Raw genomic sequence first — 70,085 nt, 5'->3', positions numbered from 1 at the left:
CCTGAAGTATTGCTGAGCACTAGTGTCTTACCAGTAATCCTTGCTCTCAGGAGGCTAAGATCTAAGCATCACAGTTTGAAGCTAGCCCCAGCAGGAAAGTCCTTGAGACTCTTCTTTTTTTTTTTTGTTGGTGGTGGGGCTTGAACTCTGGGCTTGGGCACTGTCCCTGCACGCTTCAGCTCAAGGGCTTGAGCCACAGCACCACTTCCGGTTTTCTAGTGGTTTATTGGAGATAAGAGTCTCACGGACTTTCCTCCCAGGCTGGCTTTGAACCACGATCCTCAGATCTCAGCCTCCTGAATAGCTAGGATTACAGGTGTGAGCCACCGGAGCCCGGCTCCTAGAGACCCTTATCTCCAATTAACCACCAGAAAACTGGAGTTCAGCTGAGGCTTAAAGAGCACTAGCCATACTTGAGCATAAAAGTTCAGGGACACTGTAAGCCTAGCTACTTAGGAGGCTGAGATCTGGGGATCTCGGTTCAAAGCCATCCAGGGCAGGAAAGTCCATGAAACTCTTATCTCCAATAAACCATTCAGAAAACCAGAAGTGGTGCTGTGACCCAAGCGGTAGAGTGCTAGCCTTGAGCTGAAGAGCTGAGGGACAGCGTCCAGGCCCACAGTTCAAGCCCCACGACCGACCAAAAAAAAAAAAAGTTCAGGGACAGGGGCTGGGAAGGTGGCTTAGTGGTAGAGTGCTTGCTTTGTATGCATGAGGCCCTGGGTTCGATTCCTGAGCACTACATAAGCAGAAAAGGCCGGAAGTGACACTGTGGCTTAAGCGCTAGCCTTGAGCTGAAGAGTTCAGGGACAGCGCCCAGACCCAGAGTTCAGGCCCTACAACCGACCAAAAAAAAAAAAAAAAATTCAGGGTCATTGCCCAGACTCAGAGTTCAAGCCCTACAACCAGCATGGGCAAAAAGAAAAAGAAAAAAAAAAGCTCAGGACAGTGCCAAAGCTCCAGGACTGACTGGCAAGAAAAAAGGAAAAAAACAAAACAAGAATGTGGCTTGGGGACCATCACAGGTTTTAACCATATTGAGAATTGTATGATGGCATTTGTCTAACTGAATGGAGCCTGAATTCAAAGTGGTGCTCTGCTGATTGTGCTGGCCCCACTATGATTCTAACACTTGAGAGGCTGAGGACAGTAAGTTGGAAGCCAACATGGCCTGCCTAGGGATATCTGGTTTCAAAAATAACACATACGGGGATAGTAGCACACACCTCTAATCTTAACATTCTAGAGTTTGAGGCAAGTGGATCACAAGTTCAACTCCAGCCTTTGCCACATAATGATACTGTCTCAAAAAAAAGAAAAGAAAATATAAAAGATGTGGGCTGGGAATGTGGCTTAGTGGTAGATGCTTGCCTAGCACGCCTGGGTTCTATTCCTCAGTACCACATAAACAGAAAAAGACCCAAACTGGAGCTGTAGTTCAAAGAGGCAGGGTGCTAGCCTTGAGCAAAGGAGCCCAGGGACAGTACCCAGACCCCAGGACTGGCAAAAAGAAAAGAAAAAAAAAAAAGCAACCCTTCTGTACAACACCTTAATTTTTTGGGTCCGGTCATGGGGCCTGAACTCTGGGCCTGGGCGCTGTCCCTCAGCTCTTCAGCTCAAGGCTAGCACTCTACCACTTGAGCCACAGAGCCACTTCTGGCTTTTTTCATTTTGCTTATGTGGTGCTGAGGAATCGAACCCAGGGCCTCATGCATGCAAGGCAAGCGCTCTGCCGCTGAGCCACCTTCCCAGCCCCAACACCTTAATTTAAAAAGCAACAAGAATATATTTTTTCCCCACATTGGGTTATAGTGTACTTTTATCCCATATTCCATTAAAGGCAAAATTTTGTTTTTTTGCTTAATTTTTTCCAGGATGGAGGAATTAAATTTAGAAGTGCACTATTCTTCAATAAATATGACCCTCTTTTCCCTTTCTTTTCTCTTGTGGATATTCTCAGATTCATCTTGATCTGCCAGCTACTCTGCTTGAAGTTGAGACTTGGCAAAATTATACATCCAACAGGCAAGATATAATGTGGAAATATCTCACAAGTAACAGTAAAAATCTGTTAGAACTTAACTACTAAAAAAGAATTCCTTCTAAATACTGTTGCAGCAACTACAAATATATTTTAGCAATGGAGAAAAAAATCATTGAAAGCTAGTGGCTCACACCTGTAATCCTAGCTACTCAGGAGGCTGAGATCTGAGGATCATGGTTCAAAGCTACTCCAAGAAGGACAGGAAAGTTCCGAAAGTCCAAGAGACACCAAAAAAACACTCAGAAAAAGTCAGAAGTGGCTCTGTGACTCAAGCAATAGAAAGCTAACCCTGAACACAAAGAGGCTCAGGGGCAGTGCCCAGCCCTGAGATCAAGCCTCAGGACCAGCAAAAAAAAAAAAAACTTTTAGAGTAGCTGGGCTTTGCTGGATCACACCTGTAATCCTATCTACTCAAGAGGTGGAGCTGGTACTGTGGCTTAGTGGTAGAGTGCTAACCTAGCATTCCTGAAGCCCTAGGTTTGATTCCTCAGTGCCACAAAAACAGAAAATGCTGCAAGTGGTGCTGTGGCTCAAGTGGTAGGGTACTAGCCTTGAACAAAAGAACCTCAGGGACAGTGGCCAGGCCCTGAGTTCAAGCAGGACTGGCAAAAAAAAAAAAAAAAAAGAGGCTGAGATCTGAGGATTGTGGTTTGAAGCCAGCCCAGGCAAGAGGCTGTTTTCTACAATTAACTACCACAAAATGGGACATGGAGCTGTGGCTCAAAGTGGTAGAGTGCCAGCCTTGAGTGAAAAAGCTCAGGAACAGACACACCCAGGCCCTGAGTTCAAGACCTACAACCTACAAAAGTAAAAATAAATCTTTAGAGTACCAATTAAAGGATATCTAAAATGGGGGAACAATGGAAGGGTGCCAAACTGGTCAAGATAAGATGCTCGGGCTGGGAAGGTGGCTCAGTGGTAGAGCGCTTGCCTTGCATGCCTGAGGCCCTGGGTTCAATTCCTCAGCACCACATAAGCAAAACGAAAAAAGCCAGAGTGGCGCTGTGGCTCAAGTGGTAGAGTGCTAGCCTTGAGCTGAAGAGCTGAGGGACAGCGCCTAGGCCCAGAGTTCAGGCCCCACAACTGGACCCAAAAAAAATTAAAAAAAAAAAAAAAAAAGATAAGATGCTCATGCCAGGCGCTGGTGGCTCATGCCTGTAATCCTAGCTACTCAGGAGGCTGAGATCTGAGGATCTCAGTTCAAAGCCAGCCCAGGCAGGAAAGTCCATGAGACTCTTATCTCTAATAAACCACTAGAAAACCGGAAGTGGCGCTGCGGCTCAAGTGGTAGAGTGCTCACCTTGAGCTGAAGAGCTGAGGGACAGCTCCCAGGCCTAGAGTTCAAGCCCCATGACTGACAAAAAAAAAAAAAAAAAAAAAAGATAAGATACTCATGACCTGACATATGGAATTGAAACCTCTTTGTACAACCATAATAATAAATCTAAAACTTGAGGACTGTCTGCTACTCTTATATTTACATTATGTATTATATATGTGACATGCATATAAAATGTGGAACATACCTCACATTTAATGCTGTGTAATTTTCCATTTGAGTTTTCCCATCCACTGTTTTATGTAAATAGTTCATATAGCCAAATAAGAAATTTTCCTCTGAGGCATTTACTCAGGTAAAATTGAAAATGAGAAGGCGAGCTAGGTACCATTGGCTCACACCTGTAATCCTACCTACTCAGGAAGATGAAATCTGAGGCTCATGGTTCAAAATCAGCCCTGATAGGGAAAGTCCTTGAGACTTTTATCTCCAAGGAACCTCCAAAAGCCAGAAGTGGAACTGTGGCTCAAGTAGTAGAGAGTACTAGCCTTGGGCAAAAAAAGCTCAGTAGCTCACAGGCCCTGAATTCAAGACTTAGGACTGGCACAAAAGAAAAAAGGAAGGAATGGGGCTGGGAAGGTGGCTCAGTGGTAGAGCGCTTGCCTTGATTCCTGTGTTAGGTTTTTAAAAAGAGGTAGCCGAGTAAGAACAGCAGCACGCACGTGGTATTCAGGTAAGGGGTAGGTTTATTCAGTAGACCTGCTGGGCCCAGGCAAGGTTGGCACTCCACGCGGCTGGGAAAGGCCTGGGAAAGAGAGAGAGCTGGAAAAGAGAGGAAAGAGCTAGAAAAGAGCAGAGAGAGAGCAGAGAGAACTAGAAAAGAGCAGCGAGAGAGCAGAGAGAGAGCAGAGAGAGAGAGAAAAGAGAGCCAAGAGAGAGAGCCGAGAGCAGAGAGAGCTAGAAAAGAGCAGAGAGAGCGTCTGGGCCTGGGCTAGGCCTTATCTAGGGTACGGGCGGAGAAAGGTGTGGCCACATCAAATTCAGGTGTGACCTCAGCAGATGCAGATGTGACCTCTTCCAGGTGTCCCAGTTGCCTAGGTAACGCAGGTACTGGGTGGAGACTTTGCTGGGAGGAGGGTGGAGACTGCTCACCATCCAGGAGAGGACCTTACACTCAGTATCACATAAGCAGAAAGAAAAAAGCCGGAAGTGGCCCTGTGGCTCAAGTGGTAGAGCGCTAGCCTTGAGCTGAAGAGCTGAGGGACAGCGCCTGGGCCCAGAGTTCAGGCCCCACGACCGGACCCCCCCCCCAAAAAAAAAAGAAGGAAGGAAAGGAAGAAAGGAGGGAAAGAAGAAAGGAGGAGGAAAGGAGGGAGGGAAGGAGAGAGAGAAAATGAAAAGAGAGGTTGAGAATGGAGCTTATTGGTTTCTGCTTAACATGTTCAAGGCCCTTAGGTTTGACCCCAGCAAAAAAAAAAAAAAAGTTCTTTTTGTTTTTGTTTTTTGCCAGTTCTGGGGCTTGAACTGAGGGTATGGAGACTGTCCTTAGTCTCTCTGTGCTCAAGGCCTGAACTCTACCACTTGAGACACAGCACCACTTCTGGCCTTTTATGTTTATGTGGTACTGAGGAACTCAGGGCTTCATGCATGCTAGGCAAGCATTTTTTTTTTTGGGGGGGGGGCGGAGGGGTCCGGTCATGGGCCTGAACTCTGGCTCTGGGCGCTGTCCCTCAGCTCTTCAGTTCAAAGCTAGCACTCTACCACTTGAGCCACACCACCACTTCTGGCTTTTTTTTCTTTATTATTATTAAAAAAAATTTTTTTTTGGGGGGGGGTCCAGTCGTGAGGCCCGAACTCTGGGCCTGGGCGCTGTCCCTCAGCTCTTCAGCTCAAGGCTAGCACTCTACCACTTGAGCCACAGCGCCACTTCTGGCTTTTTTCTTTTTACTTATGTGGTGCTGAGGAATCGAATCCAGGGCCTCATGCATGCAAGGCAAGCGCTCTACCACTGAGCCACCTTCCCAGTCCTAGGCAAGCATTCTTACACTAAGCCACATTCCCAGTCCATAAAAAAGTTTAAAAGACAATTTGAAATTAAGCAGATCCTTTAAAACCCAAGTTATTTTAGATAGACACATCCTATGAACTGTGAACTATTTCTATTATTGCCTTTTTTTTGGGGGGGGGGGTCCGGTCATGGGGCCTGAACTCTGGACCTGGGCGCTGTCCCTCAGCTCTTCAGCTCAAGGCTAGCACTCCACCACTTGAGCCACAGCGCCACTTCCAGCTTTTTTCTTTTTTCTTATGTGGTGCTGAGGAATCGAACCCAGGGCCTCATGCATGCAAGGCAAGCGCTCTACCACTGAGCCACCTTCCCAGCCCCTATTATTGCATTTCTAAAGGTGCAGCAGAGATTTTTTTTTTTTTTTTTGGTCCATCACAGGGCTTGAATTCAAGGCCTGGGCACTGTCCTTGAGCTTCAGCTCCACTTTTGCTTTTTTGGTGGGCTAACTGTCATAAAGGTCTCATGGCCAGGCACTTGGTGGCTCATTCCTGTAATCCTAGCTACTCAGGAGGCTGAGATCTGAGGATTGCCGTTCAAAGCCACATGGGTAAGAGAGTTCATTAGATTTTTATCTTCAATTGACTACCAGAAACCTGGAAGAAGTGCTATAGCTCAAAGTGGTAGAAGGCTAGCCTGGAGCCAAAAAAAGCTCAGGGACAGGACCCAGACCCTGAGGTCAAGCCCCACAATTGACAAAAAAAAAAAAAAAAAGGAAAGAAAAGAAATTTCATGGACTTTCCTGCCCCAGTTGGTCAACTTCCTGATGGCTAGGATTACAGGTGTGAGCCACTGTCAGCTTGCTGGGGAGAGATCTTAAATTTTTTCCCCCTATTTTTTATTTTCTGTACCTAGTCTCATTGTGACATTGGGCCTCTGGCCTTGAATTTTCCCAACACTTGCCTCTACCCTCTCTTCCCCAGGACTGGATTACAGAAATGCATTACCACACCCAGCATTAGATGTGGCGCTTGAACTCAGGGCCTGGACACTGTCCTTGAACTCTTTTGGTCAAGGCTAGTGATCTATCACTTTGAGTCACAGCTCCAATTCCAGTTTTCTGGTAGTTAATTGAAGATCAGGGTCTTATAGACTTTCCAGCTAGGCCTGATTTAAAAAAAAAAAAAATTCCTGGATTATAACAGTGCCCAGGCCCTGGGTGCTGCCCCTGAGATTTTGCACTCAAGACTAGTGCTCTACCACTTTGAGCCACAGTTCTACTTCCGGTCTTTGGGTGGTTAACTGGAGATAAAAGTCTCCCAGACTTTCCTGCCCAGACTGGTTTTCAACCCCATGCTCAGTCTCAGCCTCCTGAATAGATAGAATTGCAAGCATGAGCCACCAGGGAGCAGCTAGAACTCTTTTGACAATTCTAAAATTAGATACAAACTGTTTAAATACATTGAAACTTGTCTGTACTATTTCCCCTTCTTCCTGATAAAAAAAACAATCCCAAACAAACACCAAACCCCTCATATTAGCAAAACACTTCAAAATAGCTCAATGTGGGGCTTGAGCTCTGGGCATGGGTACTGTCCCTCAGCTCTTCAGCTCAAGGCTAGCACTCTACCACTTGAGCCACAGCACCACTTCTGGCTTTTTCTGCTTATGTAGTGCTGAGGAATTGAACCCAGGGCTTCAGGAATGCTAGGCAAGCATTCTACCACTGAAGCACCTTCCCAGCTCAAGACAGTTCATTTTCTTTTCTTTTTTTTTTTTGGTCGGTCGTGGGGCTTGAACTCTGGGCCTGGGCGCTGTCCCTCAGCTCTTCAGCTCAAGGCGAGCACTCTACCACTTGAGCTACAGCGCCACTTCCGGTTTTCTGGTGGTTTATTGGAGATAGGAGTCTCACAGTCTTTCCTGCCCGGGCTGGCTTTGAACCGCGATCCTCAGATCTCAGCCTCCAGAATAGCTAGGATTACAGGTGTGAACCACCAGCGCCCGGCTAAGACAGTTCATTTTCTTTTCTTTTTTTTAAGTTTTATTTTATTTTATTTGAGAACATACTGTACAGAGGGGTTACAATTACATGGGCAGGATAATGCATACATTTCTTACCAAGCATTGTAGCCTCCTCCTTTGTTTACCCTTCACCTCCCTTCCCAGCCTCCCCCCTCCCCCCCACCCAATCATACCCCCCCTCTGCCCCCCACACCGACATTGTAAAGCTGGTTTTGACATGAGACAGTTCATTTTCTAATCAAGGTAGCAATGGCGTTTTTTCTTTTGTGTTGGTCCTGGGGCTTGAAGCTTGGCCAGGCACTCTTCCTAAGGCTAGAATCCTATTTGTTAGTAACTTAGTTGGAAAAAACTTTACTGTAAAATGTATCTTTACAATAGCACTGACGATCAGTGTCAGTTTGGAGATGCTTTGTTTGTTTGTTTTTTTTTTTGGGGGGGGGGTCCGGTCGTGGAGCCTGAACTCTGGGCCTGGGCACTGTCCCTCACCTCTTCAGCTCAAGGCTAGCACTCTACCACTTGAGCCACAGCACTATTTCCGGCTTTTTTCTTATGTGGTGCTGAGGAATCAAACCCAGGGCCTCAAACATGCAAGGCAAGTGCTATCTACCACTGAGCCACCTTCCCAGCCCATGGAGATGCTTTGAAAAATGAGCTGTCAGGTATGGGTGGTTGCTTTGAATACTATTAATCATTCAACTATTAGAAAAAAGCTTTGGTTTCTAACAATGTGAACACAAATACTAACTTCTGTTTAATTTCTCTTTAAAATACTGTCACATGGATAATTAATCACCTAGTTCTAAAATTTTAGCAAGGTCATATTCTATTCTATTTATTTATCTGCTATGAACTCTGGGCCTAGGCACAGTCCCTGAGCTCTTCAGTTTAAGGCAAGCATTCTACCACTTGAACCACAGTAACTTTTCTGTTTATGTAGTACTGAGTAATTGAACCCAGGGCTTCAGGAATTCTAGGCAAGCACTCTACCAAGCCAAATTCCCAGCTCCTACATTTTTTTGTGCATTTTATTGTAAAAATGCTGTACAGAGGGGTTAATGAGTACATTTCCTATTGAGCATTGTTGCCTCCTCCTTTGTTTTTCCCCTACCATCTCTTCCCTCCCACCTCCACAACTACTTCCCCCACCCCAGCTCCTACATTCTTTTTTTTTTTGGGTCCGGTCATGGGGCCTGAACTCTGGGCCTGGGCGCTGTCCCTCAGCTCTTCAGCTCAAGGCTAGCGCTCTACCACTTGAGCCACAGTGCCACTTCCGGCTTTTTTCTTTTTGCTTATGTGGTGCTGAGGAATTGAACCCAGGGCCTCAAGCATGCAAGGCAAGCGCTCTACCACTGAGCCACCTTCCCAGCCCCAGCTCCTACATTCTTAAAAAAAATTTCCATGTATTTTTTTGCCCCTAAAATACAATTTTATAGCTGGGCACCAGTGGCTCATGCCAGTAATCCTAGCTGTTCAGGAGGCTGAGATATGAGGATCACAGTTCAAAGTCAGCCCAGGCAGAAAAGTACATGTAAGATATCTCCAAAAACCACTCCAAACACATTGCTGTGGAACCAAGTGGTAGAACATCTTTTTTTTTTTTTTTCTTCAGTTGTGGGGCCTGAACTCTGGGACTGGGTGTTGTCCCTCAGCTCTTCAGTTCAAGGCTAGTGCTCTACCACTTGAGCCATCGCACCACTTCTGGCTTTTTCTGCTTATTTGGTGCTGAGGACTCGAGCCCAGAGCCTCATGCATGCAAGGCAAGCACTCTACCACTGAGCTGCCTTCCCAGCCCTAGAGCACTAGTCTTAGCACAAAAATCTCAGGGGCAGCACCCAGACCCTGAGTTCAAGCCCCACAATTGACCAAAAAAACCCCCCATTTATATGTATTCATATATGTAAGGTATATTAAGTAGGTAGCTGAAGAGAGCACCACACACTGTTCAGGTAGAAAAGTTTGTTTACCCAACAGCTGCCCCACCCAGGATGGTAGAGAGGGAAGGCTGAAAAGAGGGGTGACCCACCCCTGGCCCAGGACTTATCTAGGCCAGGGACAGGAAGAGGTGTGGCCAGGTGGGGGAAAGGGGTGGACTCACTGGATCTGGATGTGACCTCAGGGTCTGGGACCCTCCTAAGGTCAGATGGGAGGCACGTGACTTGAGGCAGCCCAGGATGTAAGTAGCCAGAGGGTGACTGCTTCCAGCTGTGCCAGTTACCTAGGTAACGGTATGGGTGGAAATTTAGCCAAGAGGTAGGGAGGTGTCTGCACAGGGCCTGCAAGGCCCGGGCAGACCTTATAATATACATGTATGCATATATATATATATATAATGCATATATATATATACATATATACATATATATATAAGGCATTGTAGAGTTGGGTTGCCATTTCACAGATCAAGTAATAAGTATATTTCTTTTTTTTGGATAATGTCACCCCTTCTTTTACTTTCCCCAGTACTTTGTCCTCTCATCCTGCCCACAAGTTGAGTTGGTCATTTTTCACAAAGTGCGTATGGAGTAGCACAATTGCATTCTCTCCTCTCTCTCTCTCTCTATGTGTGTGTGTATATATATATATATATATATATATATATACCCAGGTAGTCCTGGGGCTTGACATTGGGGCTTGTGCACTGTCCCTGAGCTTTTGCTCAAGGCTAGCGCTCTACCACTTGAGCCACAGCACTACTTCTGGCTTTTTCTGTTTATGTGGTACTGAGGAATCGAACCAAGGGCCTCATATGCAAGGCGAGCACTCTACCACCAAGCCACTTTCCCAACCCTCATTTAATGTTCTTTTTTTTTTTTTGTCAGTTGTGGGGCCTGAACTCTGGGCCTGGGCGCTGTCCCTCAGCTCTTCAGCTCAATGATAGCGCTCACCACTTGAGCCACAGCTCCACTACTGGCTTTTTCTGCTTATGTGGTGCTGAGGAATCGAACCCAGGGCCTCATGCATGCAAGGCAAGCACTCTACCACTGAGCCGCCTTCCCAGCCCCTCATTTTATATTCTTAAAGCAATAAAGGAATTTTAATGAAAAATACGACTCAACTGGGAAATCCTAGAAAACTGAACAAATGAAAATGCAACTTCTTTTAAATTCATAATGACAACTTTCACATTACATTGAAGGTGGGAATAAAACTGTTTAGTCTGTTAACTAAGTCAAGAGATATACTGTTACTGTCATACACTGTCATATTCTTACTTAGCAAGTGTAAAAGTCAAGTTCCTGGCAGAAACTAAGTACCTCCACGGCAGTCTGGAAGGAATGTTTAACCATTCCCCCTCCAGCGGTCCTCCGCCCTTCCTCCCTCCGCCCTATTTTTAATGTAGATAGGCGACTGGAGTCTTTTGAATGTGAAGAGCGGCTATCTTGGCCCTATTCTTTTCATCATCCTGTTTTGAATGACAGTAGGCACATATTGATTCTCTCAGAAAAGCACCCCCAGGATTCAGGGTATAGTTCTGCGGGCTGCTAGCTAATTTTGCATAGCAATCAGTCGTGACTTTCCCAAGCTTGAAATCCAAAAACAAGCTGGAGAATGTTCCACCGAGCTGCTCAAAGTTTTCAATAAGAGAATCCTGGAGGTTCGCTCCCCGCCCCCCCCCCCCCATTAATTTCCAACCTGAAATTAATAGGTTACTAAGTTCCCAACTGGAGTGGTTTGGAGAAGAAAACGGTAATCCGAAACTATAGGTTAATTCAAACCCTCGCCGCTGGGACTCAGCATATCCTTTTTAAAATCCATTCTACCTATTCACTGGCCGGGCCGGGCCGGGCCACATGGCCCTTCCTGGCAGCCAGTCAGCTGTGAGCAGCAGATGGGGTCATTTGCATGTTTCTCTTTATACTCTCTTCCACCTACAAACTGAAGGGTTATTACTTTTTTTTTATTTAAGAGAATTAGATCTTCGTTGTTTACGTTAAAACAGGAGCGTGGTATAAATGTTGAGTTGGATTTCCCTGCCTTCTCCCTCCCCACACCCCCAACTCCGAGGTTTTGGGAAGTTTCCGCGGGATAGGTTCCCTGTTCAGTGAACTGGGGGGGGGGGGGGGGGGGCGGGGGATCTACAGCCCGGGAGTTGGAAGCAGACTCGCCGCCCTCGCAGGAGTGGTGATTGATTGGAATTTTCTATTTTCAGCGCTCGCCGAGGACACCCGGCGAGTTTGCATTTGCGGCAGGCAGGCGGCTCAGTGGCCACGCGCGCTTCGGAAGCTCCTACTTTGCAGCTTCAAATCCCCAAACTTGGGAGCCGCGAGTAGAAAGACTTGCAGCGGCCGGGCTCCCGGGAAGGGCAGCCAGCGCGCCGGGGGAGGGGCCAGCGCCCGGTCGCTCTCCAGCGTCCCGCCGGACTCCATGCCCGTTCCGCGGGGCCACTGAGCCCCGACGCCTTTGTGCCTGGCCCGGCGCGGGAAGACCCGCCGTGGGGTCCGGGGACCACGGCCAAAATGTCAAAAAAAAAAAAAAGGGAGAGGGATTGGAGAGGTGCGGGCGCCAGGCGAGAAGACGCCCCGCACGATCGCCGTCCCACAGGGGAGTAAAAGTGGAAAAAGCAGCGTTCCGGGCCGTGGTCTAGGGTCTGGGAAGCACGTTTCCAGGGGCAGGACGCGGGGCACAGCACTCGGCGTGCCGAACACATTGTTCGCTAGCGCGGGCCGGGCGCCCCGTGGGTGCCCTCCCGCCCCGCCGCGCGGGCCCACGTGGAGCGGAGCGGAGCCGTGCCGCTGCCGGCGCCCCGGTGCGCGGCCCCGGCGCCCCGCCGCGCCGATCCCGCCCGAGCGCCGCCGCCGTCCCGCGTGTGCCCCGCTGAGGGGGAGGGGCGGCGCGGTGGGGGCGGAGGGGTTGCGATTCCACTGCCGCGGGGGCTCCTGTGTCCTTGTGCGGAAATGACACACGGAGTCCCGTCACGTCACGCGAGAGCGCAGCGCACGGACACACACAAAGAGAGGGGAAAATACACGCCGCCCCCAGCAACTCCGCGGGCCGCCCCGGCCAGGTCCCCGGCGCGCGTGGCCCCCCACTCCTGGACCCGCGCCCCCACCCCGCCCGCACGTGGCGCCCCAACTCGGCGCCGACCCGCTCCGCAAAAGTACAGAACTCGTGTTCCAGGTAAGTGGCGGGCGGGCGGGCCGCGCGGCGGCGGCGGCGGCGGCGGGGCGCTGGGACGGGAGGGCGGCCGCACTATCCACGCCGGGTGGGGGCGGGCGCAGGGGAGGGACGCGGGGGGGCCGCCGCAGCCCGCCCGCCCGCCCGCAGGAGCAGCGCCCACCCCGGTGCGGGGCCCGCGCCGCCCGAGCGCGGCGCCCACGGACTCGCCGCGCCCATTGTGCCGCGCGCCCCTTTGTGCCCGCTCGGAACGCCGCGGCTCCATGGCGTTCCGGGGAGCACGCGCGCCGCGCGCCTCGTCGGAGGGGGGAACGCGCAGTGGATCGTTCCGCGCCGCCGCCGCCGCCCGCCCCACTCGCGCCGCGCGCCGGCCTCGCACCCCCGCCGGGCGGCCGCGATGGAGCGGCCGGGGCCGCCGGAGGACTGTGTGGAGCCCGCGGCGGCTCTTGGGTGCCCGAGCTCCGCCGGGCTGCGGCGGGGAGGGACGGCGCCGCGTGTGGAAGGGGGGGGGTGTCAGAGCCGGAGCAGGGGGCGGGGACTTCGGGTCTCCGCCGAGCGGGGAGCGGGGAACGGGAGGCCGGGGAGCCGCCGCTCGGAGGGACGCTACCCCCGGTGTCTGCAAATGGAGCGAGGCAGACTGGCGGCGGCGGCGGCGGCCGGGAGCGGAAAGGTCGGACCCCGCCGCCAGGGGGCGCGGCGCCATCCCGGCGCACCCACGGCGGTGCGTGGTTCCCGCTGCCCCGTAGCTGGAGGCGGGCCCGGCGCTTCGGGTGTGCACCCGGCCTGGCGCAAGGCCTTCCCGGCCGGCCGGCGGGGGAACCGGAGCCCGGGGCGCTCGACGCCCCTCGTGACCGCGCTTGGCGTGAGGTCCCACGCAGACTTGGCGCGCGGACTGGAAGGTGCCGTGCAGGCACAGGCATGGCCCCGAGGTCTTCCGTGCACTTTTCATCTAGTAAACAAGGAGTTGTGAGCGAGGTCCGTGGAGTCGGTCTGATGGCCCGTCTGGAAGGAGTTTGGAAGCGGGCCGGGCAGGCAAGGATGCTGGTTATCTGCAGGGCTTAGGTGAAGCATGTGGGACGCAGTTGCACTTTCTTAAAGAAACTTTTGGAGGTGTTTCTACAAACGTGCCGAGTGGCACGGGGCAGCAGGTCGGGTGAAAGCCGGAGCTGCGGGCAGCCGAGGAACGCGGCGAGCCCGCAGCCGCCTTGTGACGGGGCTGGAGGAGGTGTCTCCGGGCCTGTGTCCCACCTCCGGGGCCCGGTGAGCCTCCCGGAGTCCACGCGAGCCTTCTTCTTCGTCTGGCATTCTCAAGTCTGATAACTTGTAAGGTGCTCATTTAAATAAATGTTTGCTAAGTAAGTCGGGAGAGCCTCTAGGATTGCAAAAGATGGGGTCCGAGGCGCTGTTCTTCCTCCGAATGGGCTCACGCAGGTGTGTACCTGGCGCTCAAATCCACTGGGTCGGGTGGGGCCGAGACGGGGACACACGACAAAACAGCCATTTAGATTTGTCAAGATAGCTGGGCTCTGCCTCTGCCTAGGAAGCTGAGGTCTGAGGATCTCAGTTCAAAGCCAGCCCCGGCAGGAAAGTCCCTGAGACTCTTTATCTCAAGGAACTACTCAGAAAGCCGGAAATGGAACGAGTGGTAGAGCACTAGCCCTGAGCAAAAGAAACTCAGGGACAGCGCCCAGGCCCAGAGTTCAAGCTCCAGGACCCTCTGCCCCCACCCCATCTGTCATAGAAAACCTGTCATCCAACGTGGGCTTTGATGAATCGTATCGTGCTTTGTTTTTTGTTTTTGTCGGTCATGGGGCCTGAACTCTGGGCCTGGGCGCTGTCCCTCAGCTCTTCAGCTCAAGGCTAGCGCTCTACCACTTGAGCCACAGCTCAAGTGGCTGGAGTAGTAGAGCGCTTTTTTCCGGCTTTTTTCATTTTACTTATGTGGTGCTGAGGAATCGAACCCAGGGCCTCAGACATGCAAGGCAAGCGCTCTACCACTGAGTCACCTTCCCAGCCTGGATTCGTTTCTTTATTGAAGAAATATTTAACCAGAAGCAGAAGTGTTCCTCCACCCTCCCCCCCCTTTTTTTGTCACATAACGAGAAGCGAAGCCAGTTAGGACCCGAAGAAAGCGTTCCTTTGTTGTTGTTGGTGGTGGTGGTGGTCATGGGGCTTGAACTCTGGGCCCTGGCGCTGTCCCTCATATCTTCAGCTCAAGGCTAGCGCTCTACTACTCCAGCCATAGCACCACTTCCGGTTTTCTGGTGGTTACTTGCAGAGTGTCTCTGACGTTCCTGCCCAGGCTAGTTTAGAATCAAGATCCTCAGATCTCAGCCTCCTGAGTAAGTAGGATTACTGGCGGGAGCCACTGACACCCATCTCCATTCTTTTTTCTTTGAAACAAGGTCTCACTATGTATCCCAAGCTAGCCTATAATCCTCCTGCTTCAGCCCCATCCCCTCCCCACTCCAGGGCTGGGATTATAGGCATGCAACACCATGCCCCATTTAGGGGTCTCTTGGTAACTAATCATCTCTTACATTGGCTAAGGCGTGGCAGGGTAAGTAATGTTGGGTGCCACCCTCACAAATTTGAGAAATTAATGCTGTGCAGGAATGTCCCAGTTGGCACTTTTTAGAGCTGTCTAGAAATACCACCACAATGAGAATTTAAATACTTTATACAGTGTAAAAACACATGAAGGTTGATGGCTAACCAGTGAAACGAATTTGATGTTCCTGTATAGGAGGTCAGTACTTTCTGTGGCCCTTACTTTTGACATATATGATGTCATCAATAGTAATTATATTGTATTCATTATTGGGTAGCTTATTTGGTGTAATTATTTTGTAGAGTTTCTCTGTGATAGTGGAACTTTATCCACTTAATTGTATTTATAGTTCATCTTTTTTTTTTTTCTTTTTGCTTATGTGGTGCTGAGGAATCGAACCTAGGGCCTCAGGCATGCAAGGCAAGCGCTTTACCACTGAGCCACCTTCCCAGCCCCTTACAGTTCATCTTTTATTTTGGCCAGTCCTAGGGCTTGAACTCATGGACTAGGCACTGTCCCTGAGCTCCTTTTGCTCAAGGCTAGCACTCCACCACTTGAGCCACAGTGCCACTTCTGGCTTTTTCTATTTATGTGGTACTGAAGAATCGAACCCAGAGCTTCATGCGTGCTAGCTACCCACTCTACCACTAAGCCACATTCCCAGCCCTACAGTTCAACTTTTTTTTTTTCAGTTCAACTTTTATAGAACTGTATATACCCAAACAAGATTTTCTGCAGAGAGAGAGAGAATGTGTGTGTGTGTGTGTGTGTGTGTGTGTGTGTGTGTGTGTGTGTGTGTGTATGCATGCGTGTGTGTGCACTCCTGAACTAAGTAGAATTTACTTAGAGTTATATATCTATTTATTTATTGCCCGTCTGGGGGCTTGATCTCAGAGCCTGCGTGCTGTCTCTGAACTTTTGTGCTCAAGGCCAGAGCTCTACCACTTGAGCTACAACTCCACTTCCAGCTTTTTGGTGGTTAATTGGAGATAACAGTGTCATGCCGGGCACCAGTGTTCACGCCTATAATCCTAGCTACTCAGGAGGCTGAGATCTGAGGATTGCTGTTCAAAGCCAGCCTTGGCAGGAAAGTCTGAGAGACTTTTTTGTTGTTGCTGTGAGTCGTGGGGCTTGAACTCTGGGCCTGGGCATTGTTCCTAAGCTCTTCAGCTCAAGGCTAGAGCTCCATGGCTTGAGCCACAGCGCCACTTCTGGTTTTCTAGTGGTTTATTGGAGATGAGTGACACAGACTTTTCCTGCCTGGGCTGGCTTTGAACCGTGATCCTCAGACCTCAGTCTCCTGAGTAACTAGGATTACAGGCGTGAGTCACCGGCACCTGGCAAAAAAATATTTTTGAGACAGACTCTTACTTACATAGTATAGACTGGCCTTACTGTCTGTCCTTCTGTCTCAGCCTTTCAAGTTCTGAATTGTTGAACGATTACACCTGGCTTGAAAACAAAAGTCAAAGTAAAAACACACATACCAAAAACGAGTATTTATGTGCTTTGGGAGGAGCATCAACTTGTTCTCAGTTTCTTTCTCCAGTGTCTCTGAGTATCATGATTTCAGTCCATATTTCATTACTTGTGTCATTCCTGGAAGTAGCTGCTACAGCCCCGCCCAGGCCACGCAGAGAGGCTAGCATCCTGTCTCTAGCAAGTTAAACAAGGCAGGGCTATATTGGCCCTGAGGGGTAATTGCCACTTGGCATGTTAGTCTGAATTTTGTCTAAAAACCAGACTTTGACAAACAGTTACTTTATAACAAAAGTTTTCTCAATAACTCCTTCTGTTTTTATTCTATTTAAAGTTAGTTGTTTTAGTATTTTTGTTTTTGTTCTAGCACTGGGACTTGAATTCAGGGCCTCAAACTCATAGGCTTTTTTTTTTTTTTTTTAGAAGCTAGAAGGTGGCTCAGTGGTAGAGCACTTGCCTTGCATGACAGAGGCCCTGGGTTCGATTCCTCAGCACCACATAAGCAAAAAGAAAAAAGCTGGAAGTGACGTTATGGCTCAAGTGGTAGAGCTCTAATCTTGAGCTGAGGGACAGCGCCCAGGCCCAGAGTTCAGGCCCCACGACCCACGACCGAACCCCCCCCCAAAAAAAAAAAAAAAAAAAGTTGAGTACTAAGTTAGCCACACCTCAGTTTCTAACTTTTTGCTGGTAAATTGGAGATAAGACTCTCACAGACTTTTCTGCCCAGGCTGGCTTCAAACTGATATCTCAGATCTCAACTTTCTGATTAGCTAGGATTATAGGCAATAATTTACCAGTGCCTAGCTAACATAAATTGCTTCATTGAACAAATTATTCTTTTTTTTTTTTTTTTGGTCAGTCATAGGGCTTGAACTTAGGGCCTGGGCACTGCCCCTGAGCTCTTTAACTCAAGACTAACACTCTACCACTTTGAGCCACAGCTCTACTTCCAGTTTTTTTGGTAGTTAATTGGAGATAAGGGCCTCATAGATTTCCCTACCTGGGCTGGCTTTGAACCACAATCCTCAGATCTCAGCCTCCTGAGTAGATTACTAGTGTGAGCCACCAGTACCTGGCTTACAAAGCACACTTATGCAAGGATCTGTTAGTGTATGCAAGGAGCTAGCAAAGTCATTATACACGCAAGCCTGGTGCTCAGTAAGTTACAAGTTATACCAGACTTTGTCCAGAATTTATTAGCTCATGGGTCACAAGATGAAGTCAAGTGAATAGTGAGTCAAGTGAGTAGTTCTTAGGAGCCCTGTACCTCCTAAGAACATGAAAGTTACTCAGTTCCCGGTACAAGCAGGAATGTGCTCTCCTTCCCATACTGGAGACCAAGTGTGAGGAGGTAGTCAAGTCTGCAAGAAGAACCTATTAGTCGAGGGAGATGTGGCATTTAGTCAGATCCAGAAATCACTGGCCAAGAGCTGGACACCAAATTGCAGGTGGGCAGCAGCATCGTGGCTGCGCTTCGCTGCCTTCTGGAGGATGAGGTTATGGCTCTGGCTGAATAAGAGAGGTAGCAACAATTGCAGCTTTAGGAAAACTCGGGAAAATCGTCCTGGTCTTGTGAGGACTGGTATTTTTCAAACTGCATTTGCAGATGTGTCTAAAAATAAAAGCAAATTGCAGACATGTCCTGCAAGGCCCCAGGGCAAGATGCCACTGCTGTGGACGAGGAGCTGAGATCTCCGAGGCTCAGCTGACCTGCGAACCCTCGATGCCACGCCTCAAGAGCCTGTGGCATGGGAACATTCTTCTTGTCCACAGGGAGAGAATTCAGTTGATCCCCTCCCCCACCACCAGTTTGTTTCTTTCACTTGAAGAAAAGTTAATAAACTTTTATAAACCTTTAAGCCATTTTAATTTTGCAGTTCTTTAAAAGATATATCATTAAAATCCACTTAAATTTTTTTTTTTCCTTCAAACTTTATAATAAGTCACACTGAGTGGTGTTTTTCAGGCATTTTCTTTCTCCTTTTTACAACCACGATGAGGTAGATGTGGTCACCTCTGTTGCACAGAAGAAGAAACCAAGGCTGAGATGGAGAGCTAAGCAAGGCATCTGTTAGATGTTCTGAGCTGAAAGCTCTTCATACATGACTATGTTAAAAGCCAGCATTTTATTTATTTAATGTTTTTTGGTTGGTGGTGGAGCTTGAATTCTGGGCCTGGGTGTTGTTCCTCAGCTCTTTGCTCAAGGCTAGTGCTCTACCACTTGAGCCACAGCACCACATCAGTTTTCTGGTGGTTAATTGGAGGTAAGAGTCTCACGGACATTCCTGCCTGGGCTGGCTTAGAACCATGATCCGCATATTTCAGCCTCCTGAGTAGCTAGGATTACAGGCATGAGCCTGACAAAGCCAGCTTTTTTTTTTTTAATTTTTTAAAATTGAGATTAGGTGGGGCTGGGAAGGTGGCTCAGTGGTAGAGCGCTTGCCTTGCATGCCAGAGGCCCTGGGTTCGATTCCTCAGCACCACATAAGCAGAAAGAAAAAAGCCGGAAGTGGTACTGGGGCTCAAGTGGTAGAGTGCTAGCCTTGAGCTGAAGAGCTGAGGGACAGCGCCCAGGCCCAAAGTTCAGGTCCACAACCGGACCCCCCAAAAAAAAAGAAATTGAGATTAGATGATTACACACAAATTTCATAGTAGTTTGGGATAGTGATACTTAAAGTCACATACAAATTTTAACCACGAGGCAAATTATCATTATCATGGCCTATAAATTTTGTGAATTCTATAAGCTTTGATAATACAACTATTTCTTCTATATCAGATGATATATACATTTCTTTCCTTCTGCCTAGTGTAAGCTGCTCCCTCTTCCTCTCATTCCCTCCCTTCTATTGCTACCCTTGAGTTGCTTAGTTCGTTTTCATCAATGTGCAGTGCTGCTGATGGGCCTCTCGTATTTTTTCCCCGTTTCCCTCCGATTCTGTGCCTTCCTCCTAACTTATCTCAGATTGTGCACACGCACGCGCACGCGCGCACACACACACACACACACACACAGACCATATATGAGGTCAAGAGTATGGAGTCATTTAGAAATTATATGACAAATTAAGCAGATGTTCTTTGTTTCTTGAGACCTTTTTACTTTGCCATATCTCCTTGCATTTTGGATTTAACATCCACATACCAGGGAGACCACGTGCCATTTGTCTCTTTGATCTTAAGCCAGCATTTTTTGCCTGACATTCAGAAAGGAATTCTTTTTTTTTTTTTTTTGGTCTGTCCTGGGGCTTGAACTCTGGGCCTGGGCGCTGTCCCTCAGCTCTTCAGCTCAAGGCTAGCACTCTACCACTTGAGCCACAGTGCCATTTCTGGCTTTTTCTGCTTATGTGGTGCTGAGGAATCGAATCCAGGGCCTCATACATGCAAGGCAAACACTCTACCACTGAGCCACCTTCCCAGCCCCAGCAAGGAATTCTTCAAGGGCTGCTGCACATGGTCCCTGCTTTGATCCTCTGAGGGCTCACCTGGCTTCTTGCCCACAGGTGCCATGGAATGGGATGGGGAGCCATTTTGGGACTTGAACTCAGGGCCTGGGTGCTATCCCTTTGCTTTTTCCATACAAAACTGGCACTGTACCACTTGAGCCACACTTCCATTTCCAGCTTTTTGCTGGTTTATTGGACATAGAGTCTCAGACTTTTCTTCTCAGGCTAGCTTCAAACTGATCCTCACATCTCAGCCTCCTGAGTGGCTAGGATTACAAGTGTGAGGTGTTTCATCCTTAAAATGATCTTAGCACATTCCCTTTGTATGTCCCCATTGTTTGGATTCTAGTCACCTTTCTACTCTGAGACTTACATTCTCAAAGGAATCTGGTAGTGAGCAATCCTTCACGTTACAACTGTGGGGGAGGGGTAAGGAACAGTTGTCCCAAGTGGCTTGAGGTCAGGAATGGGATGGGGGTAGTCACAGCTTCTCTGACCTCCACCTTGGGCCCCTGGTGAGTTCCAACCTGGCAGGCCGCTGTATCTGATTCTACTGGACAGAAACCTGAGTCAGTTGGCTGGGATTGAACCTTGAAGTTTCAGGAAACCCAAGTACTTCCCATTTCTGGGCCTGATGCTTGTCCTTTGTGACTTGGGGCAGCCACAAGCTTCTGGCAGCTCTGATTAGCCTCCTGAACTGTCACAAAGGCAGTGTGTCTTCTCTGAAGGGGGCCCTGGGCCATTCTGTGGCCCGTGGGCAGCTCTAGAGAGTGTGTTCCTCTGGAACCAAAGGGCCAGTTACAGAAGGGACAGGGATCCTGTGGGCCAAGGGCTTTGCCAGAAATCACCACACTCTCTGCCCCTGCTTGAGAAGGGTTTCATTTCCCTCCCCACTTCTTAAAGAGAGTTTCCCAGAGTCGGGTCCCTGAATGATTCCATACTTACTCACTTCACAGCTGCCCTTCTAGACTCCTTCCTTTTTTTGCAACCCAGAAAAAGGTTCTTCCTCAGCCTGGGCTCTTCTGCCACAGAGCCACTCTCGGAGCCTGGCCTCTTCTGTACTCATCTCTCTCCATTCCTGGCCCCTGAGACATATCTCCTAATGGGACAGGTTCTCCCTCCTTCCGCCCCCCCACCCCAGTTCTGGGGCTTGAACTCAGGGCCTGGGCACTGTCTCTGAGCTTCTTTTGCTCAAGGCTTGCACTCTACTACTTGATCCACAGCTCCACTTCTGGCTTTTTCTGTGTATGTGGTACTGAGGAATTGAACCCAGGGCTTCATGCTTGCTAGGCAAGCACTCTACCACTAAGCCACATTCCCATCCCTGTATATTTTATTTTCTTAGTGCTGGGGATTAGGCTAGGCCTTATGCATGATAAGCATGTGCAGTGCCACTCTTCTATACTACCAGCCCCCAGCATCAATATTATTATTATTATTATTATTATTTTGTGCTGTTCCTGGGGCTTGAACTCAGGACTTGGGGTACTGTCCTTGTGCTCTTGTGCTCAAGGATAGCACTCTATCACTTGAGCTACAGCTTTACTTCCAGCTTTTTGGTAGTTTATTGGAGATAAGAGTCTTGCAGACTTTGCTGCCCCAACTAGTTTCAACCCTGATCCTCAGATCTCAGGCTCCTGAGTAGTTAGGATTACAAGCATGGTCCACTGGTGCCCAACAATATCTTTATACTTTGTCCTTCAGCTCTTCAGCTCAATGCTAGTGTTCTACCACTTGAGCCACAGCACCACTTCCGGTTTTCTGAGTGGTTTATTGGAGATAAGAATCTCACACACTTTTCCTACCCAGGCTGGCATTGAACGGTGATCCCCAGATCTCAGCCTCCTGAGTAAGCTAGGATTACAGGCATGAGCCACCTGCGCCTGGCCTGGGAGTTATAATTTCTTAAGTCAGGGAATGAGTACAATAGTTTTCCCCTCCTGTCCCTGCCCGCAAGTTGCATAGTTCATTTTTTTAATGTAGTGTATATTAAATACCATAACTGCATTTGTTCACCCTTCCTCCCACCATTTCTGTGCCCCCTAAAAGGAAAACAAAATAACAACAACAACAACATGTTTCCATTTCCTGCAATTCATTGTTGTTATTTTTTTGTTGGTCATGGGGTTTGAACTCAGGGCCTAGGGACTGTCTCTGAGCTCTTAATCAAGGCTATGCCCTTCCACTTTGAGCCACAGCACCACTTCTGGCTTTTGAGTGGTTAATGGGAGGTAAGAGTCTCACAGGGACTTTTCTACCCGGTCTGGTTTCAAACTGTGATCCTTAGATCTCTGCCTCCTGAGTAGCTAGGATTATAGGTGTGAGCCAGTGTGGCCCTGCTTGGAATGTGTTTTGATAAAGTAGTATTTTACATGTTTGGGGAGTTACACTTTTGGGCCCCTCCGTGAAGGGATATGTGTGTGAATATCTAGAGCCCTCTATAGTTATTACCCAGAATATTTTAAATATTTAACACTTAAATGAAGCTTGGTCTGGTGGTAGGTGCCTGTAATCCTAGCACTCAGGAGGCTGACATTTTTGAGGGTTGCAGAAAAGCCCCTGAGACTCTTATCTCCAGTTAACCCGCAAAAAGCCTAAATGGAGGTTGGCTCTAGTAGTAGCCTTGAGGGAAAAAGCCAAGTGAGAGAGCTCAAGGCCTTGAGTTCAAGTCTCAGTACAGACATGCAAAGCCAGACTTGCATGATCACATCAAAGATTTGGAAATAGAGGAAAATCCAATTGGAAGTAATGAACATTTTGGCATATTGCCTTCCAGTTGCTTTATGGCATTTTTTAATTACATAGTTGAGATATCCCCAGTCAACTTTGAAGGATGTTATTATTGATGGGGTAGCCTGAACAATTGAGTTTGAATCTCTACACATAATTTGATGCTCAGCTCTTTCAGAAGTCTGTTGAGAAAACATGTAGAAGTTGACTTCCTAGCTTTTTTTTTTTTTTTTTTTTTGTCGGTCATGGGGCCTGAACTCTGGGCCTGGGCGCTGTCCCTCAGCTCTTCAGCTCAAGGCTAGCGCTCTACCACTTGAGCCACAGCTTTTTCTGCTTATGTGGTGCTGAGGAATTGAACCCAGGGCCTCATGCATGCAAGGCAAGCGCTCTACCACTGAGCCACCTTCCCAGCTCCTAGCTTTGTATAATGGGAAAAAACCAAGTGATTAAAGGTCCCGCTATTTCAAGTCCGGTTGGGTTTGTCAGTAATTAGTAATGGCTATGCGCTTTCCACACCATGCTTCCCACCCTCACAAGTTGGCCCGAGTGTCTTTTATTTATTTTTTTAAATTATGATCAAGTAGTTAAACAAAAGGGTTGCAATTCTAGGATCTGATTATAGATACAATGCATCTTGGTCAGTGTCACCCTTTCCATCATTCTCCTTTCCCCGCCCATCCCTCCCTTCAAGTTAGTAGTTCACACATAGTGTACACTGGCTGGTGGCTCACACCCTTAATCCTAGCTACTCAGGAGTCTGAGATCTAAAGATCAGAGGTTCAAAGTCAGGCTGGGCAGGAAAGTCCATAAGACTCTTTATCTCCAGTTAATCAAGAAAACTGAAAGTAGCACCAGCAGCTCAAAGTGGTAGAATGCTTGCCTTGAGCAAAAAGAGCTCAGGGATAGTGCCCAAGTCCCTGAGTTCAATCTCCACAACCACCACTACCACCACTAAAAACCCAAGAAGATGAACGTGGAGTAAAAAGATCTCAGGACAGTGGCCAGGCCCTGAGTTTAAGCTCCACAACCCACAAAACAACAAACAAAAAATAAAACCAGAAGTGGAGCTGTGGCTTAAAGTGGTAAAGTGCTAGTTAGCCTTGAGCAAAAGAGCTCAGGGACAGCTCAGGACAGGTCCTGAGTTCAAGACCTACACCAAGTTAAAAAAAAAAAAAAAAAAAGAGGGGGGTTGGGAAGGTGGCTCAGTGGTAGAGCGCTTGCCTTGCATGCATGAGGCCCTGGGTTCAATTCCTTAGCACCACATAAGCAAAAAGCCGGAAGTGGCGCTGTGGCTCAAGTGGTAGAGCACTAGCCTTGAGGTAAAGAGCTGAGGGACAGCGCCCAGGCCCAGAGTTCAGGCCCCATGACCGGACCCCCCTACCCCCCCTCCCCAAAAAAAGAAGAACCCGGGCGCCAGTGGCTCACACCTGTAATTCTAGCTACTCAAGAAGCTGAGGTCTGAGGATCACGGTTCAAAACCAGCCAGGCAGGAAAGTTCATGAGACTCTTATCTCCAATAAACCACTAGAAAACTAGAAGTGGTACGGTAGAGCGCTCGCCTTGAGCTGAAGAGTTGAGGGACAGCGCCCAAGCCCAGAGTTCAAGCCCCATGACCGACCAAAAAAAAAGAAAGAGAAGAAAATTTCCAAGCTTTGGGGACTAGCTATGAGTTGTAATTTTTACAGAAACCCCCGAGTTCTTGCCAGTAAACTTGGGCTTCTGACCACCCTTTCCTTCCTGCTGCTTATTTATGCCCTGCCGTTTCCCCACCCTCTACTCCTGAAGTACTTCCCAGGGTTCCTTCTCGTCTCATACCCTGGGACTTTCTGTGTTCTCATGTTCTAGTTCCATGCTGATCCTGCAGGAGGAGAGGACCACTTCCCTACCCCATTGGCCCCCACAGCTGTCTATCACACCACACTGCAGGCCCCAGGGGAATCTCCACAAGTTCTTTACCTTCCTGAGCCTCCATCCACCTCTGTAAGACTCTGAGGCCTCTCCTAGAATGTACTGGAATGCTTGTATCTGATTGTACCTTATGCTATTGATGGACATGTTCATGGAATTTTGGGAACTCCAAAGGCTTAATAGTACTTCCATGTCAGTTCCCCCCTGTCTGGAAAGAGAACTGCCGCCTCCTGCTTCCTGATCACTCCTGCCTGGTTTGTCGTAGAGCGCTCTGAAAGCCTTCGCTGCACCACCACAGTGCCTCTCCCTCCTCGTTGGTTACCAAGAAGACTAGTGCAGCCATGTAATTTTAAATTTCCCTCCCTCCTTCCTTCCTTCCTTCCTCCCTCCTTCCTTCCTTCCTTCCTTCCGTCCCTTGTCAAAACAAAACATGGTACTGGAGTTTGAATTTAGGGCCTCATGCTTACCAGGCAGGCCAACTTGAACCATGCTGCTGGCCCTTTTTCACTCTGTTTTTTTAAGGTAAGGTCAGCCTGGGCTGTCATCCTTTTGTTTATTTCTGCATCCTGCCATAGCTTGGATGACAGGTGTATATACTTTTCTGTTGGACTGGGATCCTGAAAACATTGTGCCCAGCTTGGCCTCAAACTGTAGTCTTCCAGATTTCAGGCTCCTGAGTAGCTAGGATTATAGGTGTGAGCACCACACCAGGCCACATTTAAAATTTCTATTAATTTTAATGAAGTATTTTATGTACCCCAGTAAGTCCTAAAGGATATAATATTCATGTGTGATTAATCTAGAACATTTCTCACAGAGCTGCCTTGCCTTGCTAGGTCTGAATCTGGTATGTTTTCCTCTCACATCTCCACTTGGGCTGGCCATATTCTGAATCGTGAGAAGTCTTGTAGCCTTCTCGGGGGAGAGGGGGCCCAGCTTGGCTCCTAAGTCTGTGTGAGACATGAGGGCCTGTCCCTCCACCATGCTGTTGCTCATCACCTTTTACCTTTGCTTCGAAGCTCCATGCCAGGCTGGGCTTAGGGAATGTTGAGAACATTAAATAATTCATGCAATAAACAAAACTTTGTCTTTATCTTTTCATAGTGGAATAGAAGATGAACTCAACTGATTTCAGTGAAGATGTAGATGAAGGTAAAATATATTTTTAATATTTTTGAATAGGTCAAAAAGTCACACAGTTCAAAATATTTTAAAGTTATATAATGAAAAGTCCTCTCCCCAGCCAGGTGCCGGTGGCTGATGCTTATAATCCTAGCTACTCAGGAGGCTGGAATCTAAGGACCATGGTTCAAAGCCAGCCCAGGCAGGAAAGTCCATGAGACTCATCTCCAGTTAATCACAGAAAAAACAGGAAGTAGCACTGTGGCTCAAGTGGTAGAGTACTAGCCTTAAGTAAATGAAGCCCAGGGACATCGCCCTGGCCCACTTTTATGTTTTGCTGGTTTTAGGGCTTGAACTTAGGGCCTGGGCTCTATCCCTGAGCCTCTTTGTGCTCAAGCTGGCGTTCTACCATTTGAGCCACAGTGCTTCTGGCTTTTTCTATTTATGTGGTACTGAGGAGTCAAACCCAGGGCTTCGTGCTAGGCAAGCATTCTACCACTAAGCTACATTCCCAGCCAGCTTTTTTTTTCTTAAGTTGCAGTTGAACTTTTTTTGTTCTTGTTAAAAGCATCATATGTATTTCAGTTGTGGGGCTTGAACTCAGGGGCTGAGCACTGTCCCTGAGCCTCTTTGTGCTCATCGCTAGCACTCTTCCACTTGAGCCACAGTACCACTTCTGGTTTTTAAGTGGTTAATTGGAGATAAGAGTCTCACTAGGAACTTTTCTGCCCAAGCTGGCTTCTAACCATGATCTTTAGATCTCAGCCTCCTGAGTAGCTAGGATTACAGGTGTGAGCCACAGGCACCCAGCACATCATATGTATTTTTTCAGAGTTACTTGCTTCTTTGTGATCGTACTGGGGTTTGAACTCAGGGCCTCACACTTTGCTTAGCTGTACTATACCACCTAGCCAGCTTTTTGCTGGATATCTTAGAGATGGAGCATTGTGGGCTTTTCTGCCTAGACTAGTTTGGAACAGTAATCCTCCAGATCTCAGCTTTCTGAGAAGCTAGGAAATACTTAATTATTTACCTTACCATGTCTCTCCAAAAGAGACATTCAGAACTCATTCTGAATGACACTAGCAGCACTAGTGTCCTAAGATAAAGATCACATCATTGGAAAGCACAGGATTATTGTGATTAGGGCAGCCCTAGTTGCTCAGGGAACCCTGGTTTTCCAGGTGGGCCTGACTCTCCTGCTCAGCTCTATTTTGTCTCTGTTACAGTTTTAAAAAATAACATTGTGAAGGTGGAAACAGAGGCTGAAGATGCAGCATTGGACTGCTCGTTGAATTCCAGGATTTCTGAGAAAAACCCTCTGGACAGTGTCTTCATTGCCCTCCATGACTCCGGCAAGAGAAGGCAACTGGGCAGTGATGGCCACCCAGACGCGGTGCCCAGCGTGAAGAGGAGGCGGCTGATACCTGAGGTGAGGGCCTAGACCCTTCACTCTGTTTGGGCTCTAAGCTACCCTGATCCAAGGCTAAATCTCTTGACTAATAAGGCATCTGTGCAACTGACAATTCCTTGGGCTTGAGAAGAGTTTCATATATGGTCTTCCATCTCGGCTGCAGTGTCTAGAAAGTAGATTTTTTTTTTTCCCCAGTCCTGGGGCTTGAACTGATGGCCTTGGTACTATACCTGAGGTTTTTTGTTTTTGTTTTTGTTTTTCCCCTCAAGACTAGTGCTCTACCACTTGAGCCACAGGCTTTTTGCTGCTTAATTGGAGAGCAGAGTTTCATGGACTTTTCTGCCTGGGCTGGTTTTGAACTGTGATCCTCAGGTCTCAGCCTTCTGAGTAGCTAGGATTACAGGAGTGAGCCAGTATCCGGCTTCTCTATTCTTTCAATACATTTTTGTTTTTTTTGTTTTTTTTTGAGTCCAGTTGTGGGGCCTGAACTCTGGGCCTGGGCACTCTTCCTCAGCTCTTCAGCTCAAGGCTAGCGCTCTACCACTTGAGCCACAGCGTCACTTCCGGCTTTTTTCTTTTTGCTTATGTGGTGCTGAGGAATGGAACCCAGGGCCTCATGCATGCAAGGCAAGCGCTCTACCACTGAGCCACCTTCCCAGCCCATAGATATATATTTTTTTCAATACATTTTTGTTGTCACAATGTGATGGTGAAGAAGGAAGTTTCTTCTTTAGCAGAAAGGAAAAGAGAAAGTTGCTATGGATTATGTTGTAGCTGAATCCTTCAGTAGCGCATAGCCATTCAGAACAGATCTCACAGTAGGCTAGAAGTCTAGTATGTTTATGGTTGAGCAGTTGTCTTGGGTGTCACATGAAGGCTGGTGGGAATCGAGATGAGGTAACCTTGAACTTGGAAATTTGGGCACTGCAATGTTTGGAGAAGAATGAGCAAAAATGCCTTTGAGTATTTCTAATGTGACTTGTCTGAGCTTCATATACTAAAGTGGCACTGAAAATGTTTTTCAGTGGGTTGGATGCAGAAGACATTCGATCTACTCCAACTCCTTTAGGTTGGGGAATAGAAAAATATATGTTGAGTCCTGACTTTGGGTAAGGATTCTTTGTTTTATGTTTTGTGCTCATCCTGAGGCTTAAACTCAGGGTCTTGGCCCTGTCTTGAGCTCTTTTGCTCCAGACTAGCGCTCTACAAGTTGAGCCACAGCTCTACTACCAGCTTTTTGATGGTTAATTGGAAATAAGAATATTACAGACTTTCCTGTCTTGAGATCCTCAGATCTTGGGCTCGTGAGTAACTAGGCCAGGGCTGGCTTTGAACTGGAATCCTCAGAGCTCAGCCTCCCTGGTAGCTAAGATTACAGGTGTGAGTTACTGGCACCTGACTATTTGAATGTTTTATCACTTTGTTAAATATTATTTGGTGTATGTAAGGGAATGTCCCTATCCTCCTTTCTATTCTATAAAAATAATGTAAGTATAAACTTACTTTTTGAAATTCTTTGAACTGCTTGTAGAAAGTTTTCATGTGAATTTAATGCAGTATTTTCTTTTCAAAGTTTATGTAAGTCAGCTGGGTACTGGTGGCTCACATCTGTAATCCTAGTTACTCAGGAGGCTGAGATTTGAGGATCTCTTTTCAAAGCTAACCCAGGCAGGAAAGTCCGTGAGACTCTTATCTACAGTTAACCACTCAAAAACCAGAAGTGGTACTGTGGCTTAAAGTGGTAGAGCACTAGCCTTGAGCTGATGAGCTCAGGGACAGCACCCAGGCCCAGAGTTCAAGCTCCACAACTGAACAAAAAAAAGTTAAACTCATTGTGTTAGTAAGTCAATACTTTCCCAACTCTATGAAGTTGTAAATAGCTCATCGATTTTATGAAATTATAGTATATATTTATATTCTCATATAGTCCCAGTCTTGGTTTGGATGGAATTGTCTTTTGTCTTTCTCCCTGAGTTTTCTTTGCAATGTTCTTTTGAGAGCTCACAGTACCTAGACTTTGAACTCATGATCTCCTGTGTCCAGTTTCTAAGTGTAGGGATTACTGACATGAGCCAGCCACCATGCGAAATTGCCTGTTTTCTGAACCTGCTGTGTGTGATGGCAGGGAATATGCAGGTTTCTTAGCATTTGCCCTCTGTACTGAGTCACAAGGAACCTGGAGCCTGGAAAGAGTTGTCATCAAAGAATGGAAGATCAGGGGCTGGGAAGGTGGCTCAGGGGTAGAGTGTTACTTGCATACATGAGGCCCTGGGTTGGATTCCCCAGCACCACATAAGCAGAAAATGCTGGAAGTGGCGCTATGGCTCAAGTAGTAGAATGCTCGCCTTGAACTGAAGAGCTGAGGGACAGCACCCAGGCCCAGAGTTCAGGCCCCACGACCGACAAAAAAAAAAAAGAAAGAAAAAGAATGGAAGATCAGATTTTAGCAGTTATCAAGGTAGGGGTGAAACTCAATCTTGGCCTCAATCCCCAGCACCTCAGAAAATAGAAAACAAAGGCAGTTTTTAGCTCCAGTCTACAAGTAGCAGCCTGCTCCATATTTTACTTGGTTTAATCCATGTAACAAGCCAGAGAGGAAGGAGTTAGTGAGCCAACTCCGGCATGCAAGCCGGGCAGCCTTGCTCCTGGTGTGTGGAGTCAGGAGGGAAGCCCAGCTTTCTGCTCTCTGTCACTTCGTTCATTCCCCATGTGTGGCAAATGTCAAATGTTGCTGAGAAGATACTAGTGGATTGCCCCACTCACCGCTCGGGCTTCTTATGGAATCACTGAGCTTGCCCATGGGAAGAGTCTGGCCTGGGGCCCACCCTTCACAAATGGTTTGCCTTCCCAGAACCCACTTTGACTCGCATTCCCATGTCCAGTGTTCAGCCCCCTCCTCCACATCCTTCAGAGCCAGGCCACTGTGCGAGTTCTGAGGGAGGCTGCTGGATGCCATCCTGGACACCTCTAGCCGAGCCCCTCCCATAGACCACCTTTGTCCTTGCCTTCCACTTCAGGAAGAGAGAGCAGAATGGGGGTCAGGAGGGTTCGGATGGTAACTTCAGTGCTAAAGGTATGTCATGTACAAACTGCAATCAGTGCTGATGTGTCTTAGGAGTGATATCTAGGAAAATACTGTAAGAAAAATAAACCCTCCCTGGAAAAGTCTAATGTAGGACTATAACTAATGTAAGCTAATATAAAAAATAAAAGGACAGCCGGGCGCTGGTGGCTCACGCCTGTAATCCTAGCTACTCAGGAGGCTGAGATCCTTTTTTTTTTTTTTTTTTGGGGGGGGGGGGGGGGTCCGGTCGTAGGGCCTGAACTCTGGGCCTGGGCGCTGTCCCTCAGCTCTTCAGCTCAAGGCTAGTGCTCTACCACTTGAGCCACAGCGCCACTTCCAGCTTTTTTTCTTTTTGCTTATGTGGTGCTGGGGAATCGAACCCTGGGCCTCAGGCATGCAAGGCAAGCACTCTACCACTAAGCCACCTTCCCAGCTCCTAAGAAGGCTGAGATCTGAGGATCGCAGTTCAAAGCCAGCCCAGGCAGGAAAGTCTGTGAGACTCTTATCTCCAATAAACCACTAGAAAACTGGAAGTGGCGCTGTGGCTCAAGTGGTAGAGCGCTCGCCTTCAGCTGAAGAGCGCAGGGATAGCGCCCAAGCCCAGAGTTCAAGCCCAAGACCGACCAAAAAAAGACTCAACTTGGCACCTTCACTAAAGGGCTGCAGACCCAGCAAGCATAGCCGATGTGGGAAGTGAGTACCCGAGTTTTTATTGGTAATTGTGTTTCCTTCACAATTGTGATCGTGATACTCAGAGCTGTATGCCAGGCAGAGAATCCAGGTTTGCTCTGCTGGGTTGCTTGTGGGTTTTTTTGTTTTTGTTTTTTTTTTTTGGTCAGTGGTGGGTCTTGAACTCTGGGCCTGGGCACTGTCGCTGAGCTCTTCAGCTCAAGGCTAGCACTCTTACCACTTGAGCCACAGCACCACTTCTGGTTTTCTGATAGTTAATTGGAAATAAGAGTCTCAGACTTTCTTGCTCGGACTGGCTTTGAACTGTGATCTTCAGATCTCAACCTCCTGAGTAGCTAGGATTATGGGTGTGAGCCACCAGCACCCAGTGGTTGGTTTGTTTTGATTCTACAACATCATCGAGGTGGGATAACAGACATGCTATCTCACTCCTGCAATGCAGATCTATCTAAGCATCTGTGGGACAAGCCAGGGGGCTGTAAGGGGCAGAGAGGTGCTGGGCCTTTTCCCAGCTAGGAGACTCAGAGAAGTTCACATTCCAAGCCTGTTCCATTCTGGACCAGATGCACTTAATTACTGTGCTAGTGCCCCTGAGGGCTGCTTAAGTTTGTCAGGGGCCTCGTGCACTACTATTTTGTTGTCTCTTCTGTTCTCTTCGCCTTTCATTGTAGTTGCTGTCTCACCAAGTTCTTGCTTTTGGGGGTTCCTTAGCACTTTTTTTTTTTGTTGGTCGTGGGCTTGAACTCTGGGCCTGGGCGCTGTCCCTCAGCTCTTCAGCTCAAGGCTAGTGCTCTACCGCTTGAGCCACAGCGCCACTTCCGGTTTTCTAGTTGTTTTAATGGAGATAAGAGTCTCACAGACTTTTCTGCCCGGGCTGGCTTTGAACCGTGATCCTCAGAGCTCAGCCTCTTGAGTAGCTAGGATTACTGGCGTGAGTCACCAGCGCCCGGCTCCTTAGCACATTTTTAATCCTCACCACTTGCTGTTGGCAGCAGAGGGGTGGCCTGAGAAGAAGGCCATAAGAGAAGAAACCATGTCTCATTCCTCTGTGCCCAGGACCTTGCTCAATGTCTGGGCACTGGGAATAGTTTTTTCCTAGGACTGGGGGCAGATAACTCTTCCAGACATCTTATTGGGTAGCTCTAGTCACTGACAAGGAGAAAGAAAAGGAAGATTGTGTTGAAAGTGGGAAATTGTTTTGAAATGGAAAATTCAAGATTCTCCCCGGAAGGTGGTGGCAGCCCCTCGCTGCTGTTGCGCGTGGCCTGCCCTTGAGGTAACATTCATTCTCCACTCTTCCGCTTCTCAAAGGCATGCTGCTTTCTTGGTGTTCCACTTTGCTGACTGTCTGGGCACCATTTAGTCACTCCTTGAACTGCGTTCAATGACAGCTCTTGGTTCTGGAGGCCTGACAGAGATGTCTGATACTTAGAACATCTCTGTTGTGGTCCAGACTCTAGGATGAGACTGGCAAGGAGGCCTGGATCCTTCCTTGATGATCTGCTTACCCCTGACTAGATCACAGCATCAGCCTCTCTTCATTCCACCCCATTTTCCAGCTGAGAAATTGGGGTATTCCTTGGTGAGTCTACAGGTGTTCAATCAAGATCTAAGCGAGCTGCTGGCATTGCAGAGCTGAGCTGTGCCGCAGAGTCCCCATATGGTTGGAAGAGGAGCCTCGGAGAATTGGGAACAGTGTCAACCAGATACCTGGTGCCAAGTAGCCCAGATTTAAAGATTTCTTGATACTCCTAGACAGCTGAGCTGAGATTTTATCATTGGCAGCGAGTGCAGCCAGCCCATCGTCGCCTTGGCAGCGTTTGTGGAATGAATCAGAGCTCTGAGCTGACAGGACGTCAGTGTGGGGATGTGGAAGAAGCTGTTCTCTGGGGCTTGTGTTGTTTGGATGTTGGGTTGTGTAGTAGAGGTTTCTGGGGGTGGGAAACGTTGCCCTCTACTGTTTTCCAGCTTTTGTTCAAGCTGTAGAGTCAGAGTTTCTGTTGACAGCAATGCTCCTAACATGCCTTGGAAATGGAATATTTTGTGTTAAGAAGGCTGACAGCTGCCAAAGCCATTTCTAGTTGCCTCTCCTGCCTCTGTGGGATGTGCTCAGTGCAGTTGTTAGTATTCGGTCAGTTCCCTTGTAACTTTTCCCTATACTTATGTGTGTGCGCACGCGCGTGCGCGTGCGCTGCTACTAGGGCTTGAACTTGGGACCTGGGTGCTATCCTTTAGCTTTTTTGATCAAGGCTGGTGCTGTACACAGCCAACTCAGAACACATACTCTTGCTGCAGAGTATGTGACTTACTGTACAAATTCTACTTTAAATACCAAAGGGACTGCTTTTAAGGGTCCTTTTCTAAAATAGCTTTTCTAAAATAGCTCCTAAGGTGGTTAAGTATTGGTAAAGCCTCATAGTAATCCCATGATCCCTGGCACCTTCAGCATTATTTTGAAGTAATACAACTGTAGGGTGGAGAAATTGCTAAGAGGAGAATGCATTGTGCGGCATGAGCCAGTGAGGCGTTGTGAGTTTGTTAGGGCAGTTCTGGCAGCAGGATCACAGGTCTGAGCCCACCTCCCAGAGCAGTGCAGCTGCTCCGCCGTGGGATACCTGCACAGTCTAGGTACATAGACGCTAAGATGGAAATAAGGCAAGATGTGCCAGAATTTATTTACTTTGTTCAGCATGCTCTGCTTTGAGTTCTGTTTCTTTTTTTTTTTCTTCTTTTTGATTTTTTACTTCTTTCCTTCTCTCTTTTTTTCTTACAGTGATAATGACCAGTGGACCATTTTGTCTTCTAGTAACCTATAGTTCAAAGCACATTGCATTAGGGGGTCAAGGTTTTCTGTTCTGCCCACTCCTCTTCCTGTTTCTCAGGGTATGTGTGTGTGTGTGTGTGTGTGTGTGTGTGTGTGTGTGTGAGAGAGAGAGAGAGAGAGAGAGAGAGAGAGAGAGAGAGAGGAGGGGGGAGGGAGGGAGAAACAGAAAGAGCGCATATATACCCAGGTGTGGAAGAAGCATCCCAAGCTGCACTTGGTTCTTGTTCCAGTCCTGTCTCTGTTTACCTGAGGCATACACATATCAGTGGAAGCAAAGGCTTTGAGCTTCAAGCCTCCATGTTCCCCCGATGCTGCCAGTGCTCACTAATTAGCCTGACTACTTAATAAACCTTACCAAAATATATTCCAGTATGGTTTCTGTGTCAAATTCAACTTGTCAAAAACAGGTTTATCAGGGTATAACTGAAATACCGTGACGAGTACAATTTAAAGTACACACATCGATGAGCTTTGATGTGTGTATCAATCATCAGTTATTTATAGATTAACTACTAAAGCTCTCACATCCCTTTCCCCCGCGTATCCTCTTGGCCATCCCCAGGCTACTCTAACTGTTTTCTTTACTATAGTTATATTTACGTAATGTAGAATTTTATACATATCCTATGGCATGGCTTCTTCACAAGGGGCATGCTGAGGATCAAACTCTGTGGCTTGTACATGCTAGGAAAGTGCTCCACCACTAAGCCCCAGCACCAGCCTTGGTTTTTGTGATCCTCTTGTGGCTTCTTTCACTCAGCATAGTTATTTTTGCAATCTGTCACCTATGACTTTTTTTTTTGCCAGTCCTGGGGTTTGTATTCAGGACCCGGGTACTGTCCCTGAGCTTCTTTGTGCTCAAGGTTAGCACTCTACCACTTGAGCCACAGCGCCCCTTCTGGCTTTTTCTGTTTATGTGGTATTGAGGAATCAAACCCAGGGCTTTCATGCATGCTAGGCAAGCACTCTACCACGAAGTCACTTTTCCAGGCCTGACTCTTTTTTTTTTTTTTTTTAATTTCTGAGTACAATCATATTGCATGAATTTAATAATTTATATTATTTATTTTGATAAAAGCTTCATTCTTTCCAGTTTGGAGCTATTTGCAAATATGGCCTCCATAAACACTTGTGTGCACAGTCTTCTGTTGTGCTTGGTAAATAAAATCTGAGACACAACATAACTACATCATATGGTCCATGTATATTTTTAAAGACATTTTGCAAAACTGTGTCCCAAAGTGTTTGCCCCATTTTGCATTGCCTCCAGCAGGGTGTGTGAGTCTTGTTTCTCGGGCATCAGTGTTGTCTGTCTTTGTGGTTACACTCATCCTGGTGAGAGTGATGTGGCTTTAATTTGCATGAAACTACTACTGAGCATCTTATTTATATGTTTATATTTTCCCTCTTCCAGTCCCCTTGCCTGAGTGTTGTCTCTTAGCTTTTCTGCTCAAGGCTGGTGCTCTACCACTTGAGCCATATCTCTACTTCTGGCTTTTTATTAGTTAGTTGGAGATAAGAGTCGCATGGACTTTCCTGCCCAGGCTAGGTTGGCTTTGAACCATTCCTTTTTTTGTTGTTGGTTGTGGGGCTTAAACTCAGGGCCTAGGCACTGCCCCTGAGGTTTTTGCTCAAGGCTGGCATTCTATTGCTTTAAGCCACGGCACTACCAGTTTTCTAGTTGGAGATAAGAATCTTAAGGGGACTTTTCTGCCTGGGCTGGTATGAAACTGTGATCCTTAGATTTCAGCCTCCTGAGTACCTAGGAATACAGGCATAAGCTACCGGTGCCTGGCAAGTACATTTCTTTTTGGACAATGTCTCCTCTTCCCTTCAGATTAAGTCTATGGTCCATTTTAAGTTAATTTTGTATAAAGTGTAAAGTTTGGACTATAACTGATACTCGTTTTGCATATAGATAGGCTGTTCAGAATCACTTAAAACTATCCTTATTCACAAAAATTGATTTTGAAGTTTGTGTGTTTTTTTTTTTTTTTTGGTCCGGTCGTGGGGCCTGAACTCTGGGCCTGGGCGCTGTCCCTCAGCTCTTTAGCTCAAGGCTAGCACTCTACCACGAGCCACAGCGCCACTTCCGGCTTTTTTTCTTATGTGGTGCTGAGGAACCAAACCCAGGGCCTCGAGCATGCAAGGCAAGTGCTCTACCACTGAGCCACCTTCCCAGCCCCAAGTTTGTGTTTTTTTGTTTATTTTGTGATACTGGGCATTGAACTTGCACATGTAAGCATTCACTAACTTGCACATGTAAGCATTCACTCTACCCAGCCTTCTCTACCAAATGGTTCTGAACTTCTGTCACACATCACCTGTCCTCCATATACAGAGAAATTAAATCTATTAAACCATACAGTAGAGTGATGGTAATCTTAGATATTTAGGAAGCTGAAATATAAGGATCCGTGTTTGAAGCCAGCCCAGACAGTCAAATGCAAGACTTTTATCTCTAGTTAAGCTAGCCAAAAGCCAGAAGTAGAGGTGCAGATCACCTGGTAAAAACTCTAACCTTAAGCCATAGAGCTAAGAGAGAGCTGGAGGCCCTGAGTCTAAGCCGGAGTAGTAGTCGGTGCACCTCCCCCCCTCCCCGCGGAGTCTGCCGAGGGGTTAAGAAAAGCTGTGCAAGCTCTGGTTCCCAGGTGATGATGGGGCTTGGCTTCACACGCAGAAGCTTTGAAGGGTAGCTTGAGCCTCCAAGAATGGACTTCTGGGTTGTCATCTTGGGTAAATTGAGAAGGTAAAGTTTCATTCTCTCCCAGAACCTTGGTCTAAGGAGGTTTGGAGCATTTTGGCTAAGGAAGGCTGCTGACTCAGCAAGGAGACAGACCTATAAGCCCCAGAAGCCCCGTGGCTTACAGAATGTCACAGTGCACAAGCTGTGGTGCTCTGGGCCAGCCCATTTCTGACTTGAGGTAAGAGTGAGTCTGGGCAGCACAGAGTCGGCAGCAGACCCTAGTTCTGTGCATGGCCCGGTGCACTGTAGAGAAATCTTCCCCATAGGCCTCCCCGCTGTCCCAGAGGCACGGAAACTGAAACGACCCTCTGGCTGTCTTCGGGGGCTTCTAGAGACAGGAGTGAGCTGACCTGCCCATGGCCAGCAGCCACAGGCCCCATGTGTTTCTGTGGCCTCTCTCCTGTCATTGGACCAGTACTTCTTTGGCCTTGTCAGCATCTGTGCCCTACCTCCTGCCAGGCTGTGGTGCAGGAAGTCCAGCCATGGTGTTCTCTAGGAAGGTGTGCCTTCTGGGTCCAGCTGGGGCCCTTCCTTGGGGTTTGGCACCATGATGCGCATGCGTATTAGTGATCCATTCCTGGGTGTTTGGGATGAGGGAAGCACCGACCCTGGGCGGGGCCTGGACCTCAGCATATTAGCGTAGTTAAGTCCGCGCAGCCACTAACGCTGGGGGCACGTTGTTTTGCAGGCTCTCCTGGCGGGCATGCAGACCCGGGAGAGCAGCTCGCCCTGCCAGAGCAACGGAGAGCAAGCTGCCAGGAGCAGGAGCAGCGCCGCTGCGTGGCCCGGCGAGGAGGAGCCCTGCAACGATGCCACCGCCCCTTCCTACAAGAAGCCCCTGTACAGCATCTCTCACAAGATCATGGAGAAGAAGAACCCCCCCACGGCGGACCTGCTCAGCACCTACGAGCTCTTGGAGAAGGCCAACTCCAGCAGCAGCCCCTCCCCGCTGCGGCTGCCCAGCGAGGCCCCCAAGCGGGATGGTGGAGGTTCGGGGGCGGCCGCGGATGGCGAGCCCAACATCTACTTCCTCATCCAGAAGATGTTCTACATGCTCAACACGCTCACGTCCAACATGTCCCAGCTGCACAGCAAGGTGGACCTGCTCTCCCTGGAGGTGAGCCGCATCAAGAAGCAGGTGAGCCCCACCGAGCTGGTGGCCAAATTCCAGCCACCCCCCGAGTACCAGCTCACCGCCGCCGAGCTCAAGCAGATCGTGGACCAGAGCCTGTCGGGGGGCGACCTGGCCTGCCGCCTGCTGGTGCAGCTCTTCCCGGAGCTCTTCAGCGACGTGGACTTCTCCCGGGGCTGCAGCGCCTGCGGCTTTGCCACCAAGCGGAAGCTGGAGTCGCTGCACCTGCAGCTGATCCGCAACTACGTGGAAGTGTACTACCCGTCGGTGAAGGACACGGCCGTGTGGCAGGCCGAGTGCCTGCCGCAGCTCAACGACTTCTTCAGCCGCTTCTGGGCCCAGCGGGAGATGGAGGACAGCAAGCCCAGCGGCCAGGTCCCCAACTTCTTTGAAGTGGAACAGGTGGACGGCGGCCACTTCCTGGACAACAAGGACCAGGAGGAGGCCCTGTCTCTGGACCGCAGCAGCACCATCGCCTCCGACCACGTGGTGGACACGCAGGACCTCACGGAATTCCTGGACGAAGTGTCCTCCCCGGGAGAGTTTGCCGTGTTCCTCCTGCACCGGCTCTTCCCGGAGCTCTTTGACCACCGCAAGCTGGGCGAGCAGTACAGCTGCTACGGGGAGGGCGGCAAGCAGGAGCTGGACCCGCAGCGGCTGCAGATCATCCGCAACTACACGGAGATCTACTTCCCCGACATGCAGGAAGAGGAGGCCTGGCGGCAGCAGTGCGCCCAGCGCCTCAACGACGAGCTGGAGGGGCTGGGGCTGGAGGCGGGCAGCGACGGCGACGCCGCCAGAGACGACTGCTACGACTCCTTCGGCCTGCCCGACATCTCCGTGGTCAAGGTGGAGGACAGCTTCGAGGGCGAGCGACCCGGACGGCGCTCCAAGAAGATCTGGCTGGTGCCCATCGACTTCGACAAGCTGGACATCCCGCAGCCGGACTTCGAGGTGCCGGGTGCCGACTGCCTGCTGAGCAAGGAGCAGCTGCGCAGCATCTACGAGAGCAGCCTGTCCATCGGCAACTTCGCCTCCCGCCTCCTGGTGCACCTGTTCCCCGAGCTCTTCACCCACGAGAACCTGCGCAAGCAGTACAACTGCAGCGGCTCCCTGGGCAAGAAGCAGCTGGACCCCACCCGCATCAAGCTGATCCGCCACTACGTGCAGCTGCTCTATCCGCGGGCCAAGAACGACCGCGTGTGGACGCTGGAGTTCGTGGGCAAGCTGGACGAGCGCTGCCGCCGGCGCGACACGGAGCAGCGGCGCTCCTACCAGCAGCAGCGCAAGGTGCACGTGCCGGGCCCCGAGGGCGCCGACCTGGCCGGATATCCGGTCAAGCCCGAGAAGTTCCGGGAGGAGTTCGAGGGGCCCCCGCTGCCCCCGGAAAGGAGCAGCAAAGACTTCTGTAAGATCCCCCTGGAGGAGCTGGTGGTGCCCTCGCCCGACTTCCCCGTGCCTTCCCCCTACCTGCTGTCCGACAAGGAGGTGCGCGAGATCGTGCAGCAGAGCCTCTCCGTGGGCAACTTCGCCGCCCGCCTCCTGGTCAGGCTCTTCCCCGAACTCTTCACCGCCGAGAACCTGCGGCTGCAGTACAACCATTCCGGAGCCTGCAACAAGAAGCAGCTGGACCCCACGCGGCTGCGCCTCATCCGCCACTACGTGGAGGCCGTCTACCCCGTGGAGAAGATGGAGGAGGTGTGGCATTACGAATGTATCCCCAGCATCGACGAGCGGTGTCGCCGCCCCAACCGGAAAAAGTGCGACATCCTCAAGAAGGCCAAGAAAGTCGAGAAGTGACCGGCCCCGGGGAGGGGCTGCCCAGAGACGTGGGGCCCTGGAGGCTGAGCCTGGGCGCCCTGGGGGACTGGAGTGTCACTTTGGAGCACACGCATGGCATCCCCGGGCAGGCACCTTATGTCAGTGGGGAGTGGCTTCCTCCATTTGCACACCTAAACACCCACCCAACCACAAGAAAGAAGCCTTGAGTTTGGTCTCTTGTATTCTTTGTGCTGTGTTCCCTGGGTGGCGCAGGCCGGGTTGGGGGCGGGGGGGATGTCAAGCTGTGAGCAGAGGGCCCGGTCCAGTGGCGGCCTCTCCTCTGGCCTGGCCAGCCCTCGCCAGTTCTCACACTTCAGAAGGCAAACCAGGCAACCTGTTCCTCCTTCCATTTTTGCATCTTCCATTTTTTACTCCTCCCTTTAAAAAAAAAAATACGTGAAACCCTTAAAAAAAAAAGTATCATTGAGCTCTTGGGGGCTTAAGGAAAAACATTATTTTAAGTATTTGAGATGAAGTACTGTGAGATGACTTCACTTGCTGTGATTTTTAAAAAAAATTTCAGTTTTATCAAAAAAAATTTTTTTCAGTGCCATGTTCAAACATGGTAGATAATGGTAGCTTCCAGTGGCACACAGAGTACTGGTGTTTCTCACAGTAGAGTTGACATCTGACTTGGGAAGAGTCAGGGTGCCCTTTGGGTGGTAGGAGAGGGAGGAGCCACAGCATAAAGGCCTGCCCAACCAGGGGCCAGTTTTCCCTTCCACCATGGCCCCAGGAGGATTGTGGGCAGTGTGGCCTGTGCGCCCTTGCCTCAGGTAGAATGCGCTCAGTCTGTAGACAGAACACTGGATGATGAGATGAATGTAGATAGACGTGGAAGCACGCGTGCACGGTGTTTTCCTGTCATGGTGTCTTCCCATGACCCTCCCCCCCCCCCCCAACCCCTCTATGCGTGGATTTGGGTTTAGAGGGGCAGACACATGTTCTTGGAAAGCAATGTGTGTGGGCATTGGGTTTTCTGTTTGATTTAAAGCTGGGCCCCTTTGGGTCCACTGAGAACTGTTTACTTTCCGTGTGGGTATTTGTACACAATTGGGGTTCTGGGAGCTGTGTGGTGAGTCCCTCAGACTTCACTGTTGGCTCCTTCCATCAGCAGCACGTCCTTACTCCCTGGGGTGGGCCCAGGCCTGGAGCCCTCTTGAGGACACCTAGTATTGGAAGGATATAAGTCATCTCACACCAGGCTCTTGTGTCTCCTTTCTGCCCCGCCTCAGACCCCCTAGAAGGTTCTCCTGTCCTACCTTGGCCCCTCTCCTGGCAACTAGGTGCACATCTCTTTCTCCCTGCTGCTTGCGCTCCAGGACCACTAACTGGGAAACTCCCCAACAGGCCTAGTCCTTTTACCTAGTCTGCACGAGGACCTAGTGTCCAAGAAGGAAAAGAAGCAGTGTACTGCAAACATTGCATCTTACCAGAAAACTACTTGTCTCACCCATGAGAATCACAAAGCCTATGTGTGAGGCTACAGAGTTAATAACCTAATTGTTTAATATTTTGCTACCTGAAAATGCAGAAATAATAGAGATGATCTGTGAACTTTCTTCACATACCTAAGAACTTTAGGTCCAGTGGCTATATGACAAGTTTGCCTGAATCTATGGGGCATTTTTAAAAGACAGATAAAACACAGAAATTTGAACCATGTAAAGCTGCTGTTCAATGACATTGGCAGATGATTTTGACTGAAACTGTAAACCTGAATTATTGAAGTTGAGAAATTTGCGGTGACTTCATGAGTCTCACAATCACCTCAACCCCCCCCCCCCTTACTCCATGCCTGTTCCCATGTGCACACAGGTACACCCATGTGTGTGCGTGCGCGCGCACACACACACACACACACACACACACACACACACACACACACACACACGTCTCTCCTTAAAACCTTCAGCAAGAAATAAGGCCAGTGCTGTATGAATAACAAGCTAGACTTTGTGCCTGGAAAGAAATGATGGCAGTCAGGAGACTCATTTCCTCCCTTACTTGGACCTTTCTCTATGCCTTAGTTCTTCACCATACACGCATGCACACATGCACACATGCACGTGCCCTACCCAAAGATGGCTGGTGGGGGCCCCGTGGAGTTTGTCCCGGTTTCTAGGATTCCAAGCCATGTGAAAGCTCCTGTTTTCTAGAGGGTGGACTGTGACCTTGTAGCTTCAGAAGCACAATCATTTTACTTCGTAATTCCTGTCTACTCATATTAGAGAAATCAACAGGTTCAAGGAATTAAATGTCTTTTTGTAGCCTAGAACATGTTAAAATTTTGGAAACTATTTTGGTGTTTCCCATGTAGGGCCTCTCCTCTCCCCCCACCCCCCCAAAAAATCCTACAGTTCCTTTCAGTAAAGAGGCAGATGCACTCTGGGAGCCACTTCCTGTCCCCTGGGCTGTGTTCTGTCTGTATGGCGTCCTCACTTCTCCATCCATACAGGTGGCTCCAGTGGGCATGTTGTTTGTTTGTTTGTTTGTTTTAACATGAAGCAATAGAAGTACAAAAGTCTTATTTTTTTTCAGAATCTAATGTTTCGTAAGATCTGTTGGCAACCCCTTTACTTCCCCCCCCCCCCCCCCCCATCCAGGTTCTTTGGTTTTTATTTTTATTTTTTATTAAGTAGTTGTACAAAGGGATTACAATTCTGTAAGTCAGGTTATGAGTACAATGCTTCTTGGTCAATGTCACCCCTTCCTTGGTTCTTTCCCATTTTTCCTCCTCCTGTCTCTACCCTCAAATTGTTTCTTTGGTTTTTACTTGTTTGTGTTTTGGATGATTATTTTTTTGCCTCTATCCTGAGGACTCTTAAAGAATTAGCACAGACACATTCTGATGTTAAGTAAAATAGTCACAGTAGGTGGTAGTGGTCATGGTTTCCTGTTAGTAAATTGTTAAAGAATGTATGAAAATAGACATGAATGTACAAGCTGTTCGAATCCTGCTTCAGTTCACGTGGCCGTGTCTACATGATGACTAACTTTGACAGGGAATAAGTCACGTCTAGTGTCATTAGCACTAGTGTGCCCTCCCCCTTCAATGTCAGCCCCAACCCATCTTTCCTTTTAAGTTAGGGGTCGGGGGGAGGGTGGTCAGCAGCAATCATCAACCAATGGGATCTACTTAGTGGTGGCTCTATTAGCCACTGGCTTGACCACAGCATGGCCACTTTGGTCCTGTAAAGATGGCCTCAGTCCCCATTCCCACTTCTTTAAAGTTTCACTTCCTGTCCTGTTGGGAGGGAGGTTGGAGGTCATCAAGCTCTTACCCTGCTTGTCTGGAGATGGACAGGCTTGAAGTGGGGGGCAGGGCTCAGGGGCTGTGGCTGTGGTTTGGAAACCTTTGCCTGTTGTAGGTCCAGCCTTAATGTTTTTCTGACATCCTAGTAAGAGCAGACCCTGCACAAAGTGGATATCAGAGTTAATACTGTGAGGAGACAAAATAATGAGAATAGTTTTACCAAAGATAATACCACATAATGTCTGCATTTCACCGTTTATTTGAGTGCATCCTTAGAAAACTGAATGTAACAAAAACCCAGGACATTTTTGGAAATTGTATGCTCTCTAGCAACCCTGTGTGAATTTTTATACAAGCACTGTTTTATGAGTTATATAAAATATTATAAAAATAGAAAAACAATGGTCTCTTAACCTCTTATTTCCTCAGGCCACTGGTCTGTCAGAACTCGGCTTGGTCTGTCCGTCCGTCCGTCCCAGGGGAGTGTGTGGATGTTCTGGGGACTCGGCCTCTGGACTTCCACGCTGGGTGTTGGGAGCAGTTCACAGGGTTTCAATTTGGCTATAGCTGAGTGACTACGAAGTCACTAAATAAATCCTCCAATCCTCTTTCTACACAGTTACTTCCGGCCATGCATTGGGAAGCTCATTTGACCTTTTACCTTTCTTGGTCCAGTGCCAAACTAGCAGGCTTTGGCCCTTTATTTTTTCACTTTGGGTGAAATGGGATATAGTTTTCAGAGCTGCAGAGTTTGCTGATAACAAAAAGATGAGTGCTTTCTCTCAACCACTTCTTCTCCCGGGCTAACTATTAAATAAGTAACAGTGATGTTTCAAAGTAAAAATTGTGTGTGCAGCTGTCAGAGAAGGGTTTTGGCCCCGAGATCATAGAAAGTGGGATGTGAGTTCTAATTGGAGCTTGTGTGTGTGTGTGTGTGTGTGTGCATGCGCGCGTGTGTGCGCACGTGTGCGCATTTCTGTCCTTTTGCTGGTTAATTGGGGAGATGAGTCTCATGGACTTTAAGCCAGCTCAGAGAGGAAAGATTAGCTAAGAGCAGCTAAGATTACAGCTGTGAGCCACCAGTGCTTGGCTAAATTGGAACATTTTGTTAAAGCCGGTGTTGGTTTATTTCTGAATTTCGTGTCTGATTTATTGTTGCTGTATTAGGAATTGATTGATCTGAGGACTCAGGCTTGCTCAGCCTTGGGTCTCCATTTTGAGCCACATTCCCAGCCATTTACCTTTTTTTTGGGGGGGGGGTGAAGGGTGGGGAGTTGAACCCAGGGTCTCACCCAGTCTACTAATTTATTTTCTCCCTCTCCTTTTTTTTGGGTGGGGGGATGGGAGCAGACGATGACTCATTACATAACCTAGGCTGTCCTTGAACTTGCAACCTGCCTCCCCCTCCTAAGTGCTGGAACTATGTTATCACACCCAGTGTCCAGCTCCCTATTTCCAATTTGATAGCCTCAAACCACAAGACTGACATGTCTGTGCTCTGAGCCTTATTAGCAGGTCAACTCTCACTAGAGGCTGGGTCTCCAATACTAAGTCTATGAAGCAGTTTCAGCAAGGATTGGAGATAGACTAAATTCTGGCAACAGGTCTTTTCATGGTAAAAAAAATAAAAGGGAAGTTCATGGTATTTTGTTATGTGAAAGCATATTTATTCATTCGTTCTCAGAAATAACTCCACGGCAGGTTACATGTGATCACAGAGTCATCTTTAGAACTCCAGGAAATCCCAAATCCTTGGCGCCAGGTGAGGAGGGGAGGGAACAGTTGCTGTCTGCTGGTGAAGTGGCCAAGGTGCAGAGCTGCTGTGAGCAGTACCATCCTGGCAGGATTTCTCATCTTTCTCCAACCTGAGGTACGTTTGTAACTGTGAAAAACAGAGAGAAAGGCAGTGTTCCAATGGCATATAGCTGTCTCACCTGACTCATAGGAACCCAGTATCTTTTTTTTTTCTTTTGTCGGTCGTGGGCCTTGAACTCTGGGCCAGAGCGCTGTCCCTCAGCTCTTCAGTTCAAAGCTAGTGCTCTACCACTTGAGCCACAGTACTACTCCAGTTTTCAGGTGGTTTATTGGAGAAAAGAGTTTCACGGATTTTCCTGCCCAGACTGGCTTTGAACCTCGATCCACAGATCTCAGCCTCCTGAGTAGCTAGGATTACAGGCGTAGTACCGAGTATCTTGAACACTCTTAGTTTTAGATATATTTTTTTAAACTTTTTATTGGATGGTATTTAGGATTTGAATTCAGGTCTTGCACTTGCTGAGCTGTGGTCTACTGCTGAGCTGTGACTGCATCCCTATTTTTTCACTGGTTATTTTTAGAATAGGGCCTTGTTTCTGGGACCTGCTACATTGGGCTTCTTGCGCTTGCTGGGATCACAGGCATGAGCCACTGCGTCCATCTTCCCTTCTATGAAGCTAGTCTTTTTTGAGGGGAGGGGTGGCTGCGTTGGCCTTAAACTGTAAACCTCCCATTCTCTGATCCCAAGTAGCTAGGATTACAAGAGTGAGCTACTTCTGGCTTATGGTAAGGAAGCAGAGAGAAATAGGTTTCTTGCCCAAGTTTATGTAATTTGCAAATAGTGCCAGGAATTGAACATACTTATGTTCATATTCAGATCCACAAACAGTTGTGACCTTTGTCACCACATCTTTTAAGCCTCTGCTTCTCTGATCTTAGATATATATGTGCTGGTTTTAGACCTGCCCAGGGCAAGATATTGTAGGGACCAGTGACTAACAAATTGTGCAACAATGAGAGGACATTTTTAGTTCTGAGTAGCTTCTGTCTCCAGGCACCCTGAGAGCACAAGGCAGAGCAGGGTATTCATTGCCCAGCAGGCTGGCTGAGGCCCACATGTGTGTGGGGGGGGTGCTTTGGGAGGCAGGAGTGCAGGCTTGGAGGAGTGCAATATATGGCAGACCCAGGCCCAGATGGAGCAAAGGGACCTGTTGGTCTTGCCTGGGGCAGATGGGTTTCTGGTAAAGTTGACTCCCTTTGGTCAGGATCAGGGCTCCAGGGGGCTCTCAGCAGCTAGGACATCCTTGTGCAGGTAAAGGAATCTGGGTGGTAACAGCATCCACTACAGCCTTGGGTCTCCAGGTTTATTGAGTGAGAATTCCAGGGTAATACTCTACCCGAGAGTCGTGAGTTTGCTTTTAGTTATTTATTTTTCTGTGCCTGGAGCTTGAAGTCAGTGCCTGAGGGCTATCCTTGTGTTTTTTTTCTTTTTTTCTTTTTTTGGTCATGGGGCTTGAACTGGGCCTGAACGCTGCCCCCTCAGCTCTTCAGCTCAAGCCACAGCACCACTTCCGGTTTTCTAGTGGTTTATTGGAGACTTTCCTGCCGCCGCCCCCACCCCCCACCCCCCCCCCCCCCCCCCCCCCCCGCTGTGAACCACGATCCTCATATCTCAGCCTCCTGAAGAGCTAGGATTATAGGCGTGAGCCACTGGCGCCCGGCAGCTGTTTTCTTTTCTTTTCTTTTTTTTATCTCAAGGCTACTGCTCTAGCACTTGAGTTTTAGCTCTACTTCCAGCTTCTTAGTGATTGGTTGGAGATGAAAGTCTCAGGGTGGTACATTGGTGGTTCACAGCTGTTAGCTATTCAGAGGCTAAGATCTGAGGTTCACAGTTCAAAGCCAGCCTAGGCAGGAAAGTGTGTACTTTTTGTGGTGGTTGTTGGCTGTGGGGCTTGAACTCAGCCTGGGCAACGTCCCTCAGCTCTTTAGTTCAAGGCTGTAGCACTCTACCACTTAAGCCACAGCGCCACTTCCTGTTTTCTGAGTGGTTTAGTGGAGATAAGAGTCTCACGGACTTTTCCCGCCGGCTCCTGGCTTTGAGGCTCCTGGCTTTGAACTGCGATCCTCAGATCTCAGCCTCCTGAGTAGCTAGAATTATAGCTGTGAGCCACCAGCCCTGCTATGTTTCTTTTTTCTTTTTTTGGTGCGGTCCTGGGGCTTTAACTCAGGACTTAAGCACTGTCTTTAGCTTTTTTTCACTCAAGGCTGGCAATGTACCACTTGAACCACAGCTCCATTTTGGCTTCTATTTTGTTGTTGTTGTTGTTTTGAGTGGTTAATTGGAGTTTATAGCGTCTAAGGACTTTCCTGCTCTCAGCCCCCTGAGCAGTTAGGATTACAGGTGTGATCCACAGGCTTTTTCTTTTTGGTTGGTGATAGTGGTATTTGAAATCAGGGCATGGTGTACTACCAATTGAACCATGCTCCCCAGAAGCCCTTTTTGCCTTAGTCTGTTTTTTACATGGGCCTATGCAGACAGGTTTTAGACATCCATCCTCCTACTTCTGCCATCCTAGAAGTTGGGATTCCAGGGATGCACACCATGCCTGGCCTAGTCAATGATCTTAACTGACATATTATTTTTGTGTGTGTGCTGATACTGAGGCTTGATCTCAGGACCTCATGTTCCCCCTTAACTTTTTTGCTCAAAGTCTTGGGCTGATTAATTGGAGATAAGAGTTTCAGATTGTTAGGTTTTTAAAAAGAGGTGGCCGAATAAGAACCACACCACGCACGTGGTATTCAAGTAAGGAGTAGGTTTATTCATCGTTCTGGCCGGCAGTAGGCCATGTTGGCCCTTCATGCAGCTGGGAAAGGCCTGGGAAAGAGCTGGGAAAGAAAGAAGCTGGGAAAGAAGCTAGGAAAGAGCTGGGAAAGAGAAAGAGCTGGGCAAGAGGGCATCTGGGCCTGGGCTAGGCCTTATCTAGGGTATGTGCGGAGTAAGGTGTGGCCACATCAAATTCAGATGTGACCTCAGCGGATGCAGATGTGACCTCTTCCAGGTGTCTCAGTTGCCTAGGTAACGCAGATACTGGGTGGAGACTTTGCTGTGAGGAAGGTGGAGTCTGCTCGCCATCCAGGAGCGGACCTGACACAGATTTTTTTTTTTTTTTTGCAGGGACTGTCTTCGAACCATCTCAACCTACCGAGTTAGCTAGGATTATAGGCATGAGCCACAGGCAGCTGGCTTGTGTATTTTCATTTTTAGAGTTGGAGAACATATCATTCCATAAAATAGAATAAGTCTTCTAGTGAGCTGAACAGAGGAGGTTAGGTTTTTTTTTAGGGGGGGAGTGGGCATGAATTAAAAATTTTAAACTGTTATTATAAAGGTGCTATACAGAGGGGTGCAATTAAATGTCAGGTAATAAGTAGATTTCTAGGAGGTTGGTTTTATAGACAGAAAAAGGCTGAAGAAAGCAGAAACAGAAAATAGAATAAGGAATGCAGTAGGAATCATCTGCCTTTAAAGGATACTCATTTATTCAACAAACGCGTTTGGAAGGCCAGCCATCTCTGGGCAGCGCTCCATAATTCCACCAAGCCGCCACCCTCTGGCTGATACCTCAGTCTAGAGTTGGGAGAGAAGGTCGCCGTAGTAAAAAGCACAAATCTGTCATTTCTTGCCTGAGGCTGATTTTCAAGGTATGTGTGGGAGAAACTGGACTGGGGGCCTTGGCTCCTCCCTCAGTGCACGAGAGGCTTCTCGGCGGAGGCATTTGCACCGGGAATTGGGCTGGATTGTGGCCTAAGGCACACCTGCAAGACTGCACGATTTCCTGACTCTGTTTCTCTCAAGACTGAAGGTGCTTGCTAATGCTGACTGCTGATTGGAGAAGGCAATAGCCCTGGTCTGGCATTTAGTCTGTGCCATTTCTGACATAAGAGATTAGAAAGAAGCTTAACTCCTTGGCTTTAACAAGCTGAGAGCTCAGCACAAGCACACTCTGTGCACAGGGGTATAGGTTTAAAAAAGAAAAGCCATTGGGCTGGGAAGATGGCTCAGTGGTAGAGCGCTTGCCTTGCATGCCTGAGGCCCTGGGTTCGATTCCTCAGCACCACATAAGCAAAAAGAAAAAAGCCGGAAGTGGCGCTGTGGCTCAAGTGGTAGAGCACTAGCCTTGAGCTGAAGAGCTGAGGGACAGCGCCCAGGCCCAGAGTTCAGGCCCCACGACCGAACCAAAAAAAAAAAAAAAAGAAAAGCCAGGCACCAATGGCTCAGGCCTGTAATCCCAGCTATTCAGAAGAGTGAGATCCAAGGACGGAGGTTTGAAGCCATCCAAGGCAGAGACAAACTGAAGAGACTCATCACCAATTAACCACCAAAAAACTAGAATTGGAGCACTAGCTCAAGTGGTAGAGCATTAGCCTTGAGCAAAGTAGCTCAGGGACAGCATCCAGGCCCTAAATTCAAGCCCCAGTTATCAATCTCTCTCTCTCTCTCTCTCTCTCTCTCTCACATACACACACACACACACAGCCCTGCATCCTGTTTCAGATCTCTCTGAAAATTTTCAAGCAGTAAGTGGTGTGGTAGCTGCTATCAAATGGCTGGCAGGTAGACTAACAAGCAAGAAAGCAAGTTAATCTACTGTCTTCAAGAATGAGTAATGTCTGGAGTGGCCAAGGTTTTTGCAAATAGGAGAACTGCTTGCACTGGGTGTTGGTTAAATGTTTAACAACTGCTTCTCCAAAAGTAACAATCTGGCCCTGTTTTACAGTGTTTGATGATTTCTAAGTTAAACACTGGTGTGGCTCAAGGTAAAGAGGGCAGGGAGAAGGATGCACCAAACATCCTTCTCTCTCTGAGAGCCTCCTGGGCCTGGGGACTGGTTGTCTAATGGGAGCTTTTTGAAAGCCAGAGTTTTACAACCAAGGTAAGACAGAGCTGTGGCAGGTAAGCTTACCTTTCTTAAGGACAGAGCTTTGGTAAGGTAAGACACACCTTTATTACTTAAATTTCTTTGTTGTTTTTTCTTTTCTGCCTCTGGAGTCTTGAATTCCAGGCCTGGGTGATGTCTCTAAGCTCCTTTTTGCTCAAGGCTAGTGCTCTGTGATTAATTGGAGATAAAAAGTCTCAAGGCCTTTCACACCCTGGCTGCCTTTGATCAGTGATCCTCAGATCTCAGCTCCCTGAGTGTTGGGATTACAGGCATGAGCCACCAGTGCCCAGCTTGTCTTTTCTTTTTTGATACTAGGGATCAAACAGAAGACTTTGCACTTGCTAGGTAAGTGCTTTGCCACTGAGCTACAACCCAGCCCACATCTCTAAGCTTTTTTGCTCAAGGCTAGAGCTCTACCACTTGAGTCACAGCTCCACTTCCAGTTTTTTTCTGGTTCATTGGAGTCTCATAGACTTCCCTGCCTGGGTTGGCTTCCAACTACCATCCTCAGATCTCAGGCTCCTGAGTAACTAGGATCATAGGCGTGAGTCTCTGGCAACTAGGTCTCTGTTAGCTTCTTGAAAAAAGTTTTTGTTTCTCCAACCTTTATTGCACAAATAAAGAAAGACTTAAGGTTTATCCTTGCAGGTTGGTGGTGTGGTTATCTGTAATCCCATCACTCCAGAGGTAGAGGAAGGAAGATCACAAGTTCCGGGCCAGCCTGGGCCACCCTCTTATCACTAAGCAAGGGAAGAAACAGAAGTTTTCCCAAGACATTGTTTTCTCAGAAAGGTTGCCTTCCCAGCTATGTAAATCTATGTCAGGGTAATGCAATGCAGCATATCTCCTAGATTTTAGACATAACCTTAAATTGTTCTTTTAAAACTGCCAGCACATACCGGAAGCATTTTCAGGCTCTCCAGAACATTTAAGCCAATCAAACCAAAACCAAAACCACACTTCTTGTCAACTCAACACTTGACATATTTTTGCTTAGACCCTCCTTCTTGTAGGGGCCATCTATGCACCTCAGGATCATCCTAGGTCTACCTCCTTGGTGTCTCTAGCACCTTGCTTCCTGTGACAACTCAAAATACCTCCAGACATTCCCAAATGTCCCCAAAGGGCACTTGCCCCATGTCAAGAACTAATAGAGTAAGTCCAAATGTTTCTTTAGCCGTGTGTGTATGTGTGTGCACCAGTCCTAAAGCTTGAACTCAGGCTCTACCATTTGAACCACAGCTCTACTTCTGGCTTTTTGCTGGTTAAGTGGAGATAAGATCTCACAGGCTTTCCTGCCTGGGATAGTTTTGAACCATGATCCCTAGATCTGAGCCTCATGAGTGGTTAGTATTATAGGAATGAGCCACTGGCTCCTGACTTGCATTGCTGGTCATTTTTGCTGGAGGCCTTGCTGGGAGATTAGATGATGTTGTCCAGCTCTGTTATGACTTCGTGGCAAGGGCTCCATAATTCTTTGAGTTGTTCCTAAAGCCCTTTATCATTTCATGAACATGTAACAAGTCCCTTGCACTGCATACAGATACATTGATCAGGTGTTTTGCCACATGCATGACCAAACCAGCATCCTGTTATCTGAAGTCCTTTGCTTAGTTTGATTTTCAAAACAGAAATAGGGAATGGATCAAACCTATCAAGTAGCATGGAGGTACTAATTACCAAGAGCCGCAGTGCAGCAGTCTTTCAAATGGCCCTTCCTGAGTCAGAGTGGTGGCACATGCCTGTAGTTCCAACACTCTGGAAGCTGAGCCTGAAGGACTGTTTGAGGCCAACCTGGGACACATAGATCCTGTATTAAGCCCTCACTCTTCCCAAATCCTCCCCTCATGTCCTGCCCTCTCTGTTCCTTACCTTGTGTAACATTCTTTCTCCTCCGAGACACAAGGCAGCACATTCAGTATCCTGACCCCTAACTTGTCCAGTGAGGACAGCAGGTAAAGCCACGGCTGAGTGACCCCCTTGCCAACGGCAGCAGAGGCCCACTGGACTGGGTGGCCTCACCCACCACACTTCATAGGCTTTCTAATCACTTTCCTAATGCAAAGACAAGTCAAGAGAGGAAGTGGGGGGCTGGGAAGGTGGCTCAGTGGTAGAGTGCTTGCCTTGCATGCCTGAGGCCCTGGGTTCTATTCCTCAGCACCACATAAGCAAAAAGAAAAAAAGCCGGAAGTGGCGCTGTGGCTCAAGTGGTAGAGCGCTAGCCTTGAACTGAAGAGCTGAGGGACAGCGCCCAAGCCCAGAGTTCAGGCCCCACGACCAGAACCCCCCCCCCCAAAAAAAAAGAGGAAGTGGGGAAGAGGAGAGCGAAGGTAGAAAAAGTATGGGCATAATCTCCTACATTATAACTACGCCATGTGGAAATTCAACATATTTTTGCTGATGACTCAGTCAGTAAATCCAATAAAACAAGTGGCAAAACATGAAAGCTCCCAAGTACACCACACTGTATTTCATCTAAGAGTTTTATGTTTTCAAGTAAAAAAGTCTTATGAAAAAAAGATGTGTGTGTGTGTGTGTGCGTGACCAGACTCACTGGCCCCATGAGCTGCGTTGAGCTATAGAAGATTCCCTTCCCTTCAATCTGCCTAGGCTCTCAGCAGCACTGGAGTTCATGAAAGCATGGGCGTTTGACAGGAAGTCCAGCTCACCTTTTCTTAGCATGGCAACTTCCGGGTGCTGCAGCCTGCAACTTGTTCCACGCAGATCACCTCATGATGCCACAGAATGTGTGGGCACACTCAAGTTTTCAGTCTGATTTCTTTTGTAACATTTGATTCTCTAGTCTCTTTGTAAGACCTGTGGATTTCCCACTTCTACCTTAAATTAAACCCTCTGCTTCTATCCTAAATCAGGGGCCAAATAGTAAATGTTTCAGGCTTTTGTAGGTCATACACAGTCTCTATTGTTGTGACTATGTGTACATAAACACATACAATTTTTTTTTGTAAGTAGTGGGGTCTGAACTCTGGCTGTGGGCGCTGTCCCTCAGCTCAACACTAGTGCTCTACCACTTTGAGCCACAGCACCACTTCCAGCTTTTTCTGCTTATGTGGTGCTGAGAAATCGAATTCAGGACCACATGCATGTGAGGCAAGCACTTCACCACTGAGCCACTTTCCCAGCCCCACCCCCCACTATTTTAAAGAATGTTCCAGAAATGTCAAACCACTCTTAGCCATTCCCAAAAAAGCCTCCATGCTTTTGCCTGCTGCCTTGCCTCCCACAAGTAATTCCAAGTGGGAGGGAATCACTGGTCTGGACTTCTGAAGACAGACCAGAGGGGAGAAAGGGCTCCCTCTTTCCTGAAGACCCTCCAATAACCTGCATGGCAGCCCCCACTTGGGCTGTGCCCGTGCAGCCTGCAGGTGGTAAAGCCGGCCCCAGACCGGGAAGAGGTTTGAATGAAAACATGAAGAGACAACAAAGGCAGTTTATTGCGCAGACTCCGAGGTAGATGGCTGGGAACAGCGGGCAGGTCACGCGCCCAGTCCCTCAGGCATGCAGTCAAAAGGCTCTCAGACGTGGGTGGGCGGGAGCCCCAGCCTCCACCAACGGCTCAGCTGGTGCACAAGGGGAAAAGATCCTGTGGGATGCGGCCCGCTCACTGCGAGTGGCTCTGAGGGAGAGTGCCCCGCGAGCGCGTTCATTTAGACCGGCTCTTCTTTGGCAACTGTAGCTTCTTCCACCGTCGGAGCACGACGCGGTATTTTTCACTTTCCGTTTTCTCTTCAGACACCTTTTTCAGGAGAACTCGCATCACCACCTCGGTTTCTGCTTCCTTATCCTCTCCGATGAGAAGATCCAAAGTATCGCCTACTTTCACCTAAAAAGGAAAAGAAAGTGGGACTTGTATTATGTGTTGGGAAACCCAGGCCCCTTCAAATATTCCCGTGCATGGCCAGTGCAGTATCCATTGGGTTATGGAAGGAAATACTTGAACATCTGTTTCTGGAAGACTGGCAAACTGCAAAACAGGGCCCAGAGCAGTATGTGCAAGGTGACTACGTCCCCACCGGGAGGGTGAGCTCCACGCAGTCCCTCCGCTGACTGCCCTCCACGATCTGGTGCTTTGTTTCTATCTTGAAAATTCATTTCTTATTATCTTTAAAAAGTTGAAGAAAGGGGGCTGGGAAGGTGGCTCAGTGGTAGAGCGCTTGCCTTGCATGCATGAGGCCCTGGGTTCCACTCCTCAGCACCACATAAGCAGAAAAAGCCAGAAGTGGCGCTGTGGCTCCAGTGGTAGAGTGCTAGCCTTGAGCTGAAGAGCTGAGGGACAGCGCCCAGGCCCTGAGTTCAGGCCCCAAGACTGGCAAAAAAAAAAAAAAAAGTTGAAGAAAAGGGTTTCAACTCAACACTTCAGGTTCTGTGTACAGTGCATTTCGATCAGTGTCATCCCTTCCATGTTCTTCCCTGCGTCTATACCCACCTACCCGTCCCCTGCTTTCCTAGTTCCATTTTCATATATGCACCCTGACTGTATTTGCACACTCTTCCCCTCTTTTTGTCCACCCCTTGAACCCTCACTCCTCTAAGACATGTTTCAGCTTCCTGGTATTTGTTTTTGAACCATGATCCTCAGATCTCAGCTTCCTGAGTAGCTAGGATTACAGGTGTGAGCCACTGGCGTTGGGCCCTTTCATCAATTTTTAACTTATATGACCTAGGTGAAACAGGCTGGGGCAGTGCGCTGGAAAGCCAGTCACTGCAGACAGTGGTCAGCTGCTGGGAAATGGAAGCAAGGGCGCTGCTTTGCCAGTGCTGGCTAGCTCCTAGGAAGCTACATGATCACTAAGACCAACAAGCCTCAATTCAAAGATGGAATGCAAGCTGGGCACCAGTGGCTCATACCTGTAATCCGAGCTACTCAGGAGGCTGAGAAATGAGGCAGAAAAGGCCCTGTTAGACTCTTATTTCCAATTAATCACTCAAAAATTGGCTGTGGAGCTATGGCTCAAAGTGGTAAAGCACTAGCTTTGAGCAAAAGAGCTCAGGGACAGCACCCACACCCTGAGTTCAAGCCCTATGACTGGAAAAAAAAAAAAAAACTAAAAAAAATAAAAAGATGGAATGCAAATAAAAGAGAAGACAAGGAAAGCTGGGTGGTTTGTAATCCCAGCACACAGGAATCTGAGGCAGGAGGATCGTGAGTTTGAGGTCAGCCAGGGCTGCACATAAGATTATCTTAAGAACAAATACAAAACAAAAGGACCAAAAGAGGATAGAGTCACGTGCCGACCACATTGGTCAGATAGCTTCCAAGTGAAAGCCACTCTCGTACTGAAGGAAGTTGTGGGCTGAGTTAGTCAAGGGATGCCTTGGACTGCTCATGTGGACTCCAAGGACTAACAGTGAGGATCAGGCCTATGCCAAGCATGTGGACAGACTGACAGTCGAAGCAGCTCAGGAAGTCATAAGATCTTTCCAGAGACTCAAGGAAGGCCTATGCAGATCTGGATGCAGACCTGGATGCCATGTGCCATTACTTCACTAAAACAAAAGTCAGATAACTCCAAGTGTGGCTCAAGTGGTACAGTGCTGCTAGCCTTGAGCCAAGCAAGAATGCAAGTCTCGGAGCTCAAGCTCCATACTGGTATACACAAAGAGGGAGAGAGGAGAGAGGAGAGAGGGAAGAGAGAGAGAGAGAGAGAAAGAGAGAGAAAGAGAGAGAGAGAAAGAGAGGATGGGAGGGGGGAAGAAAGGGAGGAGAAGGAGGGTGGAGAAGGAAGGTTGTGAGAAAAAGAGGAAGGGAGGAGGAGAGAGGGAGGGGGAGACAGGGCGAGGGTGTGGGAGAGAGAAGAGGGTAAGGGATAAGAAGAGGGAGAGTGAGCCAGTGCTCGGGCCCTGAATTCAAGCCCCAGGACCTGCAGACACACATATAGCCCCTACAAAAAGACAAATACCCAACAAATAAAAACAAACCAAACATGTAGGGTAGCAAGCAAAAGACTGCAGAGATTCCGTTTAAGAAGCATGGTGTCGGGCTGGGAAGGTGGCTCAGTGGTAGAGTGCTTGCCTTGCATGCCTGAGGCCCTGGGTTCGATTCCTCAGCACCACATAAGTAAAACGGAAAAAAAAAAAGCCGGAAGTGGCGCTGTGGCTCAAGTGGTAGAGCGCTAGCCTTGAGCTGAAGAGCTGAGGGACAGCGCCCAGGCCCAGAGTTCAGGCCCCACGACCGGACCCAAAAAAAAAAGCATGGTGTCAAACACTGACTTTAACCTAGTTCCCAAGTATGTTCTCAACTTTATAGAGTGTCAAAACATTTATATCTCATGAAAGCAAGCCCGTATCTGCTCTCCTACCCACTCAAGCAGGCCCAATACGGACTGAGTTTGTACTGTGGGCATGCACAGTTGCTGGCTGTGACACTACCTGGTCTGTCTTGGAGGCCCAGAGTATGTCCTGTAAAATTCATGCAGAGGCAGATTTTAAACTAGTAACTTGCTCCCCTCTGGGCTGAGAAATAAGAAGCTCATACCATGTCTATATACCCAGATTGCTTTCTCCCTTAAGTGTAAAGCGTGGGCCCACCCAGGTATTATCTGGAGGGTCCCTGCTCTGCAGCACTTCCACTGGGCCAAATCCAAAAACATAGCCAAATTGACTAGTATAGACATTTGAAAAATCATTGTACAGAAATATAACACTTGCCGGGACTGGTGGCGCACACCTGGAATCCTACCATTTAGAGGCTGAACTAGGAAGATCATGAGTCCAAGACTATCCTGGTTACAAACTTTGTTGTTGTTTTTTTTTGTGTGTGGGGGAGGGGGTCTGGTCGTGGGGCCTGAACTCTGGGCCTGGGCGCTGTCCCTCAGTTCTTCAGCTCAAGGCTAGCGCTCTACCACTTGAGCCATAGAGCCACTTCCGGCTTTTTTCTTTTTGCTTATGTGGTGCTGAGGACTCGAACCCAGGGCCTCATGCATGCAAGGCAAGCGCTCTACCACTGAGCCACCTTCCCAGCCCAAACTTTGTTTTGTTTTTTATTTTAAAAAAAAAAGAAAAATAGCCAGTTGCTGGTGGCTAATGCCTGTAATCCTAGCTACTCAGGAGGTTGAGATCTGAGGATCTCAGGTTTGAAGCCAGCTCAGGAAGAAAAGTCTGTGAGACTCTTATCTCCAGAAACCTGGAAGAGGTACTGTGGCTCAAGTGGTAGAGTGCTAGTCTTGAGCTGAAGAGTTCAGGGATAATGCCCAGGTCCAGAGTTCAAGACCCATGACCACCACCTCCCCCCACTCCCCCCCACAAAAAAAGAAAGAAAAAGAAAAAGAAAAGTAAGGGCTGGGAAGGTGGCTTAGTGGTAGAGTGCTTGCCTTGCATGCATGAGGCCCTGGGTTCCATTCCTCAGCATCACATAAGCAGAAAAAGCCAGAAGTGGCGCTGTGGCTCAAGTGGTAGAGAGCTAGCCTTGAGCTGAAGAGCTGAGGGACAGTGCCCAGGCCCAGAGTTCAGGCCCCACGACTGACCAAAAAAAAAAAAAGAAAAGAAAAAAGAAAAATAAGCAAGGTGCTGGTGGCTCATACCTATAATCCTAGCAAATCAGGAGGCTGAAATCTGAGGACTGTGATTCAAAGCAAGCCTGGGTAGAAAGGTAGTTTATTGCCAATAAACTATTCAGAAAAAGCTGGAAGTGGTGCTGTGGCTCAAGTGGCAGAGTGCTAACCTCGAGCAAAAGGAGCTCAAGGACAGTGCTTAGGCCCTGAGTTCAAGCCCTAGGACTAGCACAAAAGATGAAAAAAAAAATAAAAAAAAGAAAGAAAATAAAACTGAGCACAGTGGCTCAAGCCTGCAATTCTCGCTCTTAAGAAGTGAGATTGGGGGGCTGTAGTTCAAGACCAGACAGACAAAAAAATTCCACAAGACTATCTCAATCAATGGCTGGGCACGGTGGCTCACACCCATTTCTGCCTGTCCTCCTCAGAGACTTAGGGATACATCAATAGGAGAATCCCAGTCCAGCCTGGCTAGGGCATAAAGAGAGACTCTATTTTGAAAGTAATATACAAAGGGGCTGGGAAGGTGGCTCAGTGGTAGAGCGCTTGCCTTGCATGCATGAGGCCCTGCGTTCGAGTCCTCAGCACCACATAAGCAAAAAGAGAAAAGCAGAAGTGGCACTGTGGCTCAAGTGGTAGAGCGCTAGCCTTGAGCTGAAGAGCTGAGGGACAGCGCCCAGGCCCAGAGTTCAGGCTCCATGACCAGACCCCCCCCCCCCAAAAAAAAAAAAAGAAAGAGAAAGTAATACACAAAAAAAGGCTCATGGAGCAGCTCAAGAGGTAGAGTACCTACTTAGCAAGTGAGACTTTTGGGCACCATCTTAGTAAAATTCATTCTAATAGGTAACATACACATGCCACACACAATGCACAAAAGGCAACCCTTCTTGTGTACCTTTCACAGACAGAGTTCCACCCTTAAAAGGGCAGCGAGTGGGCTGTTCGGCTGTTTAAGGGGCAGGTACTAGGCAAGGCCTGTACCTCCTTTGTCCAGCTCAGCTCAGGGAGAGGGGAGTTCAGGAAGGACTGGCTCACACATGGCTCCTCACCCCACCTGGAAGTTAACAAATGGCTGGCAGCTTCGGTAGCATGGGCTCCACCTGGTTCACAGAGCACAGAAAAGCTTTTACAGCTGGAGGTAGGCAGGGCTGGAGCTGCAGCATCAGACAGCGCCTGACCCTCCAGGGCCACAGCCAGGCGCGGGTTCCATGGAGCAGGCCAAGGAAGGCGAGGCGTTCTTTATTCCCCTCCGAGACACTGTCCTTTAGCAGACACAAAGCAAAACTGGCTGGGATTAGTGGCTGTTCCAAATATCTACATTTCAAATCTCCCCTTAGCTGCAGTTTCTATGGCTACCGGGCCTCCTAGTAACAAGGCAGCTGCGTGTTAATGCTGGCCTCTGCCTTTGCTGACCCTCAGGAGAAATCTGGATGGCAGCCGAGACAACAAAACACCCAAGGCAGAATGAAGCAGTAGCAATTAGACTGTAGTTAACAATATCTCAAAGCAGGGGGAGAAAAATAGGCTTTTGGGTTTATAAATGAGGTCCCAGCAGAGAGGCAAGGTGTTCTAGGAGTAATCATTTCTTACTCTAAGAACACATCTTGCCCTTAGAAGACTGGGGCTGAGGAAAGGGGGCCAGGCTACAAGCAGGAGAAAGCAATTAAGGGCAGAGAAGGGCCTATCTGGTTTTGTGCAGCTCACTGAACAATGGCTGACAGAGCAGTCTGAGCTTGTCAGCTCAAGGCTGTCCAGAGGGATGGACCTGGGGGCTGAGGGCTGAGAATCATGTGCATGAAACCAGCTGCAAATACCTTTTAACACGGAGCAAACTGAAGGAATGCTTCCTGCTCCTCCCACCCCATAAGACAGCATCACTGTCTATGGACCAGAGCAACAAGAGGTGGCTCAGGTCCTCCAACCCCAAAGAAAATTTGAAATATTAAAGAAAAAAAAATCTCAAAAAGGGTGTCTAGCCTCCCTAGAACATTGCTTCTCACAACACTGATCAAGAAATGCCTTCTAGTATCATAAGTCTGATGTTGCCAAACTTTTTGTTGTTGTTGGTGGTTATGGGGCTTGAACTCAGGGGTAGACACTGTTTCTGAGCTTTTTCACTCAAGGCCAATGCTCTACCACTTTGAGCCACAGCACCACTTCAGTTTTCTGGAAGTTTATTGGAGATAAGAGTCTTACAGACGTTACTGCCTGGACTGGCTTTGAACCATGATCCTCAAATCTCAGCCTCCCGAGAGCTAGGATTACAGGTGTTGAGCCACTGGCACCAGCATGTCCATGAGCTTCTTTTTGCTCAAGGCTAGCATTCTATCACTTGAACCATAGTGCCACTTCTGACTTTTTTTGTTTATATGGGACTGAGGAATTGAACCCAAGGCTTCATTATGCTAGGCAAGCACTCTACCACTAAGCCATACTCCTAGCCCTGGCCTCAAATTTTAATCCTCTAGTTCTCAGCCTCCTGAGTAACTAGGATTACATGCATGAGTCAATGGCACCTGGCTAAAATATCTTCAACAGAAAAAAGAAAATAAGGCACTTCCATTCCAATATCTAGTTTTGTTTTTACAAACAATAAAACTTTCCCTCAACCTTTGGTGTTGCCAAAGTGGATACTGGAAATAGCTTCTTTATACCCACCCCCCTTCTTTCTTTCTCTCTCTCTCTTTTCCCCCTGGTCCTGGGGCTTGAATTCAGGGTCTGGGCTCTGGCCCAGAGCCTCTCTGTGCTCAAGGCTAGTGCTCTACTACTTAAGCCACAGTATCACTTCCTGGAAATACACTTCTTTATAAGAAACTTAAACTTATTTTTCTCAATTGTTATTGACTTGAACCTGTCAAAAAGTAGATCTTTTTTTTTTTTGGGGGGGGGGGGGGTTGTGGGGCTTGAACTCTAGGCTTGAGCGCTGTCCCTCAGCTCTTCAGCTCAAGGTGAGCGCTCTACCACTTGAGCTACAGCGCCACTTCCGGTTTTCTAGTGGTTTATTGGAGATAAGAATTTCACGGACTTTCCTGCCCGGGCTGGCTTTGAACCGTGATTCTCAGATCTCAGCCTCCTGAGTAGCTAGGATTACAGGTGTGAGCCACCGGCGCCCGGCTCAGAAAGTAGATCTTTATGCATGCTTCCCTGCACGCAAAGGAATGCCTCAGCCAGTGCTCATGAATACTGTTGAAATGAACAGAGTCACACATCTGCTCCGGTAATACCTCTACATGTCAAATACTTCCTTGTAATCTGCGATTCCATGGAGGCTAACATTAATAGATTTTTGCCAGTCCCCAAAGTGGCCTATGCCAAAGGCTTCTTCATCACAGGGTCATTAAGGGTGCAAAGGAGAAAGTGGCCTGTGATAAAGCCTGCTGTCAGATTCCGTCAGATGGACCAGGGCCAGGGAGAATGGAAGATCTGATGCACCACAGAGTGCAGACAGAAACCAAAACTATCTGGCTCTCATTATATGTTTAATTTCTCACCGTTCTGCTTTTCTTCCATAACTTTTCCCCATTCAGTCTCAGTTCACCTTTGTAGAATGCATCTTCTACTTTGCTATTAAAAAAAAAAAAGAAAAGCATTTTAAAATACAGAAACATAGGGGCTGGGAAGGTGGCTCAGAGGTAGAGTGCTTGCCTCCCATGCATGAGGCCCTGGGTTTGATTCCTCAGCACCACATAAACCGAAAAAGCCAGAGTGGCACTGTGGCTCAAGTGCTAGAGTTCTAGCCTTGAGCTGAAGAGCTCAAGGACAGCACCCAGACCTACAGTTCAAGCCCCATGACTGATCAAAAAACAAAAACAAACCAATACAGAAATATATTCAAGGCTGGGAATGTGGCTTAGTGGTAGAGTGCTTGCCTGGCTTGTATGAAGCCCTGGATTCCATTCCTCAGTACCATATAACAGAAAAAGCTGGAAGTGGTGCTGTGGCTCAAGTGGTAGAGCACTAGCCTTGAGCAAAGAAGCTCAGGGACAGTGCCCAGGCCCTGAGTGCAAGCCCGAGGATTGAAAGAAAAAAAAAAAAAAGAAGAGCAAAAGAACAGTAAAATCAGATAGTGAGTCTTAGAGGATCACGGTTCAAAGCCAGCCCAGGCAGGAAAGTCTATGAAATAGACTCTTACCTCCAGTTAATAGCAAAAGAAGGGCTGGGAATGTAGCTTAGTGGTAGTTTGCCTAGCATGCATGAAGCCTGAGTTCAATTCCTAAGTACCACTTAAACAGAAAAAGCCAGAAGTGGTGCTGTGGCCCAAGTGGTAGAGTACTAGCCTTGAAAAGCGAAGCTGAGGGACCGTGTCTGGTTCTGAGTTCAAGCCCCAGGACTGGCAAAAAAATAAAAAGCATAAAAAGAAGCCAGAAGTGGAGTTGTAGCTTAAAAGGTAGAGCACCAGCCTTGGGACCAACACCAAACAGAGAAAGAAAAGGCTGAGAATGTGGTTTAATGGTAGAATGCTTGCCAAGCACACATGAAGCCCTGGGTTCGATTCCTCAGTAAAAGGGTTTGATTCCTTGGTACCATATAACCAAAAATTAAATAATGACTGGGAATGTGGCTTAGTGGTAGAGTGCTTACCTAGCATGCATGAAGCCCTGGGTTCCATTACTCAATACCACATAAACAGAAAAACCCAGAAGTGGCGGTATGGCTCAAGTGGTAGAACATTAGTCTTGAGCACAGAGAGGTTCAATGACAGGGTCCAGGCCCTGAGTTTAAGCTCCAACACTGGCAAAAATAAGTAAATAAATAAAGCATAAAGGAAGAAAATTAAGAGGAAAATAACATTAAAATTCATTTAGAAAAACAAAGAAAGAAAAGCTGAGCAAAAGCATGAAGTCCTGAATTCAAGCCCCCATACGGACACCAAAAAAAACAAAAACAAAACAAAACAAAACAAAAAAACAGCCAGGCACAAGCACAGTGGTTGTGCATAGTTGTTATCCCAGCTACCCAGGAGGGAGGGAAGCACAGACCAAATGATCAGTCCCTGGGGATGGGAATGTGGCTTTGTGGTAGAGTGCTTTACCTAGTATGCAAGAAGCCCTAGATTTGATTCCTCAGTACCACATAAGCAAAAAAAGCCAGAAGTGAAGCTGTGGCTCAAGTGGGAGTGCTAGGCTTGAGCCAAAGAAGCTCAGGGATAGTGTTTAGGCCTTGAGTTCAAGCCCCAGGACTGGCAAGAAAAAGAAAAGAAAAAAAATAGTGTAAAGCAAACAGAGCTGGAGGTATGAGTAAAATGATAGAGTGCTTGCCTAGCAACTGCAAGACCTTGAATTCAAAGTCCAATGCTGCCAGAAAAAAGAATCTGCCTTCTTAACTACTACCTTCTATTTCTCTTGTTGACTTTGGAAGATACCTTCTCACACTGAAGTATTTGTGAAATCCAAGTATTTTTTTACCTGATATATATATATATATATAATGTAGTATATGTGATTCTTTTTCTTGGTGTCTTGGTTCCATCCAACACACACACACACACACACACACGCTTGGTGTCTTGGTTCCATCCAACACACACACACACACACACACACACACACACACACACACACACACACTCTCTCTCTCTCTCTCTCTCTCTCTCTCTCTCTCTCTCTCTCTCTCTCTCTCTCTCAACGAATCATAAGATACTCAACTGTGTCTTAGAACCAAAGGAAATATGGCCTATGGGGATCAGTTTTTTCATCTATACAATGAAATAACTGAAGTAAATTTTCACACAGTCCTTTCATATCTGTGGTTATTCCTTACTGTCATAAGGGTTGAATGATTTGTAGTGATGCATTAAAATAAGCAGACCAGTGAGTTCACAATGAAACACGCCATACTCACTTTCTCCCAATATCAAGGCCAGTCTTCAGGATGACATCATACCGAAAAGACTGCACGACTTTGTCCAGGTCTTTGTAGTCTTTGGGCACACTGGGGTCCTCCTCAAGCTCCTCTTCCTGCTCACTCCTCTCGCTGCGAGCACCCTCATCATCAGAGTCCGCCTCATCTGCTTTTTGCAGAGTCTTTTTAGCAGATTTCTTAGAGCTTATATTGCTTTTGAGTCTTATAGAACATGGAATATGTTCTGGAGATACTAAAAGCCCAGGAAGTCTGAGAGAAAAACTATGTTGGGAAAGTGTGTTATAATATGGCGCAATTAACTTGGTGCTAGAAATATATAAGTGTTGGTTCCAGGAAACATACAGTCTGTGTGAAGGTGTTCCTTGAAGCACACCCCGTAGTCGGATCCAGGTGTCTGACTTCCTTAGAGCACCACTGAGCAATCGGACACCTGTCACAGCCATGCTGCATAAGACCTGAAACAGACAATAATTCAGTTTTACTTCAGTGTCAGATTATTCTTACAACCATATGTGCCACAAGGCCTCTGCCGTTACACTGGACTTTATGCTCCCCTATACCAGGCTGTATCAGCAAGATACAGGGCAAGAGCCTCACACCATGCCATGCCGCCTCCTTGCTACAAATGTAAAGGCTTAGCTCATAGGGTTGTCATGAGGGTCCAGAGGGTACAAGTATGTGTGGAAAAAATGGTTTTGCTTCCGTTAACTGAGTTCAGATTGTTACTGAAAGAAAAATGGCTAACAGTAATTTCAATGATGAAAGATAGAAAAATCTGGACAGAAAAATTGTTTCTGGCACACACTCCATCCTTGCCACAGTGACACTGCCAGTCCGAGGATGGCAGATCATGACCTCAGAAATTCAGTGAATCTAAACTTCCTTGCAACCTCCAACCCCAGCAAATAAGTCAGCAATAAAGAATTGCATCAGATCATTTGTCTCCTTTTAAGACTCCTTCCCACTGCTGAACAGAGCCTTTAGCAGAGAGGAAGGGACCTGAGGCACAAAATTTAGGCAATTAGGGCTGGGAATGCGGCTTACTGGTATAGTGCTTGCTAGCAAGCATGAAGCCCTGGGTTCGATTCCTCAGTAGCACATACACAGAAACAGCTGGAAGTGGCACTGTGGCTCAAGTGGTAGAGTGCTAGCTTTGAGCAAAAGAAGCTCAGGGGCAGCGGCCAGACCCTGAGTTCAATCGCCAGGACTGGAAAAAATAAAGATAAACAAACTAGGCAATCATTTCTGGAGGTACTAAGGCACTGATTTCAAAAGCCAATCAGTAGTGGTTGTACAAAGGTTTCAATTCTATATGTCTGGCTATGAGAACACTGCTTCTTAATGTCACCCCTTCCATCATTCTCCATTTCCCCATTCCAACCCCACCCTCAAGTTACTCAGTTCACTTTTTATATAATGTACCCTTAATATGACTGCACTGATTAAAACTTTTACTTTTTCTTTTTTTGGTTGTGGGACTTGAACTCTGGGCCTTGGTGCTGTCCCTGAGCTCTTTAGCTCAAGGCTAGCATTCTGCCACTTGACTCAGAGCGCCACTTCCAGTTTTTGAGTGGTTTATTGGAGATAAGAATCTCTCAGCAGGGATGGGAAGGTGGCTCAGTGGTAGAGCGCTTGCCTTGCATGCATGAGGCCCTGGGTTCAATTCCTCAGCACCACATAAGCTAAAAGAAAAAAGCCGGAAGTGGCGTTTTGCCTCAAGTGGTAGAGCTCTAGCCGCCTTGAGCTGAAGAGCTGAGGGATAGCATCCAGGCCCAGAGTTCAAGCCCCATGACCGGATCTCCTCCCCCCGCCCCCCAAAAAAGGCTCTCGGCCATTCCTGCCCAGGCTAGCTTTGAACTGTGATCCTGAGATCTCAGCCTCCTGAGTAGTTAGGATTACAGGCGCTGGCGCCCAGCTGTCCATTATACTTTAGAACTGATGTCTTTGGTAATAATTTTTACTATTTTTTTCCCTTCCTACTTTCCATCAACCACATAGTTGATAACAATTATGTTCTGCACACACTACTTCCTTATTTTCCTGTGTACATGAACAGACAACACAGCTCAATTCTTATTCTACAACTCTTGTGTGGTCCCAGTCTAAATCTTTTCTTGTGTTGCTGTTGAAATAATTTTAAAATGCCTTAAAACTTTAGAGTACTTTAAAATAACTAGAAACTACCTGAATCATGTTCAAGAGAAATGCTGCAACAAGTTACATATATATATGTATACATATATACATATATATATATATATATACATTCTAATTCAAAAGACTGAACAAAATTCAAAGAAATAATTTAATTTTATAGAATCAAGGACAAAGAAAAGAGCTTATCTCTTGCTAGCAATATAGCTCAGCAGCAGAGTGCTGGCTTAGAATGTGTGTGGCCCTGGATTTGATACTCAGCTGTGAAAAAGAAACAAAAAAGGCCTATTTTGGGAGTTTGTAGACTTTACAAATATTCCTAATTTCTATAGTAAATTTTTTCTTGAACAAAGCTAACTTCATCAGCTGTAATACCAGAAAGAATGGAGTGTTTCAGGGGCAGGGGAGTGAGAGGGAGGACCACCCCAAAGTAAGAGACACCCAGGGGGATGGAAATGTCATGGCCAGAGGCAGAAGCTAAGCCTCTTCTGTCAGTCCTGAGTGCATGCAATCTTGGGAAACAGTCCTAGCTTTAGTTGAGCACTGTGGCTCACACCTATAATCCTAGCTACTCAGGAGGCTGAGACCTGAGGATCTTGATTCAAAGCTAGCGCTGGCAACAAATCCCCAAGATAATTTTCTTTTCTTCTTTCTCTTTCCTTTTTTTTTTGGGGGGGGGTCCGGTCGTGGGGCTTGAACTCTGGGCCTGAGTGCTGTCCCTCAGCTCTTCAGCCCAAGGCTAGCACTCTACCACTGGAGCCACAGCGCCACTTCTGGCTTTTTTCTTTTTGGTTATGTGGTGCTGAGGAATCGAACCCAGGGACTCATGCATGCAAGGCAAGTGCTCTACCACTGAGCCACCTTCCCAGCCCATCTCCTTTCTCTCTTTCTCTCTCTCTCTCTCTCTCTCTCCCTCCCTCTCTCTTTTTCTTCTCTTTTTGGCCAGTCCTGGGGCTTGAACTCAGGGGGGGGCCTAGGCACTGTCCTTGAGCCTCTTTTGCTCAAGGCTAGCACTCTACCACTTGAGCCACAGTGCCACTTCTGGCCTTTTCTGTTTATGTGGTACTGAGGAATTGAATCCAGGGCTTCATGCATGTTAGGCAAGCACTCTACCACTAAGCCATATTTTCCTGAAGATTTTTTTTTCTTTTCTGGTTGGTCGTGGGGCTTGAACTCTGGGCCTAGACAATGTCCCTTTGCTCTTCAGCTCAAGACTAGCGCTCTACCACTTGACCCATAGTGCCACTTCTGGTTCTGGTGGTTTATTGGAGATAAGAGTCTCACAGACTTTCTTGCCTGGGCTGGCTTTGAACCTGATCTTCAGATCTCAGCCTCCTGAGTAGCTAGGATTAGAGGCGTGAGCTACCACACCCAGCCTAGCCTCAAGATTCTTATTTCCAACTAACCAGCAAAAGCTGGAAGTTGGGAGTGTGGCTTAGATGAGCGAAGCCAAAGAGTTCAAGCATAAATAAATAGGTCATTTGGACCAGGCATGACAGCATTCAGAATCATATTTTGTTTCCTTAAAACTTTACAGAAACACTGAACACTCTCCTCCTCCTCTTATGTTTGGCCACTTACCTCCACTCACACTGGCCTTCATACCCCCCACATACAATGGATCGATTATCTTTGTTTTCTGCTGCTACAACTGAATGCTACAGCATGGACAATTTACAAAGAACAGATGCTTATTCAGCTCACAGTCCTCAAGGCTGGGGAAGTCCAGGAACATGGACATATGCCAGACACAGAGCAAGCATGCCTCAGAAAGCTTGCCATGAGTTTTATAACAAAGTCACTCCCCAAATAACTCATTAATCCGTGAGTGGATCAATCTGTACACCACAGCAGAGCCCTCATACCTCAATCACCTCCACAGGTCCTACCTCTCAACACTGAAGCACTGGGGACAAAGTGGTACCACACACACACACACACACACACACACACACACACACACACACACACACAAAATGGAGAAATCACATTCAAACCATACTAGACTTGTTCCAGCTGGGCCTAGAACACTTACCAGATGATACCTGCAATGTCAACTCCTCACTTTCTTAGTCTTACAGGCCTCTCAGTGAGGCTCACCTACTTCAATTCTATTTTTTCTCTTGCCCTATCAGTCTCCTTATCTTTAGTTTTTTTTTCTCCCATCACATGTATTTGAATAATGTGCAAAATGGTTTTGTTTGAAGTGACTGTTCCTCACAAAAATATAATGCCCACAAAAGTTTGATTCTTCACCACTATTTGACTCCTCTGCTGAAGTCCAAGTTACCCAGATACCTATCCCAAGGTAAATGCTTAATTTAAAATTTGCTCAGGCTGGAAATGTGGCTTAGTGGTAAAATGTTTGCCTAACATGAATGAAGTCCTGGCTTTGATTCCTCAGTACTACGTAAACAGTGCCCAGGTCCTGAGTTCAAGTCCCAGGACTGGCAAAATAAAAAAGATATAAAAAAATTTACATGTTGGGTGCCAGTGGCTTATTGCCTGCAATCTTAGCTACTTAAGAGGCTGAGATCTCAAAGCCAGCCCGGGGAAGCAAAGTCCGTGAGACTGATTTCCAATAAACCACCAGGAAACCGCGAGTGGGGCTGTGGGTCAAGTGGCAGAACGCTAGCCTTGAGCTGAAGGGCCCAGGTCCAGAATTCAAGCCCCACAACTGACCCCCACCTCCCAAATGGTGTAATTCCAGCTCTTGGGGAGGCTAAGGAAGGAGGAGGGCACGCTGTCAACTAACCTGGGCTACATGTGAGACTGTGCCTCAAAAACACAAAAGCAAAGCTGAGCACCAGAGGCTCAGGCCTGTAATCCTAGCTACTCAAGAGGCTGAGATGTGAGGATCGCGGTTCAGTCAGCCGGGGCAGGAAAATTCCGGAGACTCTTATCTCCACTAAACTACCAAATAAATAAATAAATGAATGCATGCATGCCAGACTGTGGCTCAAAGTGGTAGAGTGCTAGCCTTGAGTAAATGGAAGCTAAGCGGCAGGCCTAGGCTTTGAGTTCCGCCCCCAGGACCTGTACCAAAAGAAAAACCCCACCAAAAACCACCAATGTAAAAAAAAAAAAAAAATCAAAGGAAAATCTCTGTTGCAATCCAAGTAGGACTGCTACTTCTGAATAAATCCAGAAAAGATCTCGTGGATGCGCCGGATGGCTGGGCCGGCGGCTTAGATTCCCCAGGGCGATGCGCCTCCGAGTGGGGACCTGATCTAGAGGGCACGGGAGCCCCGGAATTCCAGATCTGAGCGGAATCGGGGAGAGATCTGTGTCGGAGGCGTGGACGGGGTTAGGCCCCTCAGCAGGTTTCCGCGGAGATCTTGGACGAGCTGTGAAGGCGATGCCGTCCGGGCCGCAGGGCGCTGGGGTTCGGCCCTCGCTCCGGGCCCCGACCCCCCTGCAGGACCCGGGGAGGCGTGCGCTGTGACTCCGGCCAGGTCGCCGCAGCGACCCCTCTCCTCCCTGCAGACTTCGGGGCGGCCGGCAGACACCGGGCCGGGGTCCCCGAGCCCACCCGCCCCAGGTCCCCAAGGTCGGTGAAGCCGGACACCCCAGCTGCCGGCCCCGATCCGCGTCGGCGGCCAGCGCGTAGCGGCCAGGCCCGCAGGAGGCCCCGCCCGGCCCGGCCCGGCCCGGCCCCGGGGTCAGCGGGCCGCCCCAGGCCTCGCGGCACACCGCAGGACGCCGCACTCACGTGCTTCCCCGGCCCGACCGAGGGCGGGGGACGGGCGGGGCGGACCTGCGTGCCGTGAAGCCACGGAGGGGCGCGGGCCGGGGGCGCAGCATGCCAGTAGGGGCGCACTCACCTGGACATCAGGGCCGCCGGGCCGCCCCTCCCTCCCCGCGGCCCCAGCCTTGGCCTTTGCCCCGCCCCTTCCGGCGGTAGCGGCGCGCGAGAGCGACGGGGGCAGGACACACGAGCACGGCGGCGGCGGCGGCGGCGCAGTGCCCCCTGCTGGACGCTGTGTCTCGGAGGACCGCGCGGAGAGAGGGGCTGGGAGGATTCCCCCACCCAGGGCTGGGGTGTTCCCACGTGGCTCCTGAAAGTGTAGGTTTAAATCCCGGTTGAACTTGTCTTTGAACATCTTTGAAACTGACTATGAACGATGTACGAAACCCGAGAGGACTGAAGACATAAAAGTTTAGCCGGGTGCGGGTGGCTCATGCCTGCGAGCCTACCTACTCTGGAGGCTGAGATCGGAAGCCCATGGCTCAAAGCCAGCCCGGGCAGGACAGTCCCTTAGCCTCTTCTCTCCAAGAAACTACTCATAGCCAGAGGTGGTGCTGTGGCTCTAGTGGTTGAGCGATAGCCTTGAGCAAAAGCAGCTCAGGGACAGCACCCAGGCCAGTAGTTAAGCCCCAGGACCTGTATTACTCCTCAAAAAAATAAAAAATAAAAAAAGTTAACATCCTCTAAGAAATAAAGCCACTTAAAGAGTGACACACACGTGTCCCATGGATGTATGATGCAGTAAATGATTGCATAGCAGAAAAAGCCCGGAAGTTTGGTGAACACAGTGGGCCTCTGTAAGCAACCTGAGAGGCAATTAGATGAAGCAGACACTAAAGGAAGGATTTCTGTGGGTCAGCCTGTGGCATAAAGTTTCATAAATGTTGACATGAATGCTCACAGGCATATATGCTTCTATATGTTCTAATTTCTACTAAATTAGAAATAGCAATTTTGTTTTTTGCTTTCAGAACATTCTCTATTCTGGGCTCTGCACACCAGTCTGACACAGGCACTGATGTTCAGCTTCACCCGATGGCTTCTTGGTGGTACATGTACCACAAGAAACAGCAGTTAGAAAATCACTTCTAGCTGGGCTCCAGTTGCTCACTCCTGTAATCCTAGATACACAGGAGGCTGAAATCTGAAGATCACTTTTCAAAGCCAGTCTGACAGGAAAGTCCATGAGATTCTTTATCTCCAATTAACTACCAGAAAACCAAAGGTAGAGCTGTGGCTCAAAGTGGTAGAGTACTATAGCCTTAGTGAAAGAGCTCAGGGACAGTGCCTAGGCCCTAAGTTCCAGCCCCATGTCTGACATACATACATACATACATAATTGTAAGCCAGTCTCACACCTGTAATCCTAGCTACTCAGGAAGCTGAGATCTGAAGATCATGGTTTGAAGCTAGTCTGAGCAGGAATGTCTGGGAGACTCTTATCTCCAATATGCTACCAAAAACGCC

General features: G+C 48.2%; 2 protein-coding genes across 2 annotated transcripts; one reads left to right on the top strand and one right to left on the bottom strand.

Annotated features, from left to right (window-relative positions):
- Positions 1-12,205: 12,205 nt before the first annotated feature.
- Bend3 (BEN domain containing 3) lies at positions 12,206-39,798 on the top strand. The gene is made up of 4 exons (XM_042696790.1): positions 12,206-12,465; positions 25,681-25,728; positions 26,928-27,130; positions 37,125-39,798. Exons 2-4 carry the CDS (start codon positions 25,692-25,694, stop codon positions 39,366-39,368), a joined length of 2,484 nt encoding a protein of 827 aa, XP_042552724.1. The 5' UTR covers positions 12,206-12,465; positions 25,681-25,691; the 3' UTR covers positions 39,369-39,798.
- A 12,982-nt stretch (positions 39,799-52,780) lies between these two features.
- Positions 52,781-68,748, bottom strand: Mtres1 (mitochondrial transcription rescue factor 1). The gene is made up of 4 exons (XM_042678500.1): positions 68,695-68,748; positions 62,696-63,171; positions 60,346-60,418; positions 52,781-53,187 (listed from the first exon to the last, which is right to left on the bottom strand). Exons 2-4 carry the CDS (start codon positions 63,157-63,159, stop codon positions 53,008-53,010), a joined length of 717 nt encoding a protein of 238 aa, XP_042534434.1. The 5' UTR covers positions 63,160-63,171; positions 68,695-68,748; the 3' UTR covers positions 52,781-53,007.
- Between the last annotated feature and the right edge of the window lie 1,337 nt (positions 68,749-70,085).

This window comes from Dipodomys spectabilis, unplaced genomic scaffold (genome assembly GCF_019054845.1).
Source record: "Dipodomys spectabilis isolate Male_0828 unplaced genomic scaffold, ASM1905484v1 ptg000001l, whole genome shotgun sequence".
Lineage (NCBI taxonomy): Eukaryota > Metazoa > Chordata > Mammalia > Rodentia > Heteromyidae > Dipodomys > Dipodomys spectabilis.
The sequence above is the reverse complement of the archived record's forward strand: the minus strand, read 5'-3'. Positions and strand labels throughout refer to the sequence as shown.

Coding starts and splice junctions, on each gene's coding strand:
- Mtres1 (XM_042678500.1), bottom strand. CDS start 63,159: ATGGCTGTGACAGGTGTCCGATTGCTCAGTGGTGCTCTAAGGAAGTCA. Junction 60,419..62,695: donor GGCCTTGATATTGGGAGAAA/GTGAGTATGGCG, acceptor TTTTTTTAATAG/CAAAGTAGAAGATGCATTCT. Junction 53,188..60,345: donor TATGGAAGAAAAGCAGAACG/GTGAGAAATTAA, acceptor TTTCCTTTTTAG/GTGAAAGTAGGCGATACTTT.
- Bend3 (XM_042696790.1), top strand. CDS start 25,692: ATGAACTCAACTGATTTCAGTGAAGATGTAGATGAAG. Junction 25,729..26,927: donor CAGTGAAGATGTAGATGAAG/GTAAAATATATT, acceptor TCTCTGTTACAG/TTTTAAAAAATAACATTGTG. Junction 27,131..37,124: donor GGAGGCGGCTGATACCTGAG/GTGAGGGCCTAG, acceptor GTTGTTTTGCAG/GCTCTCCTGGCGGGCATGCA.